Genomic DNA, 72,089 nt, shown 5'->3' on the forward strand with positions numbered 1-72,089 from the left:
GTCCAACCCAATCTTACATGGGACAAAACAGAAGTGCCAATTAACAAATATCTCAGGGTAACCAATCAAACAGGATCACTGTGTTTTGTTAAAGAAAAAGGGTCAACTTTTGTGGGAACAAGTAAATGCAACATATATTTAATGGCACCGCCTTTAGTAAAAATCTTGGCTTCAAGCCTTGCGCATCCCACTTATCCCATATGTGGATCCCTCACCCCGATCCAACCTTTTCAACTTTTTCATGGAGGGGCAGGTTTTCAGAGTCAGTTTTTAAAAAGCCCTGCTCAGATCTCGAAGGTGTCCAACTAATTGTTAAAGGATACACAATTGCCTTCTACAACTGCTCAAGCAGTACTACACTGCCCTTTGAGGACAACACTACCAAATTGTGCCTCTGCAGTTCACACAACGACCCCTCTGCGTTACCAGGGGAACAGTGGTACAACGGGCGGTGGGTTACCTCCTACTTTGAGAAATGGAATACCCAAAACGCATTATATGGAACATACTGGGTGTGCGGGCCCAAGGCTTATTATTTCCTCTCCCCTGATTGGGCAGGGTCATGTTATTTGGCATGGCTAGCACCGCCTTCTCGGATCTCCCTCACTCCCCCTCATTTTCCCCACGTTCGTAACATCCGTGAAACTGACAGAGATATTAATCTCCGTGATGGTTTGTCCTGGCAGCGGTGGGCTGGTCACACTAGCTTGAAGGGTGCCATCATCCGTCTACAGGGACTATTAGAATCTTTGACCAATGAAACTGCAACCCTATTTGAGAACCAGGCCGGGGAAATGTCCCAGCTGCGCCAGTTGGCTTTGCAAAACAGAATGGCTTTAGATATGATGTTAGCAGCCCAGGGAGGAACTTGCGCCCTCATAAATGAAGAATGCTGTGTTTTTGTAAATGACACCTACTCTGACACTTTTCAACGTACCAAACACCTAAGGGAAATGGCTAAAAACTACTCCTCTGGCCAGCCACCTTATGATTGGTGGGGAGCCTTATGGAATTGGCTGCCCGGATTTGGGTGGGTTAAAAACCTCTTGGTGGGTGTTGTTGGGGCCATGGTAGTCCTTATAATACTGTGTTGCTGTATTCAGTGTGTCCCCTCCCTCATAAACTCATGTAAGTCAGTTTATTCTTTTCCCACTTCAGCTAAAAGCCTTACTCTCTTCGAATTGGCCCAGGCTGAAATTGCCAAGCGGCCCTTGAGATCTTGAAATAGGGTGTAGCTTTTTGATTAATAGTTATCTCAAAGCTACAAATGGAGGAATGTTGGGTCTAAACTTTTGGTGAACTTTGGAGCCAAAAAACACCCAGACTGGCCGTCTCTGCATAATCCTTTCTGAACCTTTTTTTGAACAAAGCACTGACCTGCAAACTACTCATGACACCCCCTTCCTCAAGTAGCCATTAGCCTTTTATCTCTATGCATTTACTTGTTAAACTTGCTCTTCCTGTAAAATCTTGATTGATTATGCATGACCATTATCTTTTATTAATCACTTTGTTTACTTCTGTGTATAAATATTGATGCTCACCCCTAATAAAGGGGCCACACTTATTCTAAAGCTTTGGGGTTAGTGTGAGCCCGTTGATCAACGCATTTGTGTCTGGTCTCTGACAGAATTGTGGGCCCATATTCCAACTCCGCACAACCTCGGGTGTTGGAGAGGTGAGTGAGGACTTGCTTTATTACCTAACACTTGCATTGACTATTGCTACTTGGTCCATTCTGGTGCCAGAGTGAATCCTAAATTCTATTCCCAACCTCATGATCTTCAGCAGCTGCTTCAACCATATTACTTTTTCCTTGTATCTCTTCACTATTATTCTCCTCTTATTGCTTTAAATTCAAGTCCCTTACATTCAAGGTCCTGCAAAAATGCAGGCCATTTTGACCTGACATAGCAAATTTCTTCCTCCTCTCCTTCATGCTTATTGTTCCATTCATCTCTTTCTCAAGCCACACCTTCTTCCACATTGCTATGCTTTGAACAGGCTCCCACTTTCTTATTTGCTAAGCAACCTGTCATTTCTCATTCGTATCTTTACATAAAACCTACCTCCCTCTTCCAGGAACCCTTTCTAGTGATAAAGTGTTTTGTTCTGCCTGTGTCAAAGTAAGCTTTTGGAGGAAAGAACAGTGATATCTGTAGAGCACTGTATAACAGCCCTATGTACATTACAATAATGCCCTTTTGTCATCCCTACTACCATCAGTAAAAAACAGAACACATCATTCCTAGCAGGTGCAGAATCTGCATTTCTCACAATGAGTAAGCACAGGCATTTGTTAGCAGGGTCAAATGCTTTAGGGACTACTCAGAGATTAGTAGTAGAGGGATATATCTTAAAATAACATGAGGGAGTTCCTGAAATGAATAGCTTAGGGCAGAATCAAATAATTTAGATGTTTCAGGACGCAATCAGGATGAAGATCTCTTTCTTTTCAGAAATACTATTTTTTTTCCTTTTTTTTTTTTTTTTTTTAACAAAATGTTTCTTCTGGTGCCTTCCTGTTTAGTGATCAAACTAATTTCTGGAGCAGAGTTGCTGTAGCCCTGGCACCTGTAACTGAACTCTACTCCTGCTCATTGCTGTCTGAGCTGTTAGCAAGAGTGCTACTTATCAGACTGTTATCTCTAAGCAATGCTCTCTTTTTAATGCTGACAGACGCCATTTCATAGAATCATAAAAACATAGATGGAATGAACGTATTGGATCTTCTAGTCCATCTCCCTGCCACTGCATTTGCCCACTGGACATAAGTTCAAGGTTCAGCATGTCTGCAACCAAAATAAATCCAGTTATCAGCAATTTGAAGGAAAGTACAGTAAACATAGAGATCTCTGAATAGGTATTCCCCACCTCCCCATTTATTTTCTACAGTTGCCACTTTTCTCTGTTTTAGACTATCTTGGAGGCAGGACCATGGGCCTAATCCAAAGGACATTGGTAGTCAGTGGAAAGACACTCATTGACCTTAAGCTCCTAGTCAGACTCTCCCGAATAGCCTGCATAAGATTCCTTGCAATTTCCAGCCAAGAATATGTTGCACAGGAAGCACTCGTTATACATAACCCAGATACCATAGATAGGTTCGGGGGGGGGGGCACAGACAGATCATGTAAATTACAGAGAACCCACATTCAGACACCGGCTGGCTGATAGCAGATGCATCCAAGAATAGCAAATGCCTACTTCTAAGCATACATTGAAATTTCCTATGCTATAAAGAGCAACCTTGAGGAAGATCATCAGTCCTTGGGATGAAAGAATGTTCTCCCCCAAAAGATAGGCCCTGAGAAAATTAATAGTTCTCTTGCTGCTCTTCTGCTTTCCAGTCCTTAGACATGCTGCTAGACTAAGCCTTTCAGTTATATCTGACTGTGTAATGAAAACAAAGCATAGAATATCAGATACTAGGCCATGTTTAAAAAATACTCAGTGTTTAGGAAGTTCTTTCCTTTTGTGTTGATGGTACCATAGCATATAAAGTATTGATTTGCCTCTTTTGTTCTAAGCCTTTGACTGATAGTACACCGCCATGGATCTTTTAGCTATCAGGGGAGCATGCCTTTCGGAAAGCCAGTCCCCAGAGTCTGAGCACAAAGTACAGACTTAAAGCCAATTTTGGGAATCTGCATAGAGTCCTGTAATATAAATGCCAACAAATTCCATTCCTTGTCTGAAGGCATATACATCCCCCTTTATCTACTAGTAAACAGCAAGATGGATCAGAGTGCAACAATGAATCAAACTGGGTAATTTCATAGTAACATATTCCTGCAGGGAACAGAATCTCCTTGCAAATCAGACATTTTGTGCATCCATCGTGGCAGTTGGGAAGGGCAGTAGCCAAGATCAAAGGAAATGAGGAAAAAAGACCAATTCAGTTTTATAGCATATACAAAATTAGCCATCACAGCTGTTATTTTGCCGATGTTATTCTGTTTTCATGCTCTTTGGACAACTGTTATGTAATGAATTATGTCACAATTTACTTCAGTGTACAGTTCCCTTCAATGCAAAGTCCACAACTGTACAGCCACCACATAAAACTGAACATGCTGGACTGCTTAAAGTCAGTTCTTTGAGAACTGGCATTTCAGCTTCAACCACTTAGCACATAACATTTGTCTGGCAAAAGCAGTGCATCTTTAGTAGGGAACCCCTGTGAGGAATTGTACAATGATTGTAGTTTTCTGGATGGTTTTTGTTTTGGGAATATCACTGAAGAAGAAGTTGCACCTGGCATCAGGTTGGGTGAGTATAAAACCTAGTGTGAACCTGTAGTGAAATGTTAGTCATCCCATACTAAAACAGATCAGTGGTGCTAACAGCATTCCATATTTCAGATATTAAGCACTTCTGGCGCATTTTACTAGATGACAATTCAAGCCCTGGTTTTGGCAGACCAGGAAGCAGATCTCTTCAGCTGGTATAAATTTCCATAGTTCAATGGACCAGTGGATAACATATACCAGCTGAAGATCTGCTTCCTGGTTCTTCCAATTTTCTCCATGAATCAATCACCAAGTCCATATGGAAAGGAGAAGTAATAATCCATTTTAGAACCAAACTTGAATGTAGAGCTTATTCTTGAATAGGAACAGCAGCTTTGAACATCTGCCCCTCATACATAATGCAGCAATTAATGAAAGGAGTTGCCTGAAATACCAACTACTATGTACAAGTATATCAGGGAAATTAATGTAAGTTTGATTAGTTTCTAAAATGGGTTTGAAGAATGGTGACCTTTGGCTAGCTCCCAAGACTTTGTTGGCGAACTGCCTCAGAAGCATAGTGTGGTTCAGAGAGCCTCAGATAGCTTTTACTCAGTGACTAATAGCAGCAGATAGGTAGCAGTTGGTGAGTAGGGCAGACCAGTCCGCAGCCATCTCTCTCTCTCTCATGTACTGTTCTGACCACCATGATGCATGAGGCCTTTGTGACATTGATGTTAGATTGTGTCAAAGCATTCTGTTGTGGGCAAAAACAAACAAAAACAAAAAAAACTAGTGCAGAATATAGCAGCTTGATTATGATTGTCAGTGGCTGATGGCATTCTGTCTGTGTTAGTCTCACTGTCTATTTACATGGATACTTAGAGTTTAGGATTCTGGTTTTAACTTTTATGGCATTTAGCAGCTCACGTCTCAGCTATTTTAGTTTCCAGCTCTCTCAATTCAACTCAACTCTCAAAGGTCCAAGAGCTGAAGGACAGCTGCATTTAAAAAATAGGTACTGTCTGTATCTTTGTCCCGACAGCTAGTGTTACGGAATGCCTCATTTTTGACTTCAGAACTATGAAATTAGTTCCTTTTAAGGAAGGTTTCAAAACCTTTTGTTTCAGAAGGACTCTTAGCTCAGAGAAATAGCATATTGATTTTATTAATGTTTCCTACTGACTGTTTTCATCTTGTACAATTTAAAAAACGTAATCTTTGCTTCACAATAAAAGTGGCCAGGCAGCTTTAGTAGATATAAATACCCTTATTACTATGTTAGCAGGCTTTGAAATACCCATTTTTGAGCTTATATGCATAGGCTTCCAGGACATTCTGACCTTAAGTGATCATAGAGAACAGAGTAGTAATACTATAGTCTACTATTTGCATAGTTTATTTCCTGAAAAGGCAGTATGCGAATGAAAGGAAAGATCCTGTTCTGGATAAGGCTGCTAGGCTACCATTGAATAAATTTGTATTGAAACTTCAATTTGCATTGACTTTGAACTCCAGCCAAACCTTTCTTGAACTTTGGGGATGTTCAAAATCCACCTGAGCTTTGTGGCTCAAGACTTTATCTAGATATAATTGATTAGCAGTATCCTAATACTTACTCAACAGGTCATAATCCCATCTAAACTCTCTTATCCACTCCTTAATATTGATCATCTTGCAAGCAGACTAACATCGTTCTTCAAATATGATACAAGAATCCTCATCTTTTCTACTATATGGTAGAATACTTGATTAATTTAGTTTTATTTCTCACATCATCTCATTGGCTAGTTATTATTGCTAATAGCCCTGTGTTCTGGCAATTCGAGCAGATGCAGATTTAGGAGAGGAGCTCTTTTGGAATAAATGCCAGAAACATGTTGCTTTCTGAAATAACCATTTTAAGGAGAGGGCAAATTAAAACTGCAGGCTTGACCCTCAACTGGTATAAATATGTGCAGCACCGTTGAAATCAACAGAGCAATGCCAATTTACCTCATCTGACCATCTGGCTGTTCCTTTGTAGCAAACATTTTCATCTGCATTCCGTAGTCTCTGAAGCCGGTTCCAGGTTAGTTTGAGAGATCCAGCATTCCCTCTGCATTAAGCAAAATAACTCCTAGTACAGTGGTTTTCAACATGGGGTCCGCCAACTCCTGGGGAATCTGCAGACTGTGTCTAAGATTTTCAAAGGGGTCCACACCTCCATTTGAAATTTTCTTTTTTGCGGTTTGCCAATGTAAAAAGGTTGAAAACCACTGTCCTAATAGAATATTTGACTATTACTTTCTGAGGGCATTCACTATTGTGCATGTGTTTGTTTATAGACTCATTCTGGCTGGAAAAAGAAAGATGATTCACACAAGAAGCAATGAATGCAGTCCTGTCACTGACAACTTAATGCAGAGTTATTATTGGTATCAAGAGCGAAAAGGGCATTCCATTACAAATGCAGCTCTGCAGCTAAACACACACCAATGTACAACACCTGTTGGTGGTTTAAAGAAAAGCTACCCAGGCCATGTCCAGTGACTAGCACCTAACAGTCATCAACATGGTCAAGCATATTGTTCATGTTGTTGGTTTCACATAAAGCAATTGAATGCCACTGTGTCATAATTTATGTAAAAGTTGCTCAAGCCCTTAGATTTACACCCCAGCACTCCTTGACCTAGAGAGTCTGGGAGATGTGGGGCTCCATACTGACTGAACATATTCAGAGGGTATAGACAACTGTAACCCGCTATAGAAAAGAGAGTGGAAAAGATTCCTCTCTCATCTCCAATTTCTGGGGGAATATTTAGCTTTGTATTATGGTATGAGCCATGATAGCAAGTGAAAGTTCATATATGGTTTGTAAATGTAGCAAATAGAATGGGGCTGGGGAAAACTTACTCTGCAGGATAGAATCCTAAACTGCCAAACACACTGGTCCCAATCCAGCAAAGCACTTAAGCAGGAGAAGGCCTGATTAAGTCAATAGACCAGAGGTGGGCAAACTACGGCCCATGGGACCATCCTGCTTGGCCTTTAAGCTGCCGGCCTGGGAGGTTAGCCTCTGGCCTTGCCCTCACTGTCCTCCTCCCATGCAGCCTCAGCTTGCCAATGCCACCAATGCTCTGGGCGGCGGGGCTGCGAGTTCCTGCCAGGCAGGGTGGTGGCATGGCTGGCTCCAGCCGGGCGGCACGGCTGGCAGTCCTGCTGCTCTGAGCAGCATGGTAAGGGGGCGGGGAGCAGTTGCATAAGAGGCAGGGAGGTCCTGTGGGGAAGTCAGGGGACAGGGAGCAGTTGGATGGGGCAGAGGTTCTGGGGGGGGGGGCATTCAGGGTACTGGGAATGGGGGAGGGGGTTGGATAGGCGTGGGAGTCCCAGGGGGCCTGTCAGGGGTGGGGGTGTGGATAGGGGTTGGGGCAGTCAGGGGACATGGAGCAGAGGGGAGTGGAAAGGGGGTGAGGTCCTGGGGAGGGGGACAGTTAGGGGCAGGAGGGTCCTATGAGGGGGTGGGGGCCAGGCTGTTTGGGGAGGCACAGGTTTCCCTACTCGGGCTTCCATACAGTTCTGGAATCGATTTGGCTCTCAGGCCAAAACATTTGCCCATTCCTGCAGTAGACCAACTTGTGTTTAAATCCTATGCTGAATAGAGGCTAGATATTTCAGCACTTTGAGGGTATGAGTCCTTGATGAACAAACTGCAGGGGACTCCAAAACTTAGAAAATGTTTCAGACACCTGGGGATTCTTTTACACATGCATGACTGGTATTTAGAATCATAGATTATTTGGGTTAGAAGGGACCTCAAGAGATCATCTAGTCCAACCCCCTGCTCAAAGCAGGACCAATCTCCAAATAGCCCCCTCAAGGATTGAACTCACAACCCTGGATTTAGCAGGCCAATGCTCAAACCACTGAGCTATCCCTCCCCCAATTCCATGCCTTCAACTCCTTTTGGCTTTTTTTTATTGCAACTACCTTTTCAACAAATGTAAGTCCCAGCCTATGCAGAACATCATTGCTCACCATTGCATGCACAAAAGTGAGACTGGAAGGTACATAAAAACATTGTAAGACAAAATTTAGTAGATTATTAAATTGTTAGGGAGATTTTTTTGGAAGCATTACAGCTCAGTTCATAGTGAACATTTGTTAAAGCGGGGTGTTACAAGTCTCGATGAAATAAACTTTGTCTGCTTTTGATGATACTCTGCACAGATTCAAGACAACTGAAAATCAAGTTTGAATTTTAACCAGTTCTTTGTAGTTCGCAAGTGTTTTCTGTGAAAGGAATACGTACTGGATCAGATACTGGTAGAGGTACTTTCTTTGAGGCCTCACACAAAAGTGTAAGGCATCCTAATTAGATGGAACATGAGCTATAATTTTTCAGATGCTGAGGAAGCAGCAAAGCAGGCTTAAGGAACTGCCTACAACTCTAGAACACATTATCTTCAGCAACTACCAGTCTTAAACTCATTCAGTGTAACTACATACTGTGAAAAAAGGTGAAATCTTTACCATATTTTAATTTTGTTCTCACAATATTAATCTCAATCCTCTACTGAAATCTGCATGTCAGAAACCTCCAGCCATGTTAATCTTAGAACTATATTGAAGGTAAAGAATCCCAAGAGTAACAGGGCCAGCTCTAGTCTTTTTGCCGCCCCAAGCAAAAAAAAACAAACAAATCTCGAGAGCGCAACTGCAGAAGCAAAAAAAAAACAAAACAACAACAAAAACACCTCCCTGGAATTGTACTGCCCCTAGCACCTGCTTGGTTTGCTGGTGCCTAGAGCCGGTCCTGAATAGTAAGTGACCATGATTTGGGAAATGTGTTAGCAGTGATCTTGATACAACATTCTCTATGAGCTCATTCTCTTGAGGGAGAACCCTCTGAGGATGCGATGTAATGTCCAAGTTAAACTAATAGCAATGGAACTGAAATTCCAAGTTACTACTAAATTTGGATTTACAAATACTAAGATTGCATGAAATTTGATTGACAGTCTCAGAGAGTGAAGTCTTGGGGATAAATGAAGACCAGGTTAATACAGGCAGAAGCAGCACCGACTTCTCCAAAGAAGGGGGAGGTCAGTCTCTTTGCCCATCCTGTCCTTGATCTCTCTGTCCTGGGCATTCAGCAAGGTGGTAGTTGATGTTGTGGTTTATGTGACCTGGACTATAACTAAACATTTTTACCACCTCAGAGCCATCATTCAAAAACTGCTTTTGCTCACTACCAACCAAGGCTGGATTTAAACCAATAACCTCAAGATGCTGTGTGTGCCAGTGCCAGTCCCATGACACACCCAGTCCCTTCCACAAAATGTTAAAATAAAACCTATCCATCAAGACTCAATGTGCTAAATGCACCAGCTAAATAGGTTAAGTTGTCCCCACTGCTGACATCACAATCATGGAATCCCAGCTGGTGCATAAAGATAGGAAACAGGAATTTGGTAAGTAAACATTTTCTGCAAAGATGCTTTATTCTAGTTTCTTTTTCATATTTTTAAAAAAATTACAAACCACACATTCCTGTGCTTACCAAACCCCTCAATTAGCTAATTTCAGGCCCCAACAGGTTGTGATGACAGCAGCATAGTGCATGCTGAGACATCAGTTGAAATGCAAACCAGCTCTTATTCTGCTTACTCTGAACATTCAGCACATGCTTCTGACCTCGGCAGGCTTCCAATACCACATTTAAAAAGTGTGGTAACACAGGAGTGCTGGCAAGGACTGCTTTTTATTACGTGGCCTCAGCCATATAGACTCAGACGGGACCATCATGATCAGCTAATCCGAACCTCACCCGCTCCTGTAATAGACCCCTAACCTCTGGCTGAGTTACTGAAGTCCTCAAATCATGATTTAAAGACTTCAAGGTGCAAAACATTCGCTGTTTACACTAGTTTAAACCTGCAAGTGACTCGTGCCTCATGTTGCAGAGGAAGGTGAAAACCCCCCAGGGTCTCTGCCAATCTGACCTGAGGGAAAATTCCTTCCCGACCCCAAATATGGTGATCAGTTAGACCCTGAGCATGTGGGCAAGACCCACCAGGCATAACTCAAGCAATTCAAAAGACCTAGTGTACATAGGACTCGAAACCACCAGAACCCAAGATCCTTTGTCTGATGTATATAAAATGAGCAGAAATACAGTGGCACCAAATGTCAGAAACTATAACACTGCCACCAAATTTGAGCAATTAGAAGGCTTAAAACCCCAGCTTGATGAGTGCAAATAAATTCACAGCTGGGCCCCTGTGCTTATTAAAAGAAAAAGCTCTTATTCTCCCTATAATATCAATCTGCCGTGAACATGCAAATATGCAGAACATTTTGAAATGGACTTGGCTACTAGTCTCACTGCACATGGAGCCAAGTCTGCTGAAGCATTCACCCGCACCACAGCAAGCAACAGGGCAGCCTTCAACAAATGTAATCCACAGGACAAGTCCATCCAGAGGGGGGAAATAAGCACTAGTAGCCTGCTTTTCACCAAAAGAGGAAAATGGAGGAGTTGGGCACAAACAGCACCTGAAATGCATGGGCTGACCTGAAAAACTTACCAATCTAGAGGAAATGGTGGTGGGGGAATCAGTTGGGAGAGGATGGAAACAGTTCAGCTGACACCAGTGCAGAGAGCTGTAAATGAAGTTTCCAAAGGCAACCTGAGCGCCAGATCCGTTCTGGGGAAAGCCGCTGACTGACCATAGCCATAAAAAGCCAGCCACAGGCAGGGAAGGCTTGACATTAAATAGGCCCAGTTACCCCAGGAAACTAATTACATCCCTGCACAAAGACAAAATTACAATGTAATATGCTCAGTGTAACCAAGAATCTAGTGATCAAGAAATCTTACAAATTATTTTAAATAAATTAACTTGCAGTTAAGCTGCAGAAAAGGAAACAAAACCTGGAAACCCACAGGTTCAAATCAAAACAAGGTATTAACAGGACACTATTCAATGTTAAAATGGCAAAATATGACCTCTCCTGGAGTAAGTTTCTGCTTCTAAGTGTACCCCCAAAGCACTAACCCATTCTGTTCTCCCAAAAAAGGGAAGCAGATGGCCTGATTACCACTACTTTGCACCCTGTGTATTCATTTACTCTCATATAGGGAGCGTAAATTGCTACAAAATCAGAACAGTACTGATTTACACCTAATTTTCATAAAAGTGAACAACCATGAGGGATGAGGCAACGGAGAAACAGCCTCCAAATCTTTTATATTTCAGAAGCTGGTCCATTACAGGACAAAAGCTTTGTCATAATCAGACCTGAAACTGTACATGGCTCACTGTTCCTCCACTTCCCCTGTGGGCACCATTTTGTTAGCAAAACTAGGCAAAAATTCTCATTATAAATACATTGGGCATAAGGATGGAGTCAGCGCTGAGTGGAGGGATGGCCTGTCCCTGTGCAGTCTCAAAGTTTGCTTTCCTGAATGGATGAGTTACTCTGCTAGATTTCCATACATTCAGGTAGGCTATATGAGCACTTCTGATCACTTTCTTCCCCTTTAGGGCAACTGGGGCTCACCTAGTATCTTGTAAGGAGTCTAGGAGGAAAAAAATAGCATAAATTGTATATAAATTAATGCAAACCAATGACAAAGATAAATAAAACGTTTAATACCTGTATTTTATTATATACATAATATGCAAAACTTTTATCTGCACTCAGCATACGTAAAAGTATACACTTTCTTGACAGCACCCAGAAAACAGTTAAGCTATGTATGTTTTTACCTGATCTGTCACATTTTGTAAAAAGACGCTGTGCACAAATGAAACCCCCAAAGAAAATTATAGGCTAAACCAGAAAGCATTCAATTACGTACTAACAATTCAATTTCGCATCACATGTACCAGAATAAATAAAAGTCAAGTATATTTACCACAATTTAATCACTAGTATCTCTCCATATATATTCTCTCTCTGTTTTGGTCTTCTGCTGTATTGGGAAATATGTTTCAGATACTAATTAGGTTTCAAACTGAAAAAAAAAAAAGTTTTCCTGCACAATTTTGGGGTTTACACAAAAATAATTCCAGACTCAAGTGAATAGATTTCTATCTACTTTGAAAAATTTCTACTTTAAAGCACAGCACAGAATTGCACACTAAGGCTTCCTGTGATGCACTACCCTGATCGCCTGAGGACAGTGCTGTGATGTATAAGCACAGCTGAATTGTAAATACAAAACATTTTTTAAAAGTCTAATACAAAGTGCCCTTAATTTCTTTTAGTAATACAGGTAAAGAAATAGTTACTGTAATTGTGCAGTCGAAGCCTGACCTGGAAAGATTTTATGAAAAACTAATCTTTCAGACTATCAAGTTTAAAGATCTGTCATCTGTGAGAGCAGAAACAGACTAATCTTTAGTTTTTTATACTCCTACATTCATGAATAGATTTTTTTTAGACCCAATTTAGTAAAAAAAAAAAAAAAAAAAAGGCACATCTTCAAACACTGAATTTAAAACTAAAAACCAAAATAAACAATTATGATGAACGTCACTAGCTTAACATGTAATCCTTATAAGCAGGAATAGGCAATGGGGAATAGGCAATGGGTTTGTTTTTTTTCTTACTTCAAAGTCTTTTGAAGTCTCATCAGATATTGACTACATTAACAAAATAAAATTAATTATCTGATAGAGAGTAAACAGCTTTTTGGATATAAAATTTTTTTTTAGTACTTTCCTAGCTGATTTACAAGCAGTAAGAATGCAGTAAATGTACAAAGGCAGGTTAATTAAAATCTAGTAACTCGTACAGAGTTTAAAAAAATTAGTGATAAAGAAAGCCGACCCCAGGCCCAGAGGCCGGGTCTTAATCAAGTTAATAATCATATCAAGGCCTTAGGCCTCAATCACAGTAACATATAGCAAAGTTAAAACATTGATTTATACTAACCCTCCTTTGGCTCACTTTCTAATTTCACTATGTTATACGCTACTATTATGTTACTTAATGCTGCTAAATCACAGAATGCTGCTATAGGGGGTTAAACTGACATAAAGCCCCTTAAAAAAAAACCCCTCCATCACTGCCAAATAAACAGCTTGTGCACACAGAAAATTAACCTCTAATAAACTTGGCCGAACATGCATTTTGGGCCCAAGTTCCTCAAATTTGCTTAAGAAACATAGCTGCTGACACTGCAAGTAGGCGAAAACCAGGTGTCAAAGTCCTGACATTAACAAAAACCCGTATAAAGGGGAAGTTGCAAAAAGCAGGCTTGCAAATTAGCTCATAACCGGTATAGCAATAATAAAAGTTTTTGCAGATGGTTAAAAATTGTCATTATATTAACCAAATATGGTATCCTCGGATGTATAAGCTCATATGGTAATTTGCGGTTTTAAGCTTTATAAACCCAGGTATTATTGCTGTAAGGTAGAGCGACTTCCCTCTTGCTAGAGGTCCTGTCGTCTCTCCCTGCATATATGCTTGTAATCTATGATTAATCAATAAAGGAGCCTCAGGCTGTCTGATCAACTCAACTGACTGGTGGTCAATTTTCCACGACAATTTAACCCATACTAGCTCTGAGAAAGTATGTCTTGACTGCAAAGAATGAATTAAATTTCTATATGAAATATCAAAAATATTTAAACAATTATTTTATGAGGGAACAAATACAGCACAAGGTGTACTGTGTTTGAGGAAGGCTAGCAATGGAGATGATATTCCAGTCATTTTGTACAAGACAAATGACAACACGGTGCTTTCAAGATAAAAGAGTTGAAATAATCTTGTAATAGTGTTAATTACAGCATCTCTGCCAATTAAAGTAAAAGTAAAGTAAAAAAGTAAGTAATTAAAGTAAAAAAAAGGATAATCAGGGCTTTATTTCACCTATTTTTATCTGAAAGGCAGATTTAGCTCTAAACTGAATGTTTTAGAAGTGTCATTTTCTAATATACACTTTAAAAAATGTCAGTGGATCAAACAGTGAATACATTTTTTATTTCCAAAGGGTTTTTCAACAATTCAGATGATTGTTCGTGGCTAATATAGTTATCTGGGCTGACAAAGATCTAGAGGTCCAATTCAGTTTAAAAAAATGAACAGCCACTTGGTCATGATCCCAACATTCATTGTCTTGAGTGGATAATTCTAGAAACTACAGCAAACAATTCAGCTGGTCCCATTAAGCAGAGCAAACATACAATGGCATGTAAATAATCAACCAATCAGGTGACAGTATCTTGCATCATCTCGTGTGTGTGTGTGTGTGTGTGTGTGTGTGTGTGTGTGTGTGTGTGTGTGTGTGTGTGTGTGTGTATATATATATCAAGTACAACAGAGATGCATCAGTTTCTATGTTCTGCAATATAATAGTTTTTAAAAAAATACAGAGGCGCACTGGTAATTACCTTCATTTGGGTATCTCTGTCAATTACTGCTACACAAACCTGTAATCACTATCCAAAGGGTTCATTCCTTTTAGAAATGTGTTGAAAAGATGGAATGCTTCACCACTGCCATAAACAGTTTATGATAGGGACAATGCCCCTTTTTTCCTTACAGTGAGTCAGTCAGGTCACCTGCTGCCAATATTGGTCCTTCCACTTTGATGCCAGAATTGGTGTTTCTGGAGGCAGCAATGACAAGAAATGCCTTCTGATAGGCTAAGTTCCCTCCTTCCTAGTGTATCTATTCATTTTGCATGCAATTTCTCTTCTCCCTCCTCCTCTTATTCCTTGGCCAGTCTCTTCCACTTACCCCCAATAACCTTGTAACACTTTGCCAACTGCTTCTAGCATTAGAGGTTAGCAACAGGTTCAAGTATCTAATGGCAGAAGTACTACTAATGGAGAGCTAATGCTTGAAGCAGAGTAGAGTAGTGATACTGGCTCTTTGATGAGAACACACACTATGTAGCATGCGGGATAAAAAGTAATGCATCATTAGATTAGGGCTGTGAACCCAGAGTGCAATCTCTGCAGATTTAGATGAACCGTGTGCCTATTGTTTACATGCTTATTTACTGAGAGGAAACTTATCTTTGTAGTGCATAGCTTGAAATAAAGGTGCAATATGGGCATCAAAATAGGAGGGCGGAACTCTTGATACACATTACATTTAAATTTTTGGTTCGCTAAAATTAAATCAGAAGTATTCACTAGTTGAATTCAGCATGACAACTGCAAAGTTATTTGATATCTCAGAGGAATTGCAAATGCATCTTGGCTTGATCAAAAAAAAAATCTGAAAATTCTGTATTTCACACAACTTCCTTCTAATATACTCTTCCAGACTTTGCAACTGCTTGCATAAATAACTGCTTCATATTTAAAAAAAAACCTGATTTTTAACACAAGAGAAAACATAAAAGTATACTGTACACTCAACGTGTAAAAACAGATGAAACTGTAAAATCAATTTTAAGATTTGCAGAGCAGAAAAAAATTCCTAAGCATTTGCTTGAGCTAAAAAGCACTAGTTATATACAAACACTGCAAATTCCTGTTTTCCAGGAAAAATGTTTATTTGTGTTTTACTGAAACCAGTTGGCATTGACATTCCAGACATAAAAAATGCCAATGTAAACTTGGTCACACTGCTAAATGCAAGGTATAACAAATGACAAGCTTTTTTTTAGAAATCAAAGGTTCTTCTGTTTAATTACTATTTTTGTCAAGACACAAGGTTCTCAAACCAGAAAAACATATTTTATTGCTTTAAACATTACTGGCAATGGCTGAAATTTATAACCAAGCTGTTTTGAACAGAAGATGATATTTCAATATTTTGAGGGATCCTAATCCAGGAGATTTAAGACACAAAGCAGTACTTTTATCTCTCAAAAGTAACATAAATGGCATTCATCTTTTTTTTCCCCACATGTCAAATGAAGAATGCAAGTCTGATTTACTGGTGTATGGGCCCACATAAATCTTGCAAGCCAGTGCATAGTCAGTCAATATTTCTGCTGGCATTTTGAACTAATTTAGTCAATGGAAACATTCATTAATAGCTTTTATTCCAAAAATCTGCATTAGTTTCTTTTTGTAAAAAATTATCCCTGGCAAGTATTAAAAATAAATATTTTAGGGTCAAACTAAAGCCTTGTTTTTCTATGCCCTCTCCTCCCTTTACATATTTTCTTGCTCACCAATAAGCAAATAAAAACTAAAGTTATAATATAAGAAGAGCTGAAATATTGAGGCAAAGGAGTGACCAGGATAGTAGAAAAACAGAACAAAACCACTGTAAATCAGTTAACGTGTCCTCAGCTTCTTTGCCTGCCTCTTACGTTTCAATTCCTCCTCTTCACGTCTCAGCTCTTCTAGGTCCTCTTGGACACCAAGTCTCAAACTGCCAAATAAGAGAAGATACCAAATCCTTTACATACAGCTACCCAGGAGACATTAATGTGTATAACTCCTGCTCTTTTTTTCATGTAGAAAAAGTAACTAACCCAAATTTAGAGTTTAACTTGAAGTATTAAATACACCAAGTATTTAAATAATTGAAGTTTGGCATAAAATATTTTTCTTTTCAAATAAAAGCTGCATGGTACCCAGAATTTTAGGTTTGTTGGGTTAGAAAGATCTCTCTCCACTTGAAGGATGCACAACAAGCCTGGGATATATGGTTAAAAGCATTTTGGGGTAGAGAGAAAAAGATATTTTGCACAGGTGCTTGGCAATTAATACAACTCTTTCCTTAGACTTTTAAGGGGAGCATCTAAACCTTCAAAAACAGTTTAACAGGGAGCCAGGTGATCAACACCGAAAAACCCTTGTTTCATGGTCCCAATCACACAATCTGGTGAAGAGCAGCTGCTGTGTAGCATTCAAGTAATCAACTGGACAGTTGGTCCCCGTAACTCCATATTGCAGGTTGACTAACTTTGTGGGAAGAGTAGCTGTACCTGGGGAAGCAATCAAGACCTACTGGCCAACCTTGGTGAGAAGTTGCAAGTATGCAATACTTAACACATCTTTTAAAGGACAACGTAAAGGCCCAATAATGAAAACAGGAAACTTGTGCAACTCTGTCTCTATGTTTGAGTCCCAGTACCCAGTAGTTCGGGTAAAACACTGAGTAGATTTTATAACTGCACCACATTCACCTTCAAACAATGCAGATGATAAAGGTCTACTACAGACTGTTGGCCTGTGTCATATATTGCCACTAAAGAGCGGCCCTGGATATTTATGCCTGAAATTCAAAAATCTGCTTCATTTTTCATTATTTTATTATTACTATATTTTGCATTTCTGTGTCTGGACGATGTTTATATATGCATTTACTAGCCAATTCCTTTCCCCAGCTCTCAAGAATTAGCAACATTCTACAATATTTAAGTGATAAACCACAAGGCTTGTTAACATTTTTTGACTGGAACTATAAGACACTTATGGAAGACATTTGGCCTTAAGTTTTATGTAAGCTCGTTTTCACAAAGCTTATATTTAGGACCAAATTTCACCTGAAAAATGTCCATTTTAACTCAGCTGCATGACAAAGGTTCTAGTAGTAAGCAGAAGAAAATTCTTACTAACAAAACTTAAATCTAATTCATACCTCCTGGCTTCCTCTTTCTGTTGCTCTTTCCAGCTGCTCTCCATGTAACGTAAGGCATAATCACTTTCATCTTTATATCTGAAAGAAAATACTTATATTTAATCCAATATGAGAAACAAATATTAGAGCTAATCAACACTAATATATATGGTTGAATTAAAAATAGGCAAGATTTTTTAAAATAAAAAAGATTATCCTGATATATACCTTATTACATTTCTCCAAAAAATTAAACTCAAGTTTTAACCCGCTGAATAATAAGCATACTTTAACTTACTTAACCGAGTATTTGTTAACCCATGTTCAATAACGAATTACAGAAAGTGTGTCCTGTCCTATGCAGAACACCTGACACGGCTCATTCTGTTTTGTTTCTGTTTCAGTGCTAACAATACCAGACCTGCTGTTGAAGGTCCAGGTGTCCATAACAGCATAATATGGAAAAGGCTGAAATCCTTCCTAGTATTCTTCATTAGAAAACAAAAAATGTATCCATATGATGTAGTCTTTGAGCCACTAGCCCAACACTGTAAAAGAAAAGCTCCTGACAATATGCCAGGTTTTTTTAATGTCTTATTTGAATAGTTTTGCTCTTTTCCTCACCTGGGCCATTGGACTGTTTAGTTACCCACTTTCCTTCCCATCCACAAAAAAAGACAAACGAAAGTCAAGTAGAAACAAAGTAGGCATCTGCTTCCTCCTTCACACAATTCAACAGTCTGAGGGGGTCACCTCTTGTGGTTGAACTGTCATGATATTTTAATGACAGCTATACTGATAGGTTAGACAGCTGTGAAAGAACAACTGCAAGCAGAAGAGGATAACACTTCTACTTCACAAATCTTCAGGTCAAAAATGTTCACTTGACACTATTCACACTAATTAATTCATACGGTGGGTTATGCTTACATGGCAGTTCTATTAAGGTTGCCACACTGTTAAAGAAAATGTTGTTTTATCAAGAAAAACTGAGGTTTTTGAAATATTGTTACATTTAAAAATACACCTCTACCCCGATATAACGCTGTCCTCGGGAGCCAAAAAAATCTTACTGTGTTATATCCAAATTCGTGCTATATCGGGTCACGTTATATTGGAGTAGAGATGAATACCTTAAGAAAGGAGGCAGAGTATGAAACAAGGCAAATAAAAGGTTTCATTTCTGGGTTAGTGTGTGCATATGTTAATTGTTCTGTGAAACAAATATATCAGAGGTCTGACCCTCCGACAGAACAGTTAACACAAATTGAAGAGCTAGCTACAGAGCTTTACACTTGAGCAACAAGATACTATATGTTGAATATAGAGCATAAATATTTAGAAGAGACTGTGAAATACTACAGGCTTCCATAGAAAGCATTAAATACCACAGGGCTGGAAATACGTATTGTCCATTATCACATACGGCAACTCAAAGAATTGATAATTTTGTAATTTATGTTTCATTACTACAAAACTTTATATCATTCTAGTTTTTTAATCAAAATGTCATGTAGTACCAAGTCAAATACCTTACATAAGTCTAAATTTATTATGCAACACTATTACTTTTATCAACCAAACATGTAATCTCAAGAAAAAAAGAGATATCAAGTCAGTTTGATCTATCTCCCATAAAGCCATGTTGATTTGCATAATTGCATTCCCTCCTTTAAGTGTTTGTTAATCGAGACCCATATCACCCACTCCAGTATCTTGCCTGGGACTCGCATCAGGCTGCCAGGCCTATAACTACCCAGGACATACCATTTACCCTTTTTAAAACTTGACACATCAGCAGCTTTCTCCTCATCTTCTGGAACTTCCCCAATGCTCTCAGACTTACTGAAAATCAACATTAACAGTCCAGTGAGCTCCTTAGCAAGCTTTTTAAAAAAAATCTTGGATGCTAGTTATCTGGACCTGATGATTAAAAAATGTCTAACTTTAATAGCTTCTGTTTAACACCTTCCAGAAATACTTGTGGAATGGAAAGCGCATAATCACCATGTGATTAGATGATATCATGTTTCCCCCCCAAATACAGAACAAGAATATTATTGAACCCTTCTGTCTTTTCTGATTATTGATAATTCTACCATTTCCATCTAGTAACAGACCAACAATTTTCAGGATTCTTTTTGTTTCCAAAGTATTTTAAAAAGTCCTTCTTATTGTCCTTAATTCTGCTGGCTACAGATTTTTCCTTGTGTTCCTTTGCTTTCATTATCAATTTTCTGTAATTCCTAACTTTCAATTTATATTCATCATTGTCAACATCTCCTTTCTTCCATTTGTTATATACATACATACATACATACATATACATACACATACACATACACATATATAAAATTGGTTTTTTTAACCACCATGACCTTCCACCTCAGTTGATGGATTGTGGATTTTGGAGCATTTAGTAAGATATTTTTAAATGATCCTCAATTATCATTCACATTTTTTCTGATTAAATTCTTCTTTCCAGCTGATTTGGCTCAATTTTTTTCAGCTTTGTAAAGCTGGCTCTGTTAAAGCATAAAGTACATATATACTACTGGTTTGGACTTTCTTCTGTTTGCACATTTTAAATATGATCAAGTAATGATCACTTGCAACTAAGCTACCATTAATTTTTAGTTCTGTGATCAGTTCTAGCCTGTTAAAAGAAGCTCTAATAAAGAATTCCACTAAAGTGTTTCACAATTTACAGTTTCAGAAGAAAAGAGCTGGTCAAACAAAATTAATCAATTTCTCTTACTTATTCCGATCATAGCCAAATATTTCTCGAATATGTTTTGATATTTCTTCCTGGGGTTGCCCTTCATCATCAATGAAATCGTCCATTTCAGAATCATATTCTTCATCATCTTCTATTTGCCTTTTATAACTTATAGGTGGAAGAGAAGGCCTTGGAAGACCTAAACAGAAAGAGTAAAAATATTTACAACTTCTGTAACCCATTTGTCACAAAATAATCTTCACTACTGAAATTATTATTTTTATTAATTTTTTATTTATGCTCCTCCCCACTACTTCTCTCCTTTTATTTCTCCTTGATAAATAAATGATTTCACTGGACTCTGTGCAGGTATACCTATGATTTGGAGTACAATTTGCAACTCTGGGCCGCAAGACTGAGTTTAAAAAAAAAAAAAACTGATTTGGACATTCCAAGCGTCTCAACAAGAGGAAATATTTCCTCTAAGCTCCACGTACAAGCCAAGTTTCCCATCATTATAGTCAACTGCATCCCAGAGGAACTGCCAGAATGAAAGGTAAATGTATGCCTGCATACTTGTTCAACCATGGAATTTCAAATATACTGGTTTGCAAAAGTGCTATCCTATTTACAACTACAAAGAAATTTATTTTTTAAACTTCACTTCCCCATGCCAAGAAGGTACAGTAAATCCAGACAACACTTACTATGCATACTTCACAGATTTGTTGTGGGGCCTAATCTTTATGAAGTGCTTTGAAATCCTTAAACAGAAGGCACTATTAAAATTTAATTAATCACAATTTTAAATGGCACCTGGACCTCAGGAATCCTTCATTTCTCTCCCCTTTGCCACTCACACACCTATCCTTAAAAAGCAGCTCGTGTTTATAAAAGTTACCTGAAAAGAGCTAATTACATTTTTTTTTTTGGTTAGTTGTACTCCTCCCTCCTTCCTTTGTATTTTTTAATTTTGTTCTCTCTCTTTCCCTGGAAAAGACCTCACCTACCTAAGGATCTTATTTTCTTAGGTGTAAGTGTAAGGTGAAAAGGAAAGAAATATTGCAATGAGTGGCAAGGGGAGAGAAAGTCATACTGCTATGTAGTGGCACTCTTCAGAATGCAACTCTGGCTATCAGATAGATTTTTCTAAGTATATCTACAATTCACTGGCAATTCCGATCAACTTCAACCACAGAAATGTGGAACAAGTAATGCCTGAAACATATTTATAACACAAAACAATATTTGCTGAAAACAGCATACCTTGTGGATGAAACACTGGTCTATGCCCTGGAGAAGGTCTTGTTCCATTCATTGGTACATTAATTGGTCTGGAGACTAGATTTTTAGATGAGATTGTTTCTGATACAACAGTGCACTTAGGTTTTGGAGGTGCAACTGAGCTGCTGCCTGGTCGCCCAGGTCCCACGCTTGAACTGACTGACTTTCCAGGTCCTGCCCTCACACTGCTTCTCGGTCGTCCAGGATCACCCATTTCCACACTGCTCCCCGGCCTGCCCGTTCCCCCACTGCTCCCTGGCCGCCCAGGTCTACCCATCCCCGTACTGCTCCCCGGCCGCCCAGGTCCACCCATCCCCGCACTGCTCCCCGGCCGCCCAGGTCCACCCATCCCCGCACTGGTCCCCGGCCTGCCCGTCCCCGCACTGCTGGCGGGCCGCCCGGGCCCGCCCGTCCCCGCACTGCTGGCGGGCCGCCCGGGCCCGCCCGTCCCCGCACTGCTGGCGGGCCGCCCGGGCCCGCCCGTCCCCGCACTGCTGGCGGGCCGCCCGGGCCCGCCCGTCCCCGCACTGCTGGCGGGCCGCCCGGGCCCGCCCGTCCCCGCACTGCTGGCCGGCCGCCCGGGCCCGCCCGTCCCCGCACTGCTGGCCGGCCGCCCGGGCCCGCCCGTCCCCGCACTGCTGGCCGGCCGCCCGGGCCCGCCCATCCCCGCACTGCTGGCCGGCCGCCCGGGCCCGCCTGTCCCCACACTGCTGGCTGGCCTAACCATTCCTGCACTGGTCCCCAGCCGCCCGGGCCTGCCCACTCCCACACTGCTTCCCGGCCGCCCAGAGCTGGAATTTTTAACAATTTCATGCTGAGGAGGTGTTGCACTACCCAGTTTTGTATGCAGAGAAGTAGATTTTTTCAGACTAGGTTCTTTAGTAGATTGTAGTTTCTGAGCCCCATTAGTGGGTGCTTTTGAGCTTGGTGTATGTGTGCCTGACCCAAATTTTCCTACTCCATTGACTGAAGATCTACTATGGATGCCACTCGATGAGCTTTTTAAAGATTCATTTTGTGTAACTTTTGCTTTTTCCACTTGACTGTATTTGGAGGAAGATGATGACCTTGCATGTTTGTCGCTAAACACAGGTCGACTGGATTTCTTATCAGGACCACACTGAGAAGGGAAACTGCCTTTTGAAGAGGAACATTTATCCACTGAGTTTTTGCTAAGTTTTGCATTTATAAACTCTTTATGAGAAAACACTTTATTTGAAGAACTTGATGCAGTTACATTCTTAATCTCTTTTTCAGGTTTTTTTTTCTCTTTCTGGATTTCCCCTTTTTTGTTTTTCCGGTCCAAAAATTCTTTTTCTCTCAATTCTTCTGCTGTTCTTGGCCTTTCTTCTGTCTTTTTAACTACTTTTATTTCTACTGGTTCATACTGTTTTTTTTCAGCCAGCCTCAGAAGATCTACAAAGTTCATAGGGGTAGAAGCACTATTGGGAGGTGCCTTTGGTTTCACTGCAGCTTTGGATGGTTTCTCCTCATATTCCTCTGGTTCATGCTCAGATTCAGTCTGACTGTATTCAAATTGCTCTTCCTCATCTTCTGTCATATATTCTGCATCTGTGCATCGACTGACATTTTCACAAGTCTGCCTCTTTTTAGGCTTCTCTTCAATAGGAATGCCATTATAGCCATAGAAGTTGTCCTTTGTCCGTGAAGCCATAGCTCTTGCTTTTCGATCATGTTTCAATTCAATACGCTTAGCTAGAAGTTTCTCCTTCTTCCTTTTTGCCTCTAGTTCTGTAAAAGAATATCAGGAAAAGATTTTTCAGTCACGTCTAATCTAAATTTCTGGAGATGAAGAATTCTAGAGGGATTAAGTAAATATTATGAAGAACATGGCTACTGTCAGTCTGAACAATAACAACTATAGGGAACATACACACAACTTTAAAACACCAATGGTCTGAATCAAGTCTATAGCCAAAAGATTTAAAATTAGTCCAGATGGGGTTAAAGTGTCTAATTTTTAAAGGCACAATGTTGTGATGTAAAGACAGGAATCCTGGCTTTGTGTCACTTTCAGACACTTAAATACAGTTTTTTCAATATTAAAAGCTGTACAGAAGTTCAGAACAATTCCTTGTGCCCACTCCTGGTTCATGCTATTAGTCCTTTCTGGCTGCTTTGACAGTAAATGCGTAAGTGCTGCTGAGCAAACATTTGGATTCACAAAGGAGAATGTGTGCAGCCCTGAGGATCACTGCTCTATAGTGGGTTCTGACTCCACAGCAATTACGAAAGGACATTCCAAAGAATGGGGACCTATAACAATGATATTCAAAGGCACGTAAGGAGTAGGGTAAAAATGTCCCAAAGAGAGAGTCACTGAAGAAGTTCTCCTCCAGTAGGGAATACTCAGAACAACTTTAACAAGTACCTTTTTCCCTAATTTCTTCTTCTTTCCGTCTCAGAAAAGCTTGCACTGCTGCAGAATGGACACCTTTGACTTTTGGATCTTTTTTGGGAGGGCCTACTGCCAAACTGTATCTTTTCTGCAAAGAGAAAGCAAATTGGTCAGAAGAAAACAAAGGTTTTAATATATATAGCTGTTTTTATTAAATGGGAAAATCACAATCAATGAGAAGTTTAGGCTGTCTACACTACAGAAAACTGTACCACTGCACCTGCGCCACTGCCACTCGCCTGCCAACATCGCACTGGTCACGCTGGTGCTTTTGTCGGTGAAATGTATGTCAGTCACGAGTGTGTTTTTTCAGACCCGACTGACAAAAGTTTTGCTGACAAAAGTGCTAGTGTAGACGAAGCCTTAGTAACAGGGATTTATCTGGCTTTAAATATGTTAATGATGAAAGGCAATATTCATTAAGCAACAGACTTCCAACAAGAAATGAGGAAGCTCAGCATTGCACAGGAACAGGCCCTGTGTACAAAAGGCGGCATTCTAGGCATAAAATGGATAAGGAACCAGAAAGGAGGAAATGGACCAAAAGAGAAGACAGAAGAAAATCAGAAGGGATGAAGAGGAAAAAACGTGAGAAAAGGAGGGAGACTGACAACATGTGCAATAGCTACACCAGTGGTCTAGTAGAAACAGCCATTAGAATGGGCCCAGATGCAGCTCTACACTCAGTAGGGGAAAGGAGTACCACACACAACACACGAGCCTTTGTCTGGAGAGTGAGGTAATACACCTCACTCTTGGAGGACTCCCCCTTTCCAGATCGAAAGAGTTTACAGGCTTCGTCCAGCCTTCCTTGTCTGCCTGCATACAAACTATGTTGGCTTTATTTTATACGATTAGTTATTTTCGATGCAAGTCTGTGTGTGGACCCTACTGTCAGATTAAGAGTAATTTCTTTGGATATAATTTAATTTGGTAAAAAATCAATTTACATTACATCCAAATAGGATACTCTTAATCCAAAATGTGTGACCACACAAAGATCTGCTCTGACATAATTAAAGGTGTGAAACTGATGTTATTTTAGTTTGAGGCTTACGGGTTACTATCACACAGAACTTACAAGGAGTGGAAGAAGTAAAAAGGAGAAACTAGGGAATTACTGGAACTTCTTCCCTTATATAAAAGACACACTTCAAAGTAAAAAGGGTTAAAGAAGGAAACAAAGGTGACAACAGATAAGCTAACTGAAATAGGGGAAATCAGTTAAATCCAAAAGCAGCTGGGAGAACCGAAAGAAAAGAAAGGTAATTTTAGAGAGTGTATATCTTCCTTTCTGCTAATAAGCAAAAGCCATTAGCTAACTGGACTGCTAGGTGAAACAAAATCACTCTGTAAAATTTTGAGATTTCCCTCATTTGAAAGAATTGCCTGGGGAAGTGAGCTGAAATCCTGCCATATATGAAACTATGTATTTCTACAGCTGGCAGCATGCTGACACACACCATCACTGGGGGGGTGGCTAGTCTCATTCAACAAAAACCACCACCAAGACACTTAATTTAGGAAATCATTGTACTGGGTAACATCTGGAAAAAGAAACCTATGGCCAAATACCTAGGAGGTAGAAAAACTGGTTAGCAGTGTAATTTTACTCAGACTTAAGTATATGGCCAATTGGAGTTTTTTAGCTCTAATTTCTGATGAAGATTGCAACATACCAACACAAATGCTTTGAGTGTGTTATATAAAAATATGAGCATGTGTTAAAACAAATATGTTTACTAAGATTCAAGGTTCAGAGGATTATTTCTACTAAGCATTAAGCCAAAACTGGTTCTTAGAACACCAGCTGCAAGGCTCCTGTAGCAGCTGTTTAAAAATTGCCTTTTAGTAATTCCTGAAATTGCTAAAGCAAAACTAAAAAAAACCACAATCTCATTTCATTAGCAAAACCTGACATTCAACATCAAGTTTACGAGCTTTCTACAACCTGAATGTATCTACTGATAGATATGTCTATGCATAAAATGTATCTTCACAATCTGAGGACTTCCTGCAAACCTCTTACTCCTTTGAGTAGCTCTTAACTCACACACACAACAATCCTTTGCACTTGCAACTGAAATCAGTGGGACTAATCATCTTAGTAATGACAACTAGAGAAAGTAAAGATTTCAAAGGTTGGGCCCTTCATTTGAAAGGCATCAATAGCAGTTTTGTTAGTAGTTCACCTTTCCTGTTGGGTACAAAATAAAATGTCCGGGGAACTAAACAGTTCCGGGAGCAGCCGGAGCCCCAGGCCCTTTAAAGCGTCGCTTGAGCCCCGCTGCTGGAGCCCTGGGGTTACCGTGTTATATCGAACCCGTGTTATATCAGGGTAGAGGTGTATTTACACATCATCAAGACTGATCTTTTTGTTGACAGTTTCAGACTGAAAGGACGAAGACTGGACTACCCTCTCATTCTTAGAAGAGATCCTTCCAGAACAAGGTTGACGCACACTGGTGAGCAATTTAGAGAACCCTGCACTGCTACTACCTGTTATATTATTGCTCTGTGGATGATTTCATTCCTAAAGCTGATAACACATTTCACCAACAGTAAATTCAGATTTGAAAATTTATCATTCAATTTCTACAAATGATTTTAAAAAATAATAAATGTACAAAACAGAAATTTTGTTTAAGAGCTCTATACAAGAGAACCTCTTGGCAAAAAATGCTTTACATATAGCAGGGCCAAATGCAGAAAGATCTATCACATTAGAAAGGCTTATAAATAAATTAAGGGTTAGAGAAGCATTTTTGAGCACTGTATTACAATGCAGCAAAATACACTGCTTTCTGGTGAATAAGCGGCATTACAAGCAATTCCTCTCAACATCCTTTGTGTGGGAACTTGTACAAGAGTATATAGTAATATTTTTAATATGAGTTTTTTCCAGTCAAGGAAGCTTTCTAAATATCATTTCTATTTGATCTTGAAGATGCAGCTACCAAACACCACAAATTATTTACAGTATTTCTCATGTTATGAATCACTAGTTCAGCTCCAAAAAGTATTTTCTTCAAACTCTGTTTGCACGCATTGTGAAATGAGTAACCAGAACAGATTTATAAGTTTAGCTCTATTTAAAAAATGAACACTTGGTCTGAAGCACAGAGCTGTTCCAGAACCATCCACACAATGATTATTCTAAACTGTGAGCTACTCCAACATCAGTTTCCTGGAATTACAGACAAGATAAGCATGAACATTCTACTTTTTACCAAGTAAGCAGCAGCTACACCAATCAAGTTTCACACGGTTATCAAAAAGTTTGCCAAAGGAATGGAAAAACAGCCTTTAGAAAAGAGCAGGTCAAGCTATTCTGGAACAGTGTGCTTCTCAAACTGTAAACACTGATTATCTCTCAGGGTAGCAACTGATATCAACTCCATGGCTAAATATTGCTGAAGTGTACCACATTGGCTTTGCTTTCTCACAAAATACAAGATACATTTTCAAGGCTCATCTTCTGGGCACTGGAAGCGCCTTTCCTCAACTGTACATTGGTGCCTTAAAGTACTGAAAAAATTATTCATCCCACTAATGAGCTTTATCGTTAGAAGATATTCTCTTCCCCACCATCCTCCTCCGAGGCTCCTTCATGCTCAGAGGATGCAAATTTTTACCTCATCCTCCCTGAATTTTGCCCACAGCCAGCCAACCCCTACTGGAAAACCTGTGTGTACCCCCAGGGGTACATGTACTCATGGCTGAGAACTATTGAGGTAAACTATTCAAAAACCTCAAAGTTGATGTTCATTTGGAAAATTTCCTTGAACACAATCTTGCATGTCTTTACTTACAGGGACAACTAAAAAAATCAGTCTGAACATTTTATACATGTTATTTTCATAAAACCAAAGATTACAGTAGCTAAAAATGATCACAGAAAAATATTTTTCTGCTTATGCATTTGACAATATTTATCAATAGCAAGTTTCACTGTTCCCTCCCGTATAGTCATTTCCCCTTGTGTCTTCTACATAGCAATAGAGATTAATTAAAAAAAAATGAAAAGTTAGAACCCTACATACAGTTTGGTCACAAACTCTGCCGGACCCTAAAGCTCAGTTATGAAAGCAAATCAAGCTCAGAATAAAACAAAAATCTTCAGTCCAGACCGGCATTTTATATCACATCCTATGGCTAGGCCACTGTCATACGGAAGTTGGTTGAATACAGTGGTTCTTAATCTTTACTGCCGCCTGCACCCCTTTGGTTCTCAAAATATGTGCTCGCACTCCTTATCAAAAATCAAAATATGTTTTCGCACCCCTTATCAAAAATAATTGAAGTAGGTCAGTTCTTTAAACTTAGATATATTTTTTGTTTGTATATTACAGTAATGGTTAAAAATGTATGTTAATAAATACATAGGTTTGATGAAACAAAGTAGTTGTACTTAGGCACCTGTGCTTAATTTGTGTTTTCGATGATTTACCTTCTAAAAATATCTAGCATGTCTCAGACCCCCCAGAAAGGGAATCATGCACCCCAGGTTAAGAACCACCGGTCTAATAGGATGCTATTTCTAGGCTCTGGTTTATGAGGTGAGACACAGTTACATGAACCCTGTATGGGCAGGTCTACACTACCCGCCGGTTCAGCAGGTAACAATTGATCTATCAGGAGTCGATTAATCAATCCCCGAGCACCTTCCTGTTGACTCCAGTACTCTATTGTAGCTGAAATTGTGTATCTTAAGTCAATCCCTGCCCCTAGAACAGACCAGCACTAAGTGTGGACTGATTGTGGGTAGGCATGTCATGTTTTTACTCTACATCAGGTCCCATCTTCATATTTCATATGCAGAAATAACATGCCCAAAGTTTCCACTGCCCATGAGAGGAGGTAATACACATTCCAATGAGCACCAGAAGGTCTTTTCTCTTCAGCTGCTCACAGCCTTTTTCAAGTATACACTTTGGGTTATAAGCTCTGTTGGCTTGACCTGTTCATAGCTGTTTGTGCACTGGTGCTACTTCTCAGCCATAGAAATAAATTTTATAGGGAAGGGGCTTTTATAATGATGTACAATAAACCATGTTACTGACATCCATGTGTCTGCAAATTCTGCTGGCAGCTACTTCTTCATTTAACTTGCACTGCAGCCATTTAAATCCATCAGCATTAGTCCACATGGTTCAATGTATTCACTTACCACATATTTAAGTGTGGTTTACCAAAAAATATCATCTCTTCAATCAGTGCAGGTCTACAGGAAAGTTGTTTCAGTTCTTGGTGACCTCTATGAGATTTAAGTCCTATTCTCTTTCAGGTTTCTAATTGCTGTGTTTTATAAATTCTCTATAATAAGGATTGGCCCTTCATCAGAAATAGAAGAGATCTCCCTTGTCAGTGGATTTCAATCTGGGGTCTGAAGACTTTTGATGACCATCTAACCACCATTCATGTAGCAGCATTAGCTGGCAAACAGGAGTTGTAATTTGTTATACTATCACTGTTTTTAATGAAACATTATTGACAAAAGTGCTTAATTTCCTTTGAAAAAAGTATTTTTCTTTTGATAATGACAAGTTTAGTGAACTTTCACACAGAAAACCTTTTATATAAATAAGTGATGGAGAACACCACTTTGGCTTCTAGCAAAGGGCAACTCCTTAGAGACTTAATGGGATGAAGCAATTATAAACCTTTTCTACTAAAAGCACATTTAAATTCGAACATATAGGTAGAACCAACAACAGTTATGCAGCCAGAAAAGGATGTTGAATGACTGATCAAATGTTCTGGCTAATGAACTTGAAAGTAGTGTTTTTGTTCCAGTTCCAAGGAAGACTCCAACCCTAATTGCTCCTCCAAAAATAACCATTTATGGCCCAAATTGGAGCCAAGCTGTTTCTATGCTAGACCCTATTACAGCCCCTCCTCTCTGAACTGTTGCCTGGAGTTCAAAAGTCTGGGATTCAGAAGCTCTAGATCAGGGGTGGGCAAACTACAGCCCAAAGGCCACATCTGGCCTGTCAGACCATTGAATCCGGCCCTCAGTTCCCACTGGGGAATGGAATCAGGGGTCTGCCCTGCTCCGCACAGCTCCCAGGAAGCAGCCGGCATGATCCCCCCTCCGGCTCCTAAGTAGTATGTGGAGGCTTGGCCAGGCGGCTCTGCGTGCCGTCCCGTCCGCAGACACCGCCCCTGCAGCTCCCATTGGCTGCAGTTCCCAGCCAACAGGAGCTGCAGAGATGGCACCTGCAGAGTTGCCTGGCTGCGCCTCGGAGCAGGAGGGGGAACATGCTTCCAGGAACTGTTTGCGGTAAGCGTCACTGGGAACCTGCACCTCTGAGCCCCCTCCCCCGGTGCCCCAATCCCCTGCCACAGCCCTGATCCTCCTCCTGCTCTCCAAACCCCTCAACCTCAGATCCCCCTCTTGTATCCCAAGACCCTCATCCCCAGCTCTACCCCAGAGCCATCTAAAGTCTTGAAGTCAATGAATGATATATAGATGGGAAAGACTGCAGAGCAAGCCTGCCAGTGCCCTTAAATTGACCTTCTCAAATACTCAGCCTTTCCGCACTTCCTCAGTGACAACATTAAGCAACCAGTTTTGGTTTTACAGTTTTAAAAATCTCATTGCCAATGACTTTATTCCACCCAAAACGCTATGTTGCAGGAACAGTAAGGTTAAAGCAGAAGTCAGGAAAAGGCTACAGTGAAGCTGCACACTTTATTACCCTAATGAGCATGCACAACAATACAGTCTAACTTAAATACCACATACTAGTTCTAAAAAATACAAATATACTTTTCTACAAATCAGATGCATATGCACAGCATCCTGGTTTTTTTCATTGTCATGAAGTGGAACATATTGTCTTCATTAACACCTCACATACTAAAAACTTATTTACAGTAAATAAGCCTTCCTTGAGTAAAATTCAGGGAATAAATCATTTAAGAAAGACACTAATCTAGCTATGATTTTGTGGTTTTTATATGTCAGGAAGTTTTGCTAATTACTCTGTATGGTACATTTAACATAATGTATGATGCAAAAGTATGGTTTATTGTATACCTTTCATACAAATGGCTTTCATAAACTCAGACATACACAAATATCTTGTATTTCTGTGTATCTAAGGTTATAGAAAAATTTATTAAATTGCATACAGTGTATGTGATCATTAAAGATGATATTGCAGAGAATACACAGACAAGGGAGTTACCTAGCATATGAAACCATAACTTAATTGACTTTCCAAAGTGTGAGTCCTTAGTTGCACAACTTCAATATTTTCTTCACATACTTTCTTATGTTTTTCTAAAAGAAAAAAATAGAACAAAATGTTCTTAACTGTCCTGCTGGTTTGCAAAGAACTGACAATAGCATGTGCAAATTCTATAATCCGGAATTATTCTGCGGAATTATTCTGCTAGACCACACTAAACCACAGTGTCCCTTACATTTGAAGTCAACAGCAGGTAGGGGTGCCTTAGATGTCTATCTTCAGAAGCCCACAAGAAATAGCCTCTCCTATACCTTGGCAGCTACAACTAAAGACCACACGGCAGAGTTCCCCCCACTGCACACCTCACTGAGAACAGCAACCCTTCCTAAGCCCCTCCACACTACACAGATGGCCTTGCCTACAAGCAGAAGTTGCACTAATTTCACTTATATCAGCACAGGGACACAAGGAAGCCTCAACTCCTCTACACCTGAAATAATTTTTCCACTCTACAATTAAGTTAACCATGCAAGTAAATCCTGCTAATCCAGCTTCCTTTGAAGACAATGGCTATGGCTAAACACCTATTAAAAGGAGCAGGACTGGGCCCTTGAATAGTAGAGAACCTCTGATTGGAAATGAGAGCTGTTTCAACAATGCATAGTAACAACACGCAACTATTTAAGATAGGAAGCAAATACAAGTATTCCATTAAAACCGCAGGAGAAAACTGAGTAGACGTGTAATTTTAAAAGGTGCAAGACATCTAACTACTACAAGACAGAAACAGATCAAGTGTTAGGGATAGAATACAACATACAGGCAAATGAATTACCTGTCAAGACAAAAGTTAAAGGTTCTGCAATTGCTGATTCATCACTAATACCAAAAGGCAAATGCCTCCACCCTACCCCAAGATCTACACCAAGATAAGTGAAGATATCAAATGTCATCAGGGAAACAGAACCTCAAAGCTCTGACTGAAGAATGGCAAGACCGCTACAGTATTTATCAACAACAAATTTGTTTAACTAGCTGAAGTGATCACTGCTGGAAAATGAGAAAAGTTCCTTACCCTCGCGAAACAGATACACTGTGTTAGAAGTAATTTCAGCCCTTGCCAGTCAAGGGTAGCAGAGACAGGAGCAGGAAATCCAAACCATCAAGCTACTTGATCCTACCTGCTTTCAGATTTCACATATACCAGTTAATTGGCTTATTTTATGCACAAATCTACATTAATTCCACATAAAACTGATTTTATTCTGTTTGTTGTAAAAGCGAACAAAGGCTGACGTTAATTTGGCTTTAAATGTTTTACACAGAAAAAAAAAATTAATCCCAGCACACTGCAGTTTTCCACCTGCCACAGCTGCCTCCTTCATTTCACAGCGATCAAAGCTAGAAAAGATCTGGGGCTGCTTAGGAAGTGCGCTGCTCCCGGACGGTCTTTCTTCCTGCCTTTTCGTCCCACACTGGAAACAAACGTCAACTCTATTTTAAACGCAAAGGATGATCCCACCTGGACCCCAGTAACTGCAGCTCCCTGCAAACATTTCACCGGAATGCGCGTCTCATTCCGGGTCGCCGGACAGAGCAGGCGGAGGACAAGCCCCCTCCGCTCCCGCAGCGCTGGGAACCGGGGCTGGAAAGGCCCCCGCCGCGCTGCTCCAGGGAATTGACAACAGACTCTTGGCTGGCAGTGACATCAAAGGCTCGGCTCGTGGCCCCCCGCCCCCCCCCAGTTCGCCCGCCCCCGACCCAGCCCAGCCCGTGGCCCCCTGCACCCCCCAGCTCACCCCACCTACCAGCTCAGGTCCCCCCCAGCTCTCACGAAAGCCTCCCCCGGGGTTTTCCTTCTCAGCGCCCCCCCGCGGCCTTCCCCTGCCCCCACCGGGCTCTCACCGACACCGCGCTCAGCCCCTGCTGCTCCGACGCCACCATCAGGATCTCTCGGAAATCCATGTCTGCCTGGGGCTGGCTCCGGCGGCGAGACGGGCCCCAGACCTCCCAGCTGAGGAGGCTTCACTCCAGCTGCGACTCCCCCCTAACCACTTCCGGCCCCCCACAGCCGACGACTGCGCGGAACCAACGTCTTATATGACCTCGTACACGTCACCACCTTCATATGTCACTTCCTGGTTAACGTCACATTCCTCCCCGTGTCTGAGACATGTGTCATCAACAACACGTGACTCGGGTTGTACTGGCTCCACCTCTTCCCGGCGGCAGGGAGACGGAATCAGGGCTTTAGGCCCCGCCCCCCAGGTACAGAGACAGAGAGGATCAGGTCGGCGCTGTAGCCAGTCTCCAGGGTGGGATCAGAGCTCTGGCTCCGCCCCCAAGGAGCGGGGAGGGTGGGGGAATCAGGGTTACCACCAGGGTACAAGTAGGTGGGAATCAGGTAAACAATCATCCCACCTGCCTTTAGGGTGCAAGGGAGGGGAATCAGAGCTACACGCTCTCTTGCCCAGGATGCAGGGAATTGGGGAATCAGTGGTACCTGCTCCCCACCCTTCCCCAAAAAAAATGCAGGGAGGAGAGAATCAGGCCTCTATACCCTGTCTGATGCAGTCTGGAATAGTGGTGGGATTCAGAGCTGCACAACAAGCCCCAAATATTACTAAACTAATTAAAATTTTAAATTCCAGGTACAAGTTCTAGAACATGTTGCAAACTACTCGCTTCTCAACCTGGCATCACCAGTCTTGCTAACTTGCAGTTTCATGGCGACTTCTGTGACACTTGTTTTTCTTGAAGCATCAGTTCCTGGAATCGTGATTGTAACGGATTCTCAGTTTTCATTTTTAAAAAAGTAATTTTTAGCTCCTCTGGTTGCAGAGAAAACATGACACCAAAAGACTCAAAAGCCAGATGGTTAATGAAAAGAACCCAATTTTTGTTGCTTTTTTAAAATCTCGTAATTTTAAGATGACCTCATGATTTTTTGGAGTGGCAGATTTACACTTTTTGAATACTTGGAGTGGGCATCACAAAACTTAAAAAGGGCAAACGTACACTTCATCACAAAACTTAAAAAGGGCAAACGTACACTTCAGGAAAGAGTGTGGTGGGCTGTGTGTGTCCTCTCCTTCCTCCCCTGTACACACATAAATTGGGCTCCTAAAACACTTGGTAGCCTAACATTACTCAGAATTCTATATAGGAGCAAAATCTGTAGCCAAACTCTAAATGCAAACTTCATGAATGGGACAAAATCCCAACAAAAATCCCATATTTGCAGTTCTGCAAAAATTAGAAACTCTCATAAAGACTGTAAGGCAATTTCTCTTTGGCTATCAAGATATGAAAAAGGGCACTCCATTTCTGGTGCTGTGTCAACTAAAGCAGCAGGCACTCTGTGTACCAGAAATGGAAAACCCGGTAACACTTTCCATTCCCACATAGCAGCAGGTCTGAGCAATGCTCAGCTACAGAACAACAGAGTGAACATCTCAACCCAAACTCAAATGTTCCTCAGATCTTTGACAAAACCCCAAAAGACAACACAAACCACTGAGAAGAACAAATTAGAGGTAATATTGAGTCTCATCAATACCCTTTACTCTACCATCTTCTCCACTCTCAACTCATTTTTTCCTACCAGATCCCAGCCCTGGCTTACACCTCAGATCCAATTCCTCTGGCCTGATTGCCTCCCAAAACAAAATGGAGACCTAGGATATTTTTAGTGTATAAGATTGCCCTCTTCTTCTCCAGTTGTGTCATCTTTCTCACCCAACAGTCCTATTTCTCCTACCTCAAAACCCCAGCACTTGTCTGCCAGTTTTCATTCCCTCCTTAAACTCTCCACCACCACTCACCCTCTCCATCCAGATTCTTGTTGACTGCAGGAAGATTGGACATTCTTCCTGTCCTCATTCCTTCCTTTTCCACATCCCTTCTTTTCAGTCACCAGGGTGAGGGGGTGTTTTTTAGGATGGGGTAATAAATTGCTGTTTGTACACATAGGGAAAGCAGTAAGAGGACAGAGAATTTCAAGGCAAGGGAATTGTGAGAGCAGGAGCAAAGAAGGTGACCAACAGAAGGAGAGTGGGTCAAAAGAGAAAGTGGAGGAAGATCGGAGGTTAGTCATTTATTCTCCATTTCCAGTTCCTCCACTCTCCCCTCACAGTTCCCTCACCTTGAAATTCTCTCTGTCCTCTTTCTGCTTTCCCTGTATGTATAAATAGGCATTTATTCCTGCATCCTAAAAAACATGCCCCAACCTCCTCTCAGAGCCTACACCCTGCACCCCCTCCTGCACCCTAACCCCCTGCCCCACCCCCTCACAGAGCCCGCACCCTACACCCCAACCCGCTGTCCAAGCCCTCTCCCAGACCAAGCACCCTGTACACCCTCCTGCACCCCAACCTCCTGCCCCAGCCCTAAGCCCCCTCCTGCACCCAAACTCTCTCCCAAAGCCCGCACCCTGAAACCCCTCCTGTGCCCCAACCCCCTGCCCCAAGCTCAGGCCAGAGCCCCTCCCACACTCCAAACCCCTTGGCCCCAGCCCAGAGCCCGCACCCCACCCCCCAGTCCCAGCCTGGTGAAAGTGAGAGAGGGAGATGAGAGCGAGCGACAGAGAGGAGAGGTTGAGGCTGTTAGTCTGGGGCTTCTGTGTTTGCTTAGTTTAATCTTTTTTGCATTTGATAATTACATTTGGTCCCATACACTCTCTTAACTCTGCTGACTGTAGTCCTGGAAATGAGTGCAGGAACTAGGGTAACCAGATAGCAAGTGTGAAAAATTGGGACAGGGGGTGGGGGCTATAGGCGTCTATATAAGACAAAGCTCCAAATATTGGGACTGTCCCAATAAAGTCAGGACATCTGGTCACCCTAGCAGGAAACTGATCTTTTCCTAGATCTAACAGGATAACAAAGGCCAGTCTTGGATACAAGTACTACGATTCTTTAGAGCCCTGCATTTTTGTGACACTCAGTACCCAGTTGCCACTTTTTCTTGTGCATCATAATAGAGTGACATCCCCACCAACATTGTCTTTACACTAGTGGTGGTTAAAATGGTGTTGTGTCTGTGTGTCATCAGTTTGTGTGGTATAGACATTTCATAGGCCACTGATGAGTGACTTTGGGACATGTAAACATTCCCAGGCAGTGCCTGAGGGATCGATATCATTTCCATAAAATAAGAGTGATTTCAGAAATTTGAGCACATTTACACATCATCTTGTAGCCTGGCATCACCCAGTCTCTTCTCTGGCAGTAGTGTGACATAAGGGATGGAAACTTGCTGCTGTGGATAACTACAACCCTGTATCTTCAGTCAGCTCCAGTACATCATTTAAGGAAGTCACTTCCTACATTTTGTCTAGTCCCATGAACTTCTCATATGTTTGACCACAATGTAAGGAATAATTCCAAAATAAACTCCTCAGACTTTCCCAAAATAGTGATTCAACTCATGGAAGACAACACAGTATACCAACTCCAAAGTTTCTAAGCCTGCTTTCCTGTTATGACCTGGCATAAAAAAGGTAGGAGATTTTTCTTCTGATTTTGTGTTTTCCAAACTTTCTGATCTGATTGATCCATTGCCTAATTACCCTCAAACTTTCCACAATATAATTACAAAAAAAAAAAAAAACTTACTGAAGAGGAGAAATTTCAGGTAGATTGGTTCATTTTGGCTATAGCCATTGGACATTTTTCAAAGAAAATTTCACATTTTTTCTACTAGTTTATAAAGCTAGTTAATTGTTTTAAAAAATTATGCATCTGAATACAAGTTTTGAGCAAAAAAAAATGTCCCCATTAAATGTTACTACGATTTTTCAACCAGTTCTAATTTTGGCAAAGTTAAAGGGAATTTCAAAAAACAGCTTTATAGTGAGAAGCTACTTACAACTAGAACTAGTTGAAAAAAAATGGACTTCTTTTTCACCAAATGTTTTGCTCAAAAAATGTTTTCGATGAAAGTTTGAACCAGCTATATTTATTACAGTGATAGGCCCTAATCACACTTTTTATGTGCTATGTGACTGGCAGGGGCGGCTCTAGTTATTTTGCCGCCCCAAGCACGGCAGGCAGGCTGCCTTCGGTGGCTTGCCTGCAGGAGCTCCGCTGAAGCTGCGAGACCAGTGGACCCTCCACAGGCTGCCTGCCGCCCTCGCTGTGACCAGCAAAGCACCCCCCGTGGCTTGCCATTCCAGGCACGCACTTGGCGTGCTGGTGCCTGGAGCCTCCACTGGTGACTGGTGTCATTAACATCAAGTTAAACACGTGTATAAGTGTTTACAGGACTGATGACTTAATTTACAGGTCAGCTACAGTTATCAGATTTCAAAGAGATATGTCTGGGTGGAACTTCAATATTTTGCTTTTTTTCAGATAGTATTTTGTATCAGTTATTCTGTCCCCATTTCATACAGCATACTTGGTGTAATAAATGGAATGTTTATTCCAGCAAAATCATCCTAATGTCCAATGGTAAGTTCTCAGGATCATAAATCACCTTAGATATTAGCACAGCTGGTGATCTATGCTCAAGAGAAGCCTGAGATTTGAATAACATGTGTGTTGCAAATCAAGATTCAAGTAAGTGGGCAGTGCCTGCCTGTTATGCTTGGCTCTAGCTCTTGATTTCATGGGCAATAAAACGCAACTACAATCTGTATTTAAAATGACATATTAAAATATAAACAGAAAGAGAGTAATTAGGGTGGCAGTTGGCAGGAGATGAAGTGCCATGGCAGGTTAGCTCAAAGGTGTGTCAAGAAATGCGAATTACAGTATCAAAAATCACAAACTAGTGAAACAGTGGGAGGACAAACAGTTCACAGATTACAATGGAAGCTGAAATGTCACTAATAATTACAAAAGTATGTATGCCTGAAATATGTACCTATTCTTAATAGCATCTATTGCGTAAATGCCACAAAATAAAGGGGAGGGGAACCCCCAAGGTTAAGATATTGAATAAAGGGGAAAGTGCCCCAAAATGGGGATGGGGTCAGTGGGAGAAGCATCATAAGGTTAAAAGCTGTGTCACTGTTTGATTCTGGTTGCTTGTCTGTATGTCATGCAAAATGTTACAGCTCTGTCTTGCTTCTTCCCTGGTTGTAGTAAATAAATAAAAAGATAAAATAAGGCCTGGTCTACACTATGATTTTAGGTTGAATTTAGCAGCGTTACCTTGATTTAAGTCTGGACCCATCCACACGACGAAGCCCTTTTTTTCGACTTATAGGGCTCTTTAAATAGATTTCTTTACTCCACCTCCGACGAGGAGATTAGCGCTGAAATCAGCCTTGCCAGGTTGAATTTGGGGTAGTGTGGATGCAATTCGACGGTATTGGCCTCCGGGAGCTATCCCAGAGTGCTCATTGTGACCGCTCTGGACGGCACTCTCAACTCAGGTGCACTGGCCAGATAGACAGGCAAAGGCCTGTGAAAGTTTGAATTTCATTTCCTGTTTGGCCAGCGTGGCGAGCTGATCAGCGCAGGTGACCATGAAGAGCTCATGCAGAGCTCATCAGCATGATGTGCACATTGCCGGGGCACATTGCCTGGCCCATACTTTGTGTGAAGTCTGTGTCCATGTCTATGTCATCATCACTCTCATCACCGCACTGCCGTCGCCTCCTCTCCTGCTTTTGCAGCTTCTAGTTCTGCGCTGAAAAAAAGTGCACAACAATTGTCTGCCATTGGTCTGACAGAGGGAGGGGCGAGTGACAACATGGATTACAGAGAATTAAAATCAACAAAAGGGGTTGCTTTGCATCAAGGAAAAACACAAACAACTGTCACACGGAATGGCCCCCTCAAGGATTGAACTCAAATCCCTGGGTTTAGCGGGGTGTTGATTTCACAAAACGAATCGGGTCAATTTCTTGTTTTGATCCACTCCATCTATCTTTTACATCTTAGGCCGGTAGCAGATGGCGCAGTACGACTGCTAGCCATCATCATCTCCTGGGTGCTCAGCAGAAGAAGCTTCATTACAATTGCTAGCCATCATCATCTCCTGACCGCTAGCCATCGTCATCTCCTGGGTGCTTGGCAGAAAATGGGAATGAACTGGCTGAGTCACTCCTATGTCTGCCCAGGCACCCCTGACTGACCTCTCCAAATTCCATTAAAAGAGCATCCAGGAATACGATGACAATGGCTACCGTCTGCTGCCAAAAAGCAATGAGCTGCTGCTGTGTAGCAATGCAGTCCCACGTCTGCCAGCACCCAGGAGACATACAGTGACGGTGAGTTGAGCGGGCTCCATGCTTGCTGTGGTATGGCGTCTGCTCAGGTAACCCAGGAAAAAAGGTGCAAAACCATTGTCTGCCGTTGCTTTCACGGAGGCAGGGAGAATCATAGAATCATAGAATATCAGGGTTGGAAGGGACCTCAGGAGGTCATCTTAGTCCAACCCCCTGCTCAAAGCAGGACGAATTCCCAACTAAATCATCCCAGCCAGGGCTTTGTCAAGCCTGACCTTAAAAACCTCTAAGGAAGGAGATTCCACCACCTCCCTAGGTAACCCATTCCAGTGCTTCACCACTCTGAGTGAAAAGGTTTTTCCTAATATCCAACCTAAACCTCCCCCACTGCAACTTCAGACCATTACTCTTTGTTCTGTCATCAGGTACCACTGAGAACAGTCTAGATCCATCCTCTTTGGAACCCCCTTTCAGATAGTTGAAAGCGGCTATCAAATCCCCCCTCATCCTTCTCTTCTGCAGACTAAACAATCCCAGTTCCCTCAGCCTCTCCTCATAAGTCATGTGCTCCAGCCCCCTAATCATTTTTGTTGCCCTCCGCTGGACTCTTTCCAATTTTTCCACCTCCTTCATGTAGTGTGAGGCCCAAAACTGGACACAGTACTCCAGATGAGGCCTCACCAATGTCGAATAGAGGGGAATGATCACATCCCTCGATCTGCTGGCAATGCCCCTACTTATACAGCCCAAAATAGCCATTAGTCTTCTTGGCAACAAGGGCACACTGTTGACTTATATCCAGCTTCTCATCCACTGTAACCCCTAGGTCCTTTTCTGCAGAACTGCTTCCTAGTCATTCGGTCCCTAGTCTGTAATAGTGAATGGGATTCTTCCGTCCTAAGTGCAGGACTCTGCACTTGTCCTTATTGAACCTCATCAGGTTTCTTTTGGCCCATTCCTCTAATTTGTCTAGGTCCTTCTGTATCCTATCCCTACCCTCCAGCATATCTACCACTCCTCCAAGTTTAGTGTTATCTACAAACTGGCTGAGAGTGCAGTCCACGCCATCCTCCTGATCATTAATGAAGATATTGAACAAAACCGGCCAGGACCGGCCCTTGGGGCACTCCACTTGAAACCGGCTGCCAACTAGACATGGAGCCGTTGATCACTACTCATTGAACCCGATGATCTAGCCAGCTTTCTATCCACCTTATAGTCCAGTCATCCAGCCCATACTTCTTTAACTTGCTGGAAAGAATACTGTGGGAGACCATTTCAAAAGCTTTGCTAAAGTCAAGGAATAACACATCCACTGCTTTCCCCTCATCCAAAGAGCCAGTTATCTCTTCATAGAAGGCAATTAGGTTAGTCAGGCATGACTTGCCCTTGGTGAATCCATGCTGACTGTTCCTGATCACTTTCCTCTCCTCTAAGTGCTTCAGAATTGATTCCTTGAGGACCTGCTACCTGATTTTTCCAGGGACTGAGGTGAGGCTGACTGGCCTGTAGTTCCCCGGATTCTCCTTCTTCCTTTTTTTAAAGATGGGCACTACAGTAGCCTTTTTCCAGTCATGTGGGACCTCCCCCGTTCGCCATGAGTTTTCAAAGATAATGGCCAATGGCTCTGCAATCACATCTGCCAACTCCTTTAGCACCCTCAGATGCAGCGCATCCGGCCCCATGGACTTGTGCTCATCCAGTTTTTCTAAATAGTCTCGAACCACTTCTTTCTCCACAGAGGGCTGGTCACTTTCTCCCCATACTGTGCTGCCCAGTGCAGCAGTCTGGGAGCTGACCGTGTTTGTGAAGACAGAGGCAAAAAAAGCATTGAGTACATTAGCTTTTTCCATATCCTCTGTCACTAGGTTGCCTCCTTCATTCAGTAAGGGGCCCACACTTTCCTTGACTTTCTTCTTGTTGCTAACATACCTGAAGAAACCATTCTTGTTACTCTTAACATCTCTTGCTAGCTGCAACTCCAAGTGTGACGTGGTCTTCCTGATTTCAGTCCTGCATGCCTGAGCAATATTTTTATACTCCTCCCTGGTCATTTGTCCAAGCTTCTACTTCTTGTAAGCTTCTTTTTTGTATTTAAGATCAGCAAGGATTACACTGTTAAGCCAAGCTGGTCGCCTGCCGTATTTACTATTCTTCCTACACATCGGGATGGTTTTTTCCTGCAATCTCAATAAGGATTCTTTAAAATACAGCCAGCTCTCCTGGACTCCTTTCCCCCTCATGTTATTTTTCCAGGGGATCCTGCCCATCAGCTCCCTGAAGGAGTCAAAGTCTGCTTTTCTGAAGTCCAGGATCTGTATTCTGCTGCTCTCCTTTTTTCCTTGTGTCAGGATCCTGAACTCGACCATGTCATGGTCACTGCCTCCCAGGTTCCCATCCACTTTTGCTTCCCCTACTAACTCTTCTCTGTTTGTGAGCAGCAGGTCAAGAAGAGCTCTGCCCCTATGTTGGTTCCTCCAGCACTTGGACCAGGAAATTGTCCCCTACACGTTCCAAAAACTTCCTGGATTGTCTGTGCACCGCTGTATTGCTCTCCCAGCAGATATCAGGGTGATTAAAGTCTCCAATGAGAACCAGGGCCTGTGATCTAATAACTTCTGCTAGTTGCCAGAAGAAAGCCTCGTCGACCTCTTCCCGCTGGTCTGATGGTCTATAGCAGACTCCCACCACGACATCATCCTTGTTGCTCACACTTCTAAACTTAGAAGAGAGGGAGAGGGGGGCCTGATGACATGTACCCAGAACCACCTGCAACAATGTTTTGCCCCATCTAGCATTGGGATCTCAACCCAGAATTCCAATGGGCAGCGGAGACTGCGGGAACTGTGGGATAGCTACCCACAGCTGCCCACAGTGCAACGCTCTGGAAGTCGACGCTAGCCTCAGTACTGTGGACACAGTCTGCTGACTTAATGCACTTAGAGCATTTTGTGTGGCGACACACACAATCAACTGTATAAAAACAATTTCTGAAAAACCGACTTCTATAAATTTGACCTAATTTTATAGTGTAGACATACTCTAAGTGAGAGTAAACATTAAAACCTAGGCAAAGTAAGAAGAGAGAAACTAAGGATTTGATCCTAAATCGAATCCTTTCAACTAGCACAGGAGTTCTCAAACTTCATTGCATTGCAACCCTCTTCTGACAAGAAGGGACTGAAACCTGAACCTGCCCAAGTCCCACCACCCAGCATGGGGGGACAAAGCCAAAGCCTGAGCCCTACCACTTATGGCAGGGGGCCAAAGCAGAAGCCCCAGGGCTTCAGCTTCAGGCAGGGGGACTGTAATCTGAGCTCCACCACCTAGGGCTGAAGCCCTCAGGCTTTGGCCCCGGGTGGTGGGGCTTCGGCTTCAGCCCTGGACTGGACCCCAGCAAGTGAAATATCAACCCTGGCAACCCCATTAAAATGGGGTCATGACCCACTTTGGGGTCCAACCCACAGTTCAAGAACCGCTGAACTAACTCCAGTGGGCTTTGGATCAGGCACTTACAGTGCCAAGCTTTCCAGTCTTGGTTTCACCTCATTATAGTTTAATCCTGCCAGAGTACTAGTGCAAAAGCAGATGGCGCCAGTGTCCTTGTTACAGCAGCAGCAGTAGAAAATAATATGCCAAGAGATATTGCACAACCGCATGCTAAAAGAAGCATCTGTGAACCTTATTTGGTGCCAGCCTGTTGTTCTTATTGGCTGCTTGTCAGACAAGTTTGTACATGATGTTTTTTCTCCCCTAAAAGTCTCAGCATTGCATTACTGAGCTTTAAACCCCAGAGGGCCTCAGTGCACAAGACTTTTTCACATGCAGGCGTTGAGATGAAGGTGAATAGCAAAAAGATCATACCAATGATTGTATTATTTAACGTGGAATTAAAAATTTTTCATGATCATACGTTTCTTATCCAACTGAGAAGTGTGAGTTTCCTGCATGCAATTGCAGATGGTTGTGGTGGCATATGAAGCAAATCAGATGGATGGTGCGTTTTTCATATCACTCCTGAGCCAAAGTATATTCTTTCCAAACACATTTAGCTAAGTGTTTGGATTTTGTTCCCAAACAATGCTAGCAGCCTGGTTTTCAGAACTACTCCCATTGCTTTGTGCTCAGATCTTCTGGAGATCAGGCTCCCAGCTACTTTTACAGATCTTTTAGATAAATGAAAACAAAATAGAATAAGATGCCTATTATTATTATTTATATTACTGTCAAGCACTGTTCCAGTCCTAATAAAAGAAATGCTGGAATGCGCTTCTGGTATGTCCAGTAAGTGATAGTGGTGTAAGTACCGGAACACCATTATTGCTCCCCCCAAAAGTGTAAGTACAGGAAACAATCCAATTAAGCAAACTCCCCCCACTATCGTATGACCACCTTTATTCTCAACCCACCCCACTCAGACAATAGGTACACCCTGCAGCATGCTCTTGTAAAGCTCAACAGACCTGAGTTCTGCTGGAGCAGGGAACGGAGTCAGTTCCAGAGTCGAGGACCCCTGACAATAATTGCCTTGACACCATCCTCTTTCATTTACATAGAAAGCAGTTAGTTCAAGAGCCTCCTTTGGTTGCAGCTGTGGCCATATCACACTGAAATATAGAGGCTCTCTTGGGTAACCAAGTCCTAACCCATGTTGGTGTAGGGCATTATAAGATTAAACCATTGCTTTAAACTCCACCAGGAAACTAATTGAAAGCCAGAGCAGATTGTGACACACCTGTGTAATATGCTCTCAGTGTGAAGAGCTGCCTAATAAATGGGCTGCTACATTCTACACTAGCTTCATCTTCCGAAAGTAGCCTCATGTTGAGTGTATTACAGGAGTGTAATCTCAAATGGAGTTTTCACTGCATGAGCCTTTACAGTGATAAATTGTTTTCAGTGCAGTCAACATAATAAAAACTAGAAAGTGTCATAATTTAAAGCCAGTAGAATGAAATCTTGATTATCCGCAAAAAGGTCCTGATCTTGCAAAATGCTGAGCCTTGAAGTCAATGGAAGTTGAGGGTGGTCAGCACCTTGTGAGGTTGGGTCTGAAATGCAGAATAGGCATTCATTTGGATAAATGTGGTTTCAGTTAAGTGAGGGACTTGTAGTACGTAGGGAGCATATTCATTCAGATACATTTATTAGGTAGTTCAGCTTTGTATGGTCAAGATTTCACTATCGTCAGCTAAACTTTCTTCAACAGTAGATTCACCTCTATTTGGATTTATCCTCAGTTTATTAGGAAACTTGTAATTTGCATCTCTTCATATTATCTCTTCATATTGCACATTTGGTGTTGATTTGAAAAATAGAAGACCTTCAGCTTATTAGTAAACAATATGGTCTTTTCTGAATTTCCTTCAGCAAAACTGTCTTCTTATCAGTGATGGCCTTATGCTGTAATATTCTACCATTTTATCCCCAATATAAGTTGTTTATAGGAGAAATTGTCCACTCTCAGTTTTGCTTTGATAACGCTAATTCCAGTCTCATAAAATTAATAGTACAAAGGAGGTCATAGAGTACAGTGAAATACTAAGATGACTTCAGCCAGATCCTCAGCTGCCATAAATCAGCATAGCTCCATTGACTTCAGTGCATCAATGCCAATTTACAACAGATGAAGATCTAGCTCAGTACTATAGCTGTTATAGTCAACATGATAGCCCTTACAGGGGCGTCAGACTGGAATTTGAGCTTTAATTCAAATTTCTTTGCTTTTGTGAGTTTAAATATTATTTTGAAGAGCTTTTTTGTGGAGTGTCATGGAATAGGAAGTTGATCTGACAGTTGGAAGTATTCCCACCCTTGTAAGTGAGCTTTTCAAGCAGGCTCACTGCAGTGTTAATATACAGCTGAAGCGGACTGGGCCCTTGTCAGCTTTTGCAATCCATACATTTCAACTTTTGAAATGCAGCCTTCAGGGCAACACAAATGACAGCATCAGTTGATTCAGTGTCTAAGGCTGTAATGAAGCGGTGGTGCTCAGTGAGAGATAAGTGGGCTTTGTACATTAATTTTCCTGTGAAACACTCATCCTCTGACAGTACTAAACTTGTAAGAAGTGAGTATTTAAACAGGATACAGCATACACTATTTAAACAAAGTCCAATGCAGGGAGGAGCCAGCCAAAGAGTGATGCACAAGTGGTGCTGGTTGTAGGCCTGAGATGCTGGAACCATTTGAATAGTGGGGTGCTGAGAGCCATTGAACCAAACTGTAAACCCTGTATGTGATGGAAACAACTTCAAGCCAGAGGTTGTGGCAGCACCCCCAGCTAGTGTTGCCAACTTTCCAATTGCAGAAAACTGAACACTCTTGCCCTGGCTCCCTACCCCACCCCTTCCCGAGGCCCTGCCCCTGCCACTTCTCCAAGCCTTTGCCCCCTGCTCACTCCATCCCCCCTCCCTCTGTCACTCTCTCTCCCCCACACTCTCCCAGTCACTCATTTTTACTGGGCTGGAGCAGAGGGATAGGGTGTGTGAAGGGGTGCGGGGCTCTGGGCTGGGGCCTGAAATGAGGGGTTCAGGTTGTGGGAAGGGCTCTGGCCTGGAATGGAGGGTTCGAGTGCGGGGTGGTGAGGGCTCCGGCTAGGGGTGTGGCTCTGGTGTGGGGCAGTTGGGGGGAGTTTGGGTGCGGGAGGGGGCTCATGGCTGGGGCAGGGGGTTGGAGTGCAGGAGCAGGCTCTGGGAGAGTGAGTCCAGGAGGAGGCTCAGGACTGGGACAGGGCGTTGGGGCATGGGAGGGGGTTTGGGGTGCAGGCTCTGGATGGCATTTACCTCAGGTGGTTCCCCAGAAGCGGCCGGCATTTCTCTCTGGCTCCTAGGTGGAGGCGTGACCAGGCGGCTCTGTACTGCCCCATCCACAGGCGCCGCCTCTGCAGCTCCCATTGGCTATGGTTCCCACCCAATGGGTGCTGCAGAGCCGGGTCATTGGTGCTGACTGCAGCCTCCAGGATCCCTTTTTGACCAGGCGTTCCGGTCTAAAAATGGACACCTGGCAACCCTACCCCCAGCACTGCTAGTTCCAGCACTTATGTGTAGGCCATTGTATTCCAACATACTTATGTCTTTCATATACTCTAGTAAAAATTGTCCTTGCCATTTTTGTTCATTACAAGAGACGTTTGTGTTTTGAAGCCAGTGAGAGCAGGTGCAGAAGCAGCATAAGCAGGGACTTATGGACACTAATAATATTTTCTACAGTTTTGTCTGGATGTTTTTTCCCCTATCCTGTCTGGCTGTTCACTCCAACCGTTTCCCACCCCCATCTCACAGTTTCTTCTTCCCCAGAGCCTCATTCCACACCTGCCCTTCCTACTTACTCCTTTCTCCTGTCCCTACCCCAGTTTAATGTCCCCTCCACCCTTCTTTCTATTGAGCTTATTCCCTCCCAGTGAAGCACCCACCTACCCAATAAAAGAATCATGGTACTAATTTGATGTTTGACACCATCTTTGTCCATTCTGCTGGTTTGTTCTACCCCTTTCCTACCTTGCATCTGTCCTGTTTATGTAGACTGTAAGCTCATACAGTTAGGAGAGACAATGGGTACAATGGGGCCTGGATCTTGGTTGGTCCATACTAATAATAATGTTCTCTGCTTGTAACTTTCTCTGTTCCCTCTGCTATTACTTACGCTGTCCAAACTTGAGTAAGCTCTCTCCATTCTCAGCTTAGCTTCTCCTGCTGAATCCTGCATCCTAACTTGACTGCACAAGGCTGAGCAAAAAGTGAAGAAAGACAACAAAGAAGAAAGCCATTGCCTGAATGCAAATGTCCTTTGGAATGAAGAAAATCGGCAAGGACTATTTTTACTAAAGAACATGAAAAACATGTTATTTGGGGCTGTAATGGCATAGTATATACAATCTATAGCCATAACAGCCTGTGTTGTGATTCTGTTAGATCTCACAAGGTTCAAGCCAGGTCAGTACAGGTTGAACCTCTCAGGTCTGTCACTCTGTGGTCCAGCATGATTTTATTTTATGTTTTTTATGCTTTATCTACTTATTTCCTTGTGCCAATACAGTAAAATGGTGTAACAAACTAACACTTTGTTTGAAGAGAGCCGGTAAGCCTTGGCTTGTTCCATTTATTTGCCTCAGCGAGATAAAAATAAAAAGAGATCCGCTCACTCCAATATTGACCTCCCGTGGTTCGGAAATTCTCGAATCCTAAGGGTGCCGGACTAGAGAGGTTCAACTTGTAGTTGGATGGGAGACCCCTACTGAGAAAAACGAGGTACTGCAAGAAGTAGTGTTGGGGAGTTATCAGGTGACACTGTTCTGAGTGATCCAGTGCACTGGAATAGCATTGAGTGCGCTGTGCAGATGCTTTGTCTTTCAGATGAGACCTTCTTGTGGACATGGCATTTCTCACAATCACTGGAGTTTTAGCCTCAGTGTTTTGGCTAAATTCCATCCTCAGTAATTACATTCTGCCTGCCTAAATTCTCCTGCCGTTTCAGTTCAATTTAAGTTAAATGTCACTTCCTGTCCTAAGCATTATGTAGTTGCTGTGCACTCATTAAACAGTGATTACCTTTCACCCCAAAAGTTGCTGCATTTGAATGGAGGGTGAGGGATCACTAAATACACAGAAGCCTTCAGGGTCAAGGTTCTGTATGAATACAAGATATTATCATGAGCATAGAATTCCCTCTTTTAAGAAGCCTGATTATTCAGCAAAAATGACCACACTGTTAAATGGTTCTGAAAATGCCCATCAGCAGACCAGGCTCCTTCATTTTCCCAATCTGAATTCAAATCAGCACCACACTTATCTTGGGAGCAAAGACTACAGCTTTATTTACTCTTTTAAACGAATGATATAAACAATGGCAGCATTAGTTGGAACACTGATCATTACTGTTGACAAAGAGCATCTCTCTGTAACGTCCCACTTCTAGGAAGAGCAACAGAGCACTTCAGTGGCAACAGTATCCCATACTTATGAAGAATTAACACAATGGCACCTGTCTCCTGAACATTTCTTCAATTGTCATTATGCACGATGACAGCCTTCAACACATCCCAGACAAAGGCTCCCTTGTGCAGCAAGCACCCACTCGAGATGTCCAAGAACATCGCTTGGCCAACGCTTCTGCTCAAGGCCAGATGCTGCCACGTCCCCACAGTCCCACGATTCTACTGTAGGCCAATGAGAGGCTGCATATGGGGATGATGCATCTCCATGTGCTCTCTGAACAATTCCCTGGTCCCTTTTGCTCTGGGAGGTGCCTCCAGAAGTTTTTGCATCATGCATAATTGAGTAGAGCACCAATGAGGAGGAAAGGCACTGAACTCACTTGTTATTTTACAGTGAAGTTGACTCTCTTGTGTAAGGGAGGTCACTTGAGGTTGAATCATTTGAGTGAATTATGTAGGGTGGACATATAGTCTCTGGCAGCACAGAGGAGGTATTTGGAAGTGAGTTAAGGAAGGGGCTGTGACATTGTGCAGTCTATATGGTTTTATAAAAATATGGTAATGAGTGAATATAGTGTAACTGGAATATGGTTCTTTTGTAAGGTATCATTACAAAGCTTATAATCTACTAAATGTGATCATCCTATTTGTATAAATGTATCACTCTTGTATCTGGGACTAGAAATATGAAATATAGCTCTCAGGGCCTATTGTAATTATGCAAAGTGTGGGCCATTAATGGTGGTTTGGAATCTTAATGGCTCCCATCAGCCAGGACAATTGACTGGGGCTCTGTTTGCAAGCAAGCCTTCCTGTGAGTCAGGCTGGAAGGAATGAAGGCTTGGGGTCTTACAATGACATGTGATCATGTCATATGAACTGGAATCCATCTTTAACCTGGTTCTTTTCCAGTGGAGGCGAGTGGGTGGGTGGAAACCCAAAGGGACAAAGGATTCCCACCTTATGCAAAATATATATAAATGGGTGGAACATAACAGGAGAGGAGCCATCTTGAAGAATCCCCTAGCTACTACCTGAGCTGGAACAAGAGCTGTACCAGGGGAAAGAATTGTGTCCAGGCCTCGATGGTGTCCAGCCTGAGAAAAAAACTTACTGAAGCATATCTGAGGGTGAGATTATCTGTATTCAGTTTGATTAGACATAGATTTGCACATTTTATTTTATTTTGCTTGGTTACTTACTTTGTTCTGTCTGTTACTACTTGGAATCACTTAAATCCGACTTTCTGTATTTAATAAAATCACTTTTTACTTATTAATTAACTCAGAATACGTATTAATACCTGGGGGAGCAAACAACTGTGCATATCTCTCTATCAGTATTATAGAGGGCGAACAATTTATAACCCCTTCATGAGCTTTATACAGGGTAAAACAGATTTATTTGGGTTTGGGGGTTATTGGGAGTTGGGCATCTGGGTGCTAAAGACAAGCATGCTTCTGTTAGCTGCTTTCAGGTAAACCTGCTGTTTTGGGGCAAGTAATTCAGACCCTAGGTCTTTGTTGGAGCAGACAGGAGTGTCTGGCTCAGCACGACAGGGTACTGAAGTCCTGAGCTGGCAGGGAAAACAGGAGCAGAGATAGTCTTGGCACATCAGTTGGCAGCTCCCAGGGGGGTTCTGTGATCCAACCTGTCACAGGGGCCAGAAAGAGAGAAGCCGCTGCCGCTGCCACAGAAATGCACATGCCGCCCTAATGGCACACGGACTGCCCCCGCCATCCGCAGCGGCAATTCAGCGTGCTGCTTGGGGCCAAAAATACACAGACTGCCACCCCTTGCAGATTGCCGCCCCAAGTACCTGCTTGGAATGCTGGTGTCTGGAGCCGGCCCTGATGGGGTGCACAGTGTATACCCTTCCCTCAAGAGTAGCACAGAGTCCTCAGTTGCTAGTATCATCCATCAAACTGTCAGAGTGACAGTGGTGCAGTAACTTCTCACCAATTGCTGGACTGGGCAAAGGATTCCTTCCCACCCACATCTCTTAGATCAAGCCCATGTGCTCTGGCTCTGTGTCACAGTGAGGAGTGGCATTTGCCTTGTTGGGAAGTTTTCAGCCATAGGTTACATAAGAATGGCTCTTACTGTTTGTCTCCAGGTAGGGTGCCCAGATAACAAGTGTGAAAAATCGGTACAGGAAGCGTGGGGTAATAGACGCTCCTATACAAAAGTCCTGAATACCAAGGCATCTGGTCACTCTACTTCCAGATTCATTTCTTCTGAATTACTTTTGTAACAAGCACACTGCAGACAAATTATGATAACTCATTTATAGAGTAACACATTCTAAATTAAGGGTCAAATCGCAAGGTCCTTAGTCAGGCAACCCCCCAACAAAGGAAATGTGTCAAGATCAGGGCCACCAGTTTTTAGCCAGAAATACTCAATGATTTCAATCACACTTACAATATGCCCCCTCCTGAGCACCTCCAGTGTCCATTGGCTTCAATACCTCACTTTGTCAGGGTGAATATTTTAAGGTGATTAGCTAAATGATGCTAATCTGAGAGTCACTAAATGAAATTAGAAGGAGTGAAACAACTGGATACACTTGATTCTTAAGACAAGAACACTGGACTGTGTTAGGAGACCTGGATTCTTGTCCTGTGTCTGTCACAGACCTGCTATGTGACCTTGGGCAAGTCACTTCACCCCTCAGTGCCTCTCCCACCCTTTGTCTATTTAGGGTTATAAGCTCTTCAGAGCTTGGACTGTCTCTTAGTCTCTGTATACACAATGCCTAGCATGATGGGGTCCAATCTCAGTTGTGACCTTCAGGTGCTACTGTAATACAAATAATAATAAAACAAGATAATAGTAGCAGTGTCATTGTGCCAGTTTCTTGACAATTCAGCTGTATGCTGGAAAAACTTCCTTTGATGGCTGGCTCCAGATGCTCTCCTTCATTAGGTTGCATTTGGCACAGAAAAGGAAAGGTGCTGTCAGGGAGCAAGTTATACCTCCCTGCTTCTCATGCACCAGTCCCAGATGACTGGCATAATTTAGAGCCGCTAATGGGCTGCTCTAATTTACACCAACTAGCTAAGGTCCCAGGGGCTTTACATTACTTGTGAATTAGTGTAGCTCAGGTGCACTTTTCCTACCCACAACCCACCTCTTCCTGCCCCCTACAGGGGCAGGAAGAGGTGGGTTACCAGTTAGCAACTGTGAAAAAACAGGACAGGGGGTGGGGGGGTAATAGGTGCCTATATAAGAAAAAGTCCCAAAAAATGGGACTGTCCCTTTAAAAACAGGACAGATGGTCACCCTACCTACATAGAATGCAGACGGACATTTGCCATAGGGTCTAGCTATGACACTTTATATTAGTTCAGAGCTCCCCCATTCTTAGCTGGTCATTAGGGCCAGATTCTGCTCCTTTGCACTTGCTTGAGTGGCCTGAAGAGGCCAGAACAGCAGGAAGGATTTTGAGCCCATTAGCTTCTCTATCTTCCACTTTTGCTAGATAATCTCATGATTCATGTGGGAAGGAGGAATCTTCTAATAGGACAGCCATAGCAATAGAAACACTCTGACTGGGAACAATTCCAATTTTCAGTTATTTTATTGGCAATTGTGAGCCAGCATAATTTGTTGATTCTGTACAGAAATAGAAACAAACATGAAATCTGCCTCAGGAAAGATAAACTGATTTAAATTCTCATTTGTCTATAGTTTCTGGGGCCTCTTAACAAATGTACAAAGAGGGAAACCTCTGAAGGTCCATAGAATCTTACCTCCTTTATTGTGCACTTCCTAATGCATACAGGAAGGAGCAAGACAGATGTTCCATCCATCCACACCTTGAAGAGTACAGCAGAAAGGTCCGTAGGAGGAAAGCATCCAATACTCTCCTGTCCTGTGGAATTCCTGAACTCTGCAGGATTGGGGCATTTCTGAAATTCCTCTCTGCTGCGCTGCTCAGGAACTCTTTGGGCAAAGGGAGCTTTTGCTATCTCGCTCTCCTACAGAGTTCCTTAGCTCCACAGGAGATGTGGAAGCTCCTCTATCTTTCCCCTGGCCCCCAGCAGATTTGCCCTAGCTACTTAAAGTTTTGGCATGAAAAAAAATGTTTTGTGTCAGATCCTGACTGTCAGCTGCCACCTAAGTGCCGCCTCATGGCCTGAGGTTGCTCTGCAGCAGCCCTGCCTCAGTTTCCCCACTTTTCAGGGCTCTCCCACTCAAGCTACCATAAAAACCTCTTTGGTTCAACAACAGTTCTCCTTAGGGCTGGATTTATTAAAATAACAATAATACCCCAAATCAAGTTATCCAATCTCCAGCAAGTCCATGGTCCCCCTCCCAGCCCCCACTTCCCATTTGGAGTCTCCAGGGCCTTCTGTGGCTGGAACCTTTTCTTTAAAGACTCAGGGGTCCCTGCTAAAATCTACTCACTGTCAGCAGTCATTCCACGCCTTGCTAAACCTCTGCTGAAATCTCACACACTAGCTTCTTTCCCATCATCTCCCTCTATAGTTTGCTGCCTGCTGCTCTTTATAGGGGAATCAATTCCTCCATACTCAGCTAGTTTTACCAATTAAACTTCAAGTCACACCCCACCTTAGGGGTGGGCAGGCGAGTTAATTGACAGACCCATTTCAGGCCTCCAGCCCTTAAAGGAGCTGGGCACCCTGTTACACTTACAACATACTTTCTATCAGCTTCTGGGGGGTATTGAACAAAACCAAAACGGACAAATAATGGTTATAACAGCTTCCTCTTTAAGTTTAGATTATAAAGTATCCTGAGTCTTGAACGATCTGTGATATGTGAAAAGTCTGAAGGGCCCAAGTAATATCATTTTTCCCATTTAAGGATGAGAAAATAAAACCCATAAAGGTTCAGGACCAAAAATTCTCAAAGGGATGAGTTTTAGCTGCTTCAGATTCCTACATAAAGGAATCAAATTCTGGTGTCAGTTAGTCTGGCCTAAATCTAGAGAAATTCTGCTGACTTCAGATTAGTACCTGTGTTATTAAAGAGCAGAATTTGGCCCACTGCTTTGAAAAATGTCCTAAAATAAATTAATAGAATCATAGACATTAAGGTCAGAAGGGACCATTATGATCATCTAGTCTGACCTCCTGCACAATGCAGGCTACAAAATCTCACCCATCCATTCTGTATCAAACCTGTGTCTGAGCCATTGAAGTCCTCAAATCATAGTTTAAAGACTTCAAGGTGCAGAGACTCTTCCAGCAAGTGACCTGTGCCCCACGCTGCAGAGGAAGGCGAAAAACCTCCAGGGCCTATGCCAATCTGCCGTATTTGGGGTCGGGAAGGGATTTTCTTCCAGGGCAATCAGCTTAACCCTGAGCATGTGGGCAAGACTCACCAGCCAGACACCCAGGAAATAATTCTCTGTAGTAACTCAGATCCCACCCAATTTAACATCCCATCACAAGCCATTGGTCATATTTACTGCTAATAGTCAAAGACCAATCTTATTATACTATCCCCTCCATAAGCTTATCAAGCTTAGTCTTGAAGCCAGATATGCCTTTTGCCCCCACTGCTCCCCTTGGAAGGCTGTTCCAGAACTTCACTCCTCTGATGGTTAGAAACCTTTGTCTAATTTCAAGTCTAAACTTCCTGATGGACAGTTTATATCTATTTGTTCTTGTGTCCACATTGGTACTGAGTTTAAATAATTCCTCTCCTTCCCTGGTATTTATTCCTCTGATATATTTGTAGAGAGCAATCATATCTCCCCTCAGCCTTCTTTTGGTTAGTCTAACCAAGCCAAGCTCTTTGAGTCTCCTTTCATAAGACACATTTTCCATACCTTGGATCATACTAGTAGCCCTTCTCTGTACCTGTTCCAGTTTGAATTCATCCTTCTTAAACATCGGAGACCAGAACTGCACACCGTATTCCAGATGAGGTCTCACCAGTGCCTTGTATAACGGTACTAACACTTCCTTATCTCTATGGAAATACCTCGCCTGATGCATCCCAAGACCGTATTAGCTTTTTTCACTGCCATATCACATTGGCGGCTCATAGTCATCTTGTGATCAACCAATACTCCAAGGTCCTTCTCCTCCTCTGTTACTTCCAACAGATGCATCCCCAGCTTATAACAATAATTCTTGTTATTAATCCCTAAATGCATGACCTTGCACTTTTCAGTATTAAATTTCATCCTATTACTATTACTCCAGTTTATGAGGTCATCCAGATCTTCCTCTATGATATCCCGGTCCTTCTCTGTATTGGCAATACCTTCCAGCTTTGTGTCATCCATAAACTTTATTAGCACATTCCCATTTTTTGTGCCAAGGTCAGTAATAAAAAGATTAAATAGGATTGGCCGTGTAAGCTGGCGGTGTCGGGGCTCGTCCCTCTCAGGCGTGGCGGGGAGCCAGGGCGCCTCCTTACACACAGCAGTCCGGGTAGGCCTAACCTCTCAGCAGGCGTTGAGGGAATAAAGGGTCTGCAAACAAAGTATATCAGCCCAGGCCCTTGGGCAGGGCAGGGCAGTAAGCAGTTCAAGCTCAGGCCTTCAGCAGGCTGAGCAAACACAGTATATCAGCCCAGGCCCTTGGGCAGGGCGGGGCAGTAGCAGTTCAGGCTCAGGCCTTCAGCAGGCTGAGCAAACACAGTATCCCAGAAGTCTATACAGGAGGCCTCCTCAGGCCAGGGAGAGGGGGAGTCTGCCACCCTTGGGGGGTGGCAGGAGGAACGCAGGCCCTCCCACTCCACTGCGTTCCAGCCGGGGCCCTAGCAGCGGCAAAGGCACGCTGCGGTCAGTGGGGATCCTGGCCGAAACACACTGACATGGGTTCGGGCTCTTCAGGAGCCAAACCAGGGTCGGCTACCCCCGGGCCACTTCCGACCTCCCCCTCTCTGGGTACCTGTCTCTCGCCAGCTTCGTCTGGGGGGTCCCAGACCATGGGCTCCTCCGGGTACCGGTCGTAGGGAGGCTCAGGCAGCTCCTCGGGATACCGGTCGTAGGGAAGCTCAGGCCGCTCCTCGGGATACTGGGTGCAAGGCAGGTCAGGCCGACATTCCTCCGGGTACGGGGTATGAGGCAAGTCCAGCCAGTGTTCCTCCAGGTAGTGAGCGCGAGGCAAGTCAGGCCAGTGCTCTTCCGGATACTGAGCATGAGGCAGGTCAGGCCAGCATTCCTCTGGGTAGTGAGCACAGGGTAGGCTGGGCCCGGCGGGAGCTTGGGCTCCAGCATCTGTCCTCTCCAGCAGCCGGCCGCCAACTGAGCGTTTGGGCTGGGCTTTTATACTTCCTGTCCCGCCCCTTGACTTCTGGGGGCGAGGACAGGCAGCGGTGGCTCCGCCCACTGAGGCACCTGCTCTGGCTCATCCCTCTCAGGCGCGGCGGGGAGCCAGGGCGCCTCCTTACACACCCTGCCCTCAAGGCTGGCTCCTGGGCAACGGGGCCAGGCTCGTCCATACCTCCCAAGCGGGAAAGGAAGTCAGCATTGGCGTGGTCCTTTCCAGCCTTGTGGCGGACGGTGAAGGCGTAGAGCTGCATAGCCAAGTACCACCGTTGAAGTCGCATGTTGTGGTCCTTCATACGGCACAACCATTGGAGGGCAGAGTGGTCAGTGACCAAGGTGAACGGGGCCCCAAGGAGGTAGTAACGCAGGGCATTGCAGGCCCACTTCGCTGCGAGGGCTTCCTTTTCGACCACTGCGTAGTTCTGCTCTCTGGGGAACAGCTTCCGGCTTATGTAGAGGACCGGATGCTCCTCCCCATCCACCTCCTGTGAGAGGACAGCCCCGAGCCCCACTTCTGAACTGTCGGTCTGCAGGACGAATGGTCGATGGAAGTCAGGGCTAAACAAGACCGGCTTGCTACAGAGGCTTGCCTTAAGTGACTGGAAAGCCTCGTCACACTCGGAGGTCCAGCGTACTTGTCGCGGGCTGTCCTTGGTGAGGAGCCCGGTCAAGGGGGCGGCCATCGCCGCAAACTGGGGGACGAACCGTCGATAATATCCCGCCAGCCCCAAGAACTGGCAGACTTGGCGCTTCGTGGTCGGCGGAGGACAGGCTATGATGGCCTGAACATTGTTCACGAGAGGTTTCGCTTGCCCATTTCCGACGGTATACCCCAAATAGGTGGTCTCCCGCCAGCCGATGCAGCACTTCTTAGGGTTGGCCGTTAACCCGGCCACCCGCAAGGACCTTAGGACAGCGGCGACCTTTTCTAGGTGAGTCTCCCACTGCCAACCGTAGACGACTACATCATCTAGATAGGCTGCAGCGTAGTCGTGATGTGGTTGGAGGAGGCGGTCCATCAAGCGCTGGAACGTGGCGGGTGCCCCATGAAGGCCGAAGGGCATCCGCATGAAGTGATACGGGCCGGTCGGAGTGGCGAATGTGGTCTTCTCCCTTGAGGCCGGTTCCAGGGGGATCTGCCAATACCCCAGGGTAGTGATATAGCGGGCTGTCAAGTTTAATTCCCAAATCTGGACCTTAGCGTCCAGGATATGGGTACTAGCATAAAGTCCTCTAAGCTTAATTACCAGCTTAGATTCTGTAGCGCTGCCACCAACCAGGAATTTTTAGGGCCTGATACCCTCTGGTCCCCCCAAAACCTTCCCAGGGGACCCCAAGACCCAGATTCCTTGAGTCTCACAACAAAGGGAAATAAACCATTCCCTCCCACCTCTTTACCTCCTCCCAGATCTTTCCTGCCTGGGTACACTAGGAGATACCGTGAATCAATTCCTTGAAACACAACACAGAGAGATCAAGTTTCTCTCTCCCCATCACCAAGAGGCAATACAAATTTACCTTTCCCTCCTTGCTTCCCACCAATTCCCTGGTATATACAGACTCAATTTCTTTGAGCCTTAATTAGGAGAGAAAAATCAACAGGTCTTAAAAGCAAAACTTTTAATAAAAAAGAAAGAAAAAAGTAAAAGGTTTATCTCTGCACTTTAGATGGTAAACAGTTACAGGGTCTTTCAACTTATAAACAATAGAAAGAAACTTTCTCCAGCAGAAACACAGTTTAAGCTACTTCCAGCAAGTACACATATGCAAATAAGAAAAAAAAAACAAATTAAAAGACTATTACCGCCTTTTCTTACTTACAATTCTAAATAGATAAGAGACTGTAGCAGGGAGATTGGCAGAAACCTGGTTGCATCTCTAGTCCCGTCCAGGACCCAGAGAGAACAAAGCCAAACCCAAAACCCACAAACAAAGGCTTTCCTCCACGAGATTTGAAAGTATCTTGTCTCCTGATTGGTCCTCTGGTCAGGTGTTTGCAGGTCACTGTTTGTTAACCCTTTATAGGTGAAAGAGACATTAATCCTTAGCTATCTGTTTATGACACAGGCTGTCATAAACAGATAGCTAAGGGTTAAGGTCTCTTACACCTGGAAAAAAGTAACCTGAAACACCTGACCAGAGGACCAATCAGGAAACAAGACTTTTTCAAATCTGGGTGGAGGGAAGTTTGTGTCTGAGTTCTTTGTCCTTTGTCTTCTGCTTGTACTCTCTCTCAGCTATGAGAGTATTTCTGTCTCCCGTTTTCTAATCTTCTGTTTCCCAGTTGTAAGTACAAAAGATAAGATAGTGATTTATATGGGTTTTATTTTGTATTTACATGTGTGTAGTTGCTGGAATGTGTTAAATTGTATTCTTTTTGAATAAGGCTGTTTATTCATATTTCTTTTAAGCAATTGACCCTGTATTTGTCACCTTAATACAGAGAGACCATTTTTATGTATTTTTCTTTCTTTTTACATAAAGCTTTCTTTTTAAGACCTGTTGGAGTTTTTCTTTAGTGGGGAACTCCAGGGAATTGAGTCTGTAACTCACCAGGGAATTGGTGGGAGGAAGAAGTCGGGGGAAATCTGTGTGTGTTAGATTTACTAGCCTGACTTTGCATACCCTCTGGGTGAAGAGGGAAGTACTTGTGTTTCCAGGACTGGAAACAGGGAGGGTGGCATCCCTCTGTTTAGATTCACAGAGCTTGCTTCTGTGTATCTCTCCAGGAACCCAGGGAGGGAACACCTGGAAGGGAGAAGGGAAGGGAAATGGTTTATTCCCCTTTGTTGTGAAACTCAAGGAATTTGGGTCTTGGGGTCCCCAGGGAAGGTTTTTGGGGGGACCAGAGTGCCCCAAAACACTCTAATTTTTTGGGTGATGGCAACTTTACCAGGTCCAAGCTGGTAACTAAGCTTGGAGGTTTTCATGCTAACCCCCATATTTTGGACGCTAAGGTCCAAATCTGGGAATAGGTTATGACACGGGCCTCCCCCAGCCGGGCCAGCAGCTCATCTATCCGGGGCATGGCATAGGCGTCAAACTTGGAGATGGCGTTAATGCCCCTAAAGTCAATACAAAATCGCTGGGAGCCATCAGGCTTTGGCACCAGGACGACTGGACTACGTCACTCACTTTGTGAAGGTTCGATTACTCCCAGGTCTAGCATCGCCTGCACCTCATCATCAATGATCCACCTTCGGTGATACGGCAGGGGTCTGGTCGCGGCCCAGATCACCACCCCCGGCTCCGTCTGAATCCGATGATAGATCATGGAGGTGTGTCCTGGCTGGGCCGTAAAAGTACGGGGGAACGCTTGAAGGAGGCAGCGGGTCTGCTCGAGCTGTTCTTCTGTCAGCGTTTCCCCAAGCTGGGGTCCCTCGGGGTCTTCATTGGGGTGTACCTGGGGCCCTAGCTCGGATTCTGGTGCATAGGGATTGATCAACAACCCTTCTCGTTCCCGCCAGGGCTTGAGGAGGTTGACGTGGTACAGTTGGAGCTCTTTCCACCGGTCAGGCTGGTGAATTTCATATGTAACGGGGCCCACCTTTCAAACCACCTCATAAGGGCCCTGCCATCGAGCCAGGACCTTGGACTCACTGGAGGGGAGGAGGAGTAAGACCCGGTCTTACTTTAGCAAACAGGAGCTGCTAACAGGGAGTTTTGCAAGGGAGTTCTCCAGGTGAAGGAGGAGCACATACAGCATCTGTGGGGTAAGTGACTGTCTGCAGTGTTTGTGTTTGTGTTTGGGGGTTACTTGCTGTGTGCTGAGCTTGTGTTTGTCAGTCTGTTTGGTTTGTTTGTTTGAAGGACCGTGTGCTGTAGTTGGCAGTTGGAGGTGGAGCTACTAGGAAGGTTTGAAAGCTAGAAGCCTCTGGTAATTGGCTGAGCCTTAACCAGTGGGCTGGGCATTCACTCAGGCCAGGGATTTATAAAGCTGCGCACAAGCGACCAGGGAGCTTAGCGACCAGGAGCTGCTAACAGGGAGTTTTGCAAGGGAGTTTGGAAGGGGAGTAGGAAGGGAGGGGGGGTCCCTTGTCGGTCTCATCTGTGACCCATTGGTCCCCTGAACCTATAAACCGAGCCACATCCAAAACCTTTCTGTTTACAGCAGAGCAGAGCTGACAGGGAGCTGTAGACGGGAATTTGAGAGAGTTTGACAGAGGGAGGCTTACAATGGTGAGGAGGACCCGCAACACCTGTGCCAGCACTGCTTCTGTCTCCTCCACCTGCGCCTGTAGCCAGACAGAGCACCAAAGCATGGATGCTTTTACCCAGATTCTGGTGTGGACTTGCAAAGACTGTAATTTGCAATTTCCACTTACTGATATCCAGGCTGGGGGTGGCATCCAATGTGAAAGGTGCCTACTGGTGGAATCTCTCAGGCAGCAGGTGGGAGAGCTACAGGAGGAGGTGGCTAGGCTGAGGAACATCCATATCCATGAGCAATTCCTGGACAGTATCCATGTGGAGACAGCTGACGTAGCTGTCCCAGTTGACAGGACTACCGACACACCAGTGGAGGAGGAGATGCCTCAGGTTGTGTCTGACACACCAGTAGAGGAAGAGGGCTCAGGGTGGACACAGCCAGCTGGTTACTTCTAGCAGCAGGCAGTGCTCCACCACTGCTGCGAACCCTCCTGCTGTGGTAAAAGATAACCGTTATGCTCTTCTTGATACAGGAGAGAAGGAATCACCCCCAACAGTTAAGGAGGTGAAGCCTCGTACCCCTAAGGCTGGGAGGTCTGCTGCCACCACTCGTAAGAAACATAGGGTAGTGGTGGTTGGAGACTCTCTGCTGAGGGGGACGGAGACACCCATCTGTCGCCCTGACCGTTCATCCCGGGAGGTATGCTGCCTGCCAGGGGCCCGTATCCGAGATGTTACAGAGGCATTGTCGAGGATTATCCGGCCTTCTGACTACTACCCCATGCTACTCATCCATGTGGGCACAAATGATACTGCGAGGTGTGACACTGAGCAGATCAAGAGTGACTACAGGGCTCTGGGAGTACGGGTTAAGGAGTTTGGAGCGCAGGTGGTATTCTCTTCGATTCTTCCTGTTGAAGGTAGGAGTCCGGGCAGAGACAGATGCATCGTGGAAGTGAATGCCTGGCTGCGAAGATGGTGTCGCCAGGAGGGCTTTGGCTTCCTCGACCACGGGATGCTATTTGAGGAAGGACTGCTAGGAACAGATGGCGTTCACCTTTCGAAGCGGGGAAAGGCCTTATTTGCGCACAGACTGGCTAACCTAGTAAGGAGGGCTTTAAACTAGGTTCGACGGGGACAGGTGAGCAAAGCCCACAGGTAAGTGGGGAACAAGACCTGGGAGATGGGTTGGAAACAGGAGGGAGCACGGGCTATAATGGCAGAGAGGAAGGAGGGTCAGGGCAAAGCTGGGAGGCAAGATCAAACCAGTATCTTAGATGCCTATATACAAATGCAAGAAGTATGGGTAATAAGCAGGAGGAACTGGAAGTGCTAATAAATAAATACAACTATGACATTATTGGCATTACTGAAACTTGGTGGGATAATACACACGACTGGAATGTTGGTGTGGATGGGTATAGTTTGCTCAGGAAGGATAGACAGGGGAAAAAGGGAGGAGGTGTTGCCTTATATATTAAAAATGTACACACTTGGACTGAGGTGGAGATGGACATAGGAGACGGAAGTGTGGAGAGTCTCTGGGTTAGGCTAAAAGGGGTAAAAAACACAGGTGATGTCGTGCCGGTAGTCTACTACAGGCCACCTAATCAGGTGGAAGAGGTGGATGAGGCTTTTTTCAAACAACTAACAAAATCATCCAAAGCCCAAGATTTGGTGGTGATGGGGGACTTCAACTATCCAGATATATGTTGGGAAAATAACACCACGGGGCACAGACTATCCAATAAGTTCCTGGACTGCATAGCAGGCAACTTTTTATTTCAGAAAGTTGAAAAAGCTACTAGGGGGAAGCTGTTCTAGACTTGATTTTAACAAATAGGGAGGAACTTGTTGAGAATTTGAAAGTAGAAGGAAGCTTGGGTGAAAGTGATCATGAAATCATAGAATTTGCAATCCTAAGGAAGGGTAGAAGGGAGTACAGTAGAATAGAGACAATGGATTTCAGGAAGGCGGATTTTGGTAAGCTCAGAGAGCTGATAGGTAAGGTCCCATGGGAATTAAGACTGAGGGGAAAAACAACTGAGGAAAGTTGGCAGTTTTTCAAAGGGACACTATTAAGGGCCCAAAAGCAAGCTATTCCGATGGTTAGGAAAGATAGAAAATGTGGCAAAAGACCACCTTGGCTTACCCTTGAGATCTTGCGTGACCTACAAAATAAAAAGGCATCATATAAAAAATGGAAACTAGGTCAGATCACGAAGGATGAATATAGGCAAATAACACAGGAATGCAGAGGCAAGATTAGAAAAGCAAAGGCACAGAATGAACTCAAACTAGCTATGGGAATAAAGGGAAACAAGAAGACTTTTTGTCAATACATTAGAAGCAAGAGGAAGACTAAGGACAGGGTAGGCCCACTGCTGAATGAGGAGGGGGAAACAGTAACGGGAGACTTGGAAATGGCAGAGATGCTTAATGACTTCTTTGTTTCGGTCTTCACTGAGAAGTCTGAAGGAGTGTCTAGTATAGTGAATGCTTACGGGAAGAGGGTAGGTTTAGAAGATAAAATAAAAAAAGAGCAAGTAAAAAATCACTTAGAAAAGTTAGATGCCTGCAAGTCACCAGGGCCTGATGAAATGCATCCTAGAATACTCAAGAAGTTAATAGAAGAGGTATCTGAGCCTCTAGCTATTATCTTTGGGAAATCATGGGAGACAGGGGAGATTCCAGAAGACTGGAAGGGGGCAAATATCGTGCCCATCTATAAAAAGGGAAATAAAAACAACCCAGGAAACTACAGACCAGTTAGTTTAACTTCTGTGCCAGGGAAGATAATGGAGCAGGTAATCAAAGAAATCATCTGCAAACACTTGGAAGGTGGTAAGGTGATAGGGAATAGCCAGCATGGATTTGTAAAGAACAAATCGTGTCAAACTAATCTGATAGCGTTCTTTGATAGGATAACGAGCCTTGTGGATAAGGGAGAAGCGGTGGATGTGATATACCTAGACTTTAGTAAGGCATTTGATACAGTCTCGCATGATATTCTTATAGATAAATTAGGAAAGTACAATTTAGATGGGGCTACTATAAGGTGGGTGCGTAACTGGCTGGATAACCGTACTCAGAGAGTAGTTGTTAATGGCTCCCAATCGTGCTGGAAAGGTATAACAAGTGGGGTTCCGCAGGGGTCTGTTTTGGGACCGGTTCTGTTCAATATCTTCATCAATGATTTAGATGTTGGCATAGAAAGTACGCTTATTAAGTTTGCGGACGATACCAAACTGGGAGGGATTGCAACTGCTTTGGAGGACAGGGTCAAAATTCAAAATGATCTGGACAAATTGGAGAAATGGTCTGAGGTAAACAGGATGAAGTTCAATAAGATAAATGCAAAGTGCTCCACCTAGGAAGGAACAATCAGTTTCACACATACAGAATGGGAAGAGACTGTCTAGGAAGGAGTATGGCAGAGAGAGATCTAGGGGTCATAGTAGACCACAAGCTTAATATGAGTCAACAGTGTGATACTGTTGCAAAAAAAGCAAACATGATTCTGGGATGCATTAACAGGTGTGTTGTAAACAAGACACGAAAAGTCATTCTCCGCTTTACTCTGCGCTGGTTAGGCCTCAACTGGAGTATTGTGTCCAGTTCTGGGCACCGCATTTCAAGAAAGATGTGGAGAAATTGGAGAGGGTCCAGAGAAGAGCAACAAGAATGATTAAAGGTCTTGAGAACATGACCTATGAAGGAAGGCTGAAGGAATTGGGTTTGTTTAGTTTGGAAAAGAGAAGACTGAGAGGGGACATGATAGCAGTTTTCAGGTATCTAAAAGGGTGTCATCAGGAGGAGGGAGGAAACTTATTCACCTTAGCCTCCAATGATAGAACAAGAAGCAATGGGCTTAAACTGCAGCAAGGGAGATTTAGGTTGGACATTAGGAAAAAGTTCCTAACTGTCAGGGTAGTTAAACACTGGAATAGATTGCCTAGGGAAGTTGTGGAATCTCCATCTCTGGAGATATTTAAGAGTAGGTTAGATAAATGTCTATTAGGGATGGTCTAGACAGTATTTGGTCCTGCCATGAGGGCAGGGGACTGGACTCGATGACCTCTCGAGGTCCCTTCCAGTCCTAGAGTCTATGAGTCTATGAGTCTCCAGGTTGGAAGTCATGGGTGTGCGCATCCCGGTTACACGTCTGGGCCTGCGTTTCTTGGGCGGCTTTCAAGTTTGCCTGCGCCAGGGTCCCAGCCTGTTTGAGCAACTCCTGGAGCTGGATCACATATTGTAGGAGACCCTGGGCGGATGATGGAGTTTGCTCCCAGGTTTCCCTCATCAGGTCCAAGAGGCCCCGGGGCCGGTGGCCATACAATAGTTCGAAAGATGAGAACTTGGTTGAGGACTGGGGGACCTCTCGCACCGCCAAGAGCAAAGGCTGGAGTAGCTGGTCCCACCGGCGGAGGTCCTCCGGGGGAAATTTTCGTAACATGTCTTTCAGGGTTTGATTGAACCTCTCTACCAACCCGTCGGTTTGGGGATGATATACCGATGTCCGCAGCTGCTTGATTCCTAGGAGCTTGCACACCTGCTCCAACAGCCGCGAGGTGAAGTTGGTCCCCTGATCCGTGAGGATCTCCCGGGGCAAGCCGACGTGGGCGAAGACCTTGACCAGTTCGCCTGCGATGGTGCAGGCGGTGATGTTACGGAGCGGGATCGCTTCGGGGAACCGGGTGGCATAGTCCAGCATCACTAGGATGTACTGGAACCCCGCAACACTCTTAGGGAGGGGCCCCACCAGATCCATGGCCACACGCTCGAAAGGGGTTTCGATTAGTGGCATTGGGACCAGCGGTGCCTTGGGCGTCCTTGCCGGAGCGATCAACTGGCAATCTGGGCACGAGGTACAATAGTGTATCCCTGGCCAATAGAAGCGTCCCAATATTCGGGCCAGGGTCTTTTCGGTACCCAGATGTCTGGCAGCCGGGACATCATGGGCCAGTTTCATGACCGCCCATCGATGACATCGGGGCACGAGGAGTTGAGTTCGGGGCTCCCTGGTGTGCGGGTCCCTCTCGACCCGATACAAGCGGTCCTGCCACAACTCAAAGTGCAGCCACCGGGCTGCTCGACCCGGATCGAGGATAGTCCCATCCACGGCAGCGAGCTGCTCATATGCCCCGCTGAGGATGGGGTCAGCTCTTTGGTCCCGGCAGAAGTCTGCGGGGCCCGAGGGACCCCTTGCCTCCCCCGGGGAAGCATCGTCCCCATCCGTTATCTCGACGGGGTGCTCGGGAGGGTCCTGCTCATCCTCCTCTGTTTCGGGGGCCTCCCGCTCATCTTCCTTCCCTTCTGGGGTCTCTCCTTCCAAGGCCGGTACGGGACCCAGGCCGCCTCTGGTATGTTGGCGCAGGACGGCCGGAAACTCGGGCCAGTCCTGGCCCAGGATCACTGGATATGCCAGCCTGGGTGCGAGGCCTACTACCAGCCGTCGGGTCACCCCGTCTATTGTCAGTTGGGCCCAGGCACTGGGGTAAGGCCGTATGTCGCCGTGGATGCACTGCAGGTGAATTTCGCCCAGGCGTGCATCTGCCTGGGGACCTTAGTGGTCGCAGATTAACATCTGTTCGCAGCCGGAGTCGAGAAGGCCACGGTAGGGTACCCCTCAACCACCACGGGTGCTGTAATCTTGGCGGGCTGTCGGCGATGGGCCCGAGCCTCCCTGGAGCAGACTTGGCCAAAGGTGCACTCCATGTGGGGGCAGTCTCTCTGGAGATGTCCTGACTTGCTGCAAGAGAAACAAGGCCCCAAGTCGGTTCGTCCAGATCGGGGCCGAATCCTGGGGGAGTCCCGAGCAGGGTTCCAGGGCATCTTCCGGGGAGCGGGAGTTGGGGCTTGGGCCGGCCTCGCAGGTGGGGCTGCAGCCCGAGTGGGCGTCGCCTTCTTCTCGGGGTTGGGGCGTTCCAGCCCCGATGGGGTTGTTCAGCCAGTTGGGCCCACCGGGGCTTCCGCCGCTAGGAAGTCCTCCATCAAGGTGACAGCGGCGCCCAGTGTTGCCGGACGATGACGGAGGACCCAGGCTCTTCCTTGCGATGGAAGGATGTGGGTGAACTGTTCAAGGATCACCTGCTCTGCCAGCTCTTCCGACGTTCGATGTTCGGGCTGCAACCACCGCTGGCAGGTCTCCTGGAGCTCCTGGGCCACCATGCGAGGCCGGGCCCCGGCGGGGTACGTCAGGCCCCTGAACCGCTGTCGGAAAGTCTCCGGGCTCACATCGAGGGCATCCAGGATAGCGGATTTCACCTAACTATAGTCCTGGGCAGCCTCGGCAGACAGGCCTCGATAGACTGCCTGAGCCGTTCCTGTCAGGTATGGGGCCAAGATGGAGGCCCATTGGTCAGGGTTGCACCCCGTGACGGTCGCCACCTGCTCAAAGGTGACCAGGAAGGCCTCGGGGTCATCGCCGAGGCCCATCTTGGTCAGTCGAATCGGTGGGCGGGGGCTCGGGCCCCCATCGGTGCCTCCCGACTGGGCCCCCTCTCGGGGGGCCCGCTCTGCTGCAAGGTGCTGGAGGCATTTCAGCTGGAACTCCTGCTGCTGCTTAACCAGGTCCTGGATCAACTGGCGCTGTTGAGTCCCCAGCTGCTCGACGAGCTGCTGCTGCTGCTGCTGGAGCTGGGCGGCCTGCTGCTCCTCTTGCCGCCGGGACTGAGCCGCTTGCTGCCGATCCTGGTTCTCGGTCAGAAGGGCGATGAGTTGGGACATGTCCATCTCGGGAGAGGGGGCTCCCTCTCCCGCAGCCCCCCGTTCACCGGCATTAAGAGTCCGCGCCCACATCCTGGGCGGTGCTCCCCACTTCTGGTACCACGTGGAAGCCGGCGGTGTCGGGGCTCGTCCCTCTCAGGCGCGGCAGGGAGCCAGGGCGCCTCCTCACAGGCCCCAAAACTGATCCCTGAGGAACTCCAGTAGTAACCTCCCTCCAGCCTGACAGTTCATCTTTCAGTATGATTCGTTGTAGTCTCCCCTTTAACCAGTTCCTTATCCACCCTTTCAATTTTCATACTGATCCCCATCTTTTCCAATTTAGCTAATAATTCTCCATGTGGAACCGTATCGAATGCCTTACTGAAATCGAGGTAAATTAGATCCACTGCATTTCCTTTGTCTAAAAAATCTGTTACCTTCTCAAAGAAGGAGATCACGTTGGTTTGGCATGATCTACCTTTTGTAAAACCATGTTGTATTTTGTCCCAATTACTGCTGACCTCAATGTCCTTAACTACTTTCTCCTTCAAATATTTTTCCAAGACCTTGCATACTACAGATGTCAAACTAACTGGCCTGTAGTTGCAGTTGTTTGGATGCATATTCATTTTTATTTGGAAAGTAATTAAAGGTTTGCAGGACACAGACATGCTCTGAAGGTAAAACTGAACAGTATGGCGTCACCAGTAACACCTCTGTCTGTACAATCTAGCTAACTAGGGTTCTTTGGGAAGATCCGGTTTCAACCTCTGTGGCAATTTCCAAGGCTTTGCTGACAAAGCCAGAGGCCAATTCCTGATGCTGGCATCTAATGAGTGTAGCCGATTGCTCCGAGGAGTTTGATTAGCTATCACAGTAACATGTCTGTGTGTCCCATCAATGCCTGCTATTTTTCAACTGGATTTTTTTGGAGCTCTGTTCAACATTTGTTTGGCAACCCTGCTGAGTCACTGCTCAGAGTAACATGAACCAGGAGCAATGCTAAGCAACTAGAAGTGGAGAGACTGGGAGCAACAAGAAAAATATATTTGTTTTTCTCCAGTTAAATATGATTTGCCAGTCAGGATGCTCTTTTTCAACAGTCTCACCAGGAAAATCAGGTATTCATTAACCTAGCCCAGAGTATAACCACACCATGTCATTTAATCCTACATGTTACTCATACAAATCTCTCTCAATGCACAGTAATTATAGTTTATAGTCATGGAAACACTATAGAAGAAAGGAATCGACAGCAGTAGTTGGGGACAGTAGACACAGACAGTGATGAGAGGCTGCCATGGGGAACTTCAGTAGTTTCCGCCTGTAAGCAACAAAGAAACAGTAGGTTTTTGAGCTTATCACAGTTCTGCAGAACAACTCCCTGTATCCGCGACACTGAGTGGAGGGGATCGGTGCTCTTTTAACTCCTGACATTGCCCCCAGCGGAAGTTATAAACCGTCTCATGAGCCCTTTAAACTATGCCAGCTTGTAATGGGCTTGGTGGGGATCACCAGAGTGCAGCACATTCTGGCCATACTCTCTACCATGTGCCCCCAACACAGGGACCAGGACAGAGGGGAGCATAGAACCAGCTATAGGAGCTCTATGCTAGGCAAAGATTCATCCATACTTGGGGAATTCTAAGCTGCCCACTGAGGGCTGCTTTTGAGCCCCTTTGAACCATTGGAGCTGCACAAAGAAGTGAGAGCAGGAGCCAGAATCTGGTATTGTGCAGATAAACAGAAGACTTCTGTCCCCAGGACCGTCAATCTGGCACCTTGCATCAGCACTAAATTCATGCTACAATAAAGTGATCCAAAGCCAATTGAAGTCAAAGGCCTTATATCCAGAAATCCAGAGTCTGGAGCTGTGTGAGAATGTAAACGCCTGCTGCAGCTAGTACGAAAAACAATCAAAGCTATACTGGCCACATCCAAATCACGGAACCATTCTCCCCTCATGTAACTGGCATTTGTCCCACTGCAGGCTGTCATGTGCTGCTGAACTGGCTAGCTGACATTGCACCTTTTAATTTTGCTTGCATCAGCTAAGAAATTTCTTTGTTTCTTTCCCAATGACAGGGAAGATGGTGATTGTCAAATGAGAGATGGGGGGAAACTAGCTGCCTCCTGCTGCTGCTGCTATGGCTGCTTTTACTGCTGAGGCAGATAAACTCTTGTCTTTTGAAATAAAAGTTACTTGGACATCACATGGTTTTCAGAGCGAGTTGCAAATCTATGCGGTTAATCCCAGAGATCTCGGTTGAATTATCCTACTTTGTGTGTGAGATTTAATTCAGCACCTAAAAAAGTATTAACTGACCTTTTAAAAAAACACCGTTTTTATCCCCTCCCCCAACTTGGTGCACTCTGACATTTCCTGGTTTGCTGAATATAACTCTTTATAATAAAATTCATCACTATGTGAGATCATGAAAAGCAGAAGTCTCTTTGCAGCCTGTGAAATTTCTGGTAGCTGTAATATCATAAAATGATGCATTATGGGATTACTTTAGTGAACCAAGAAGGGCTAATATCTTTCACCATTGGAACTGTAGCTTTTTAAGCCAAGAGATGGGATTTTAAATTTACCTGGCTTGTGTCTTTTCTCTCCTTCCCCCTATAAAGCAATCCTAACTCCCCGACTGCTTCTACGATTCACATAGCTACAGTGTGACCACTGTTTTCACTTTCTTAGCCCTGCCCTGACTTCCTCCTGCCTTATGGCTACCACCTGTGGATGTCTATGTCCTTTCCCATTTTTCCTCAAGTTGCTGCTTTAGTGGGCACCGCCCAACTATTATATCTTTCAGCTTACCTCCCACTCAGATGCTCTGTGCACAGGGAATGAGTGAAGTCTGGGATCTGCCTCTTCACGGCACCTGCTAGGATAGTCACATTCTGCTTCCTAACTGCTCCAGAGGCCATGAAACAATGCACTGCCCCTTTCTTGGGGCATAAGATAGAGCTTGCTACGTCCTGGAACCAGACAAAAATACCATTGCGGGGCTGAAGAAGCAGTGACCATTTTAATGTCAGGTATTTTGTGGTCATTTAATAGCAGGTGTCTGAACCTTTTATTAGGGCTAAAAATTGATGCTATATGCCATTGGGAAACTTAAAATTCCATCTTTTCATTGCTTTGCAGCATTTATTTTTAGACTTTGAGAGTTTGAAAGGAATAAAATCACATCATTCTGATTATCATCATACCGTTTCCCTCTTCCTTTTCTGACCTGATTTTAGAAGCTGCTCTCTTAAGAACTATTTGTAGGCAAAATCAGTGCTGTACAGCATCTAAAAGACTGGAACCCCAATTTTCACACAGAAACAATTTTCTCCTTCCTACCCCAAGGAGCAGGGCAGTGCACAAACTGGTATTTGGGCTGCGCTGCTGTCTAGGATTACGCTTAAATATATAGTTTTCTGGCCCACTTCACACCATTGCTCTGTACACAACAATGTACAGTCACAACAAGCTTATGTATCAAAATATATGAGTCGTGACCTACCTGTGGGAACTTCAGAGAGATGGAGTGGAGAGCAGCTTGCAGTGGTTATACACTGTAGTATATACTACATTATAGTGGTCTATTTTCAGCAGCTGTGGTTGCTGTGTATTTCAATCCTGAGTCATCCCTGAATTTATAGCCACTGAAATGAAGCTGAAAAACATATTAATCAGGATCCTCTGAGTGGCTGAAATAGAATCTTCCATCAACATTTATAGATCAAGTAAACATAAACAACTCTAAGACTTTATCTTTCTTATCATTTATTAAACACAGACCTCTTCAGATGAGGGTTTTTTTGTGGGACAGTAAATGTCTCAGAGTCGCTCTGCTCTTTCCTGTGAAAAATTGTCACTATCTTTTAGTGTTTTCTAAGGTCAGTGTTACCATCCCTATCCATAAGTCTAATGGATAGCTCAAGCTGCCAGGTTCTATACCCATTCCTCTGGGTCTGAGTCCCCTTTCACTTAAACCAGTTTTACTCTAGTCTGAGTCTGTTGAAATAAATGACTACTGTACAGTTGCTCCTGATTTACATCACTGAAAGTGAGGAGTATCACCCTCACACCCCCTGCCGCCATTTTCTTTTCCCTTTTATAAGAGATTGGATCCAAGTCTACAGATTTCTCTTTAGTCTGTGAAGTGATGTCGTTTCTCACTTTACACAGGCTTTCTTTGTCAACTTTGTTCTCTGATGTCTATAAATCTAAAGGGGCTTTTCTGTGTGTGCTTGTTTGATTTCTTGTTTCTCATGCCCAAACTGTCTGATTGTCTTTGCTTTTACTGACCGTTTTTTCCAAATGTCTCCCATAAACCTTTTTACTGTTTGAGTTGCAAAGGACAATTGCATAATTGTACTAACTGAATGAATTTTCTCATAGATTTAGTTGAGTGGAGATAAATAATCTTAAACACTCTGCTAATTGCAATAGTATTGTGCTATGATTGGGAGCCTTAGGGAACTTATATTAAGACTCTCCAGTTGCAGTGAATGGCTACACTATATTGTCAAACATTCTTCCATTAAAAAAACAACAACACAACCCTTTGTAAAAACTGCATTGCCAGTACTTTTAAACAACAAAACAGGATATTATTGGGGATCACTAAAGTCATGGGAAAGTCCATATTCTGGCAGAAATCTTACTGAAGGAAAGGCCAAATCCCACAAATGCTGGCTGCACTACTTAGGGTATGCCTGCACTGCAATTGGAAGATGTGATTGCATTATGGGTAGACTTACCCGAGCTAGCTTTAATTGAGCTAGCTAAGGTACCAACAGCAGTGAAGCCACAGCAATACTGGCATAGTCCTGGGGCATAGATGTGGCCTTCACCAATATAAGGGCTTTTTCTGTTGGTGCAGGAACACCCAGCCCCTGAACAATGTTAGCTACATTGGTGAAAGCACTCTTCCGTTGATATAACTGTCTACCCTGGGGGTTTTGTCAGCACACCTACGTCAGTCAGGAGTGTGAGTTTTTCTCACATCACTGACTGACAAGAGTTATTCCCATATAACTTTGTCTCTGAAACACAGGCACTAGTTTGCTGCACCGTGAGCCTGACCTAAAGCCCTCTGAAGAAAAGAAAAGATTCCCATTAACTTTGATGGGCTGTGGATCAGGCCCTATCTCTGTAAATGCTTTAGCTCAGCAAAGGTCAAGGAGATGGAGTTAAGAACATCCGTTTTATAATATGTTTATTTCATTTCATATAGTCAGATTAATCTGCCCCCTATTCAGACGCACACATCTAGTGCACAGTACAGGGGCGGCTCTGTGTATTTTGCCACCCCAAACACGGCAGGCAGGTGGCTTTTGGCAGCACACCTGCAGGAGGTCCGTTGGTAATGTGGATTCGACGGCATGCTTGTGGGAGGTCTGCTGATCTGGTGCCTTTGGCGTCCCCACCGCCGAATTGTTACCGAAGCCACGGGACCAGAGGAGCTCCCGCAGGCACGTTGATG

The 72,089-nt window shown here is 43.9% G+C and overlaps 1 protein-coding gene across 1 annotated transcript; it reads right to left on the reverse strand.

Annotated features, from left to right (window-relative positions):
• Positions 1-14,307: 14,307 nt before the first annotated feature.
• Positions 14,308-33,507, reverse strand: SPTY2D1 (SPT2 chromatin protein domain containing 1). The gene is made up of 6 exons (XM_030560542.1): positions 33,286-33,507; positions 24,158-24,272; positions 21,748-23,517; positions 20,521-20,680; positions 17,784-17,861; positions 14,308-16,568 (listed from the first exon to the last, which is right to left on the reverse strand). Exons 1-6 carry the CDS (start codon positions 33,343-33,345, stop codon positions 16,472-16,474), a joined length of 2,280 nt encoding a protein of 759 aa, XP_030416402.1. The 5' UTR covers positions 33,346-33,507; the 3' UTR covers positions 14,308-16,471.
• Positions 33,508-72,089: the final 38,582 nt, after the last annotated feature.

The sequence above is a fragment of the Gopherus evgoodei genome, chromosome 4 (assembly GCF_007399415.2).
Source record: "Gopherus evgoodei ecotype Sinaloan lineage chromosome 4, rGopEvg1_v1.p, whole genome shotgun sequence".
In the NCBI taxonomy this organism is placed as follows: Eukaryota; Metazoa; Chordata; order Testudines; family Testudinidae; genus Gopherus; species Gopherus evgoodei.

What these genes read in the sequence shown, in the direction of transcription:
- SPTY2D1 (XM_030560542.1), bottom strand. Translation starts at nt 33,345, where the DNA reads ATGGATTTCCGAGAGATCCTGATGGTGGCGTCGGAGCAGCAGGGGCTG. An exon ending in ACCAGTGTTTCATCCACAAG is followed by an intron (nt 20,681 to 21,747) that starts GTATGCTGTTTT and finishes CTTTCTGTTTAG; the next exon opens with GTCTTCCAAGGCCTTCTCTT. An exon ending in TTTGGCTATGATCGGAATAA is followed by an intron (nt 17,862 to 20,520) that starts GTAAGAGAAATT and finishes ATTTTCTTTCAG; the next exon opens with ATATAAAGATGAAAGTGATT.